Source organism: Herpailurus yagouaroundi, unplaced genomic scaffold, assembly GCF_014898765.1.
Source record: "Herpailurus yagouaroundi ecotype Mexico unplaced genomic scaffold, PumYag 205, whole genome shotgun sequence".
NCBI classification, from domain to species: Eukaryota; Metazoa; Chordata; class Mammalia; order Carnivora; family Felidae; genus Herpailurus; species Herpailurus yagouaroundi.
This window is the reverse complement of record NW_024412436.1, coordinates 9,709,754-9,781,842: the sequence shown is the minus strand read 5'-3', so window position 1 is coordinate 9,781,842 and position 72,089 is coordinate 9,709,754. Positions and strand designations below refer to the sequence as shown.

The 72,089-nt window shown below is 43.6% G+C and overlaps 1 long non-coding RNA gene across 1 annotated transcript; it reads right to left on the bottom strand.

The window, feature by feature from the left end:
* Window positions 1-32,521: 32,521 nt before the first annotated feature.
* LOC121015114 (uncharacterized) lies at window positions 32,522-69,679 on the bottom strand. Its single transcript, XR_005783627.1, has 4 exons — window positions 69,554-69,679; window positions 57,291-57,437; window positions 56,816-56,960; window positions 32,522-33,862 (listed from the first exon to the last, which is right to left on the bottom strand). It is a non-coding gene; the product is annotated as an uncharacterized LOC121015114 (long non-coding RNA).
* Between the last annotated feature and the right edge of the window lie 2,410 nt (window positions 69,680-72,089).

The window sequence follows — 72,089 nt, the reverse complement described above, 5'->3', positions numbered from 1 at the left end:
TCTCTTATGATTTGGTTCCCTCCCTCTCTAACTTTTTTTTTCTTACTCTCCCATGGTCTTCTGTTAAGTTTCTCAGGATCCACATAAGAGTGAAAACATATGGTATCTTTCTCTGTATGTATGACTTATTTCACTTAGCATAACACTCTCCAGTTCCATCCACGTACAAAAGGCCATATTTCATTCTTCCTCATTGCCATGTAGTATTCCATTGTGTATATAAACCACAGTTTCTTTATCCATTCATCAGTTGATGGACATTTAGGCTCTTTCCATAATTTGGCTATTGTTGAAAGTGCTGCTATAAACATTGGGGTACAAGTGCCTATGCATCAGCACTCTTGTATCCCTTGGGTAAATCCCAGCAGTGCTATTGCTGGGTCACAGGGTAGATCTATTTTTAATTTTGGGGTTTAAATAAAAATTCTTAAAAATTACCCTGAGACCAGTTTCCTATGCTCAGTTCAGCAGTGGATTCAAATCAGTCAGGTATACTTCAATTTCTGAGAAAGAAAGAATCTACTTGCTGTGAATCTCTCCATCTAAAGAAAAAAAAATGATTATATTCTATCCTGTGTATTAGAATTGTAGAAGAATATAAAAGGGAGAAACAAACTTACATGGAAGTATCTAAGTAAAATAGCCCAATTTGATTTCAAATATTCCACATATGTCCCCAAATCTCTTAATATTAGGAATAAAATTACTGCAAATGAACTACAGCCACATGTGGCCAGAGAGGCTGACAGTGAAATCAGCAAGAAACTGCGTATTCAGCCCTTCAAACAAAAATGAATTGTTTTGATGAATGAGAATTCTTTAATGAATTACCATATGACATGCCAGTAATTTTTTCAATGTCAAGCAGAGAAAGTTTTCATTTGTCTTTTGTTTGGCTCCAGTCATTTAAAAATAATGGAAGGTCATGGCCACTGGGACAACACTTCCCATTATGGCCCTCCAAAAGCAGGATGTGCCTACAATGAACCCAAAGAGAAGGGGGTGGGGTGGGTAAGGTTCTCCTGGAATCTCCAAATCTCCACTTTGTTTCTGTTTTCTCTGCATGGAGATGTGTGGCAACGTTTAATGAATCCACTTGATGGCATTTGGATCCCAGCAGAGCTGCGTCCAGATCTCACACATTGCATATGGTCACCACAAGTGTAGGGTGGCTACATTTGAAACTGTAGGTACATAGGTTGGGAGAAGTGTATGAAAAACTTAAAGGATGTCAAGTAAATGGTGGGGTGGCTGCTGGAGCCACAGTTGGAAGAGAAAACAGGAGGGAACCTGAGAGTCACAACAAAGGAGCAAATGGAAGAGCACTATTAAATCCAAAGGTCTGGAGCCAGGAAGCTGTTAACACTAGGTGTTTCCTAGGGGTTCAGGTGAGCCAGAGCTCAGTATGTGGGCAAACACAGCACTGAGTGGACCCACCGTGACATCTTCTCAGGCTTGACCTTTGAAAGGCTGCCACCTCGGCCCCCTTTGGTGCTCATGGGGACATTTTTAGCCATTCCTGCCCTGTGGTGACCCCTCACCCCATGCTCAGTTCCCCTGTGTTTTGTGGGACTGGCCCCACCTTGGTTCCAGGTGGGTGTGTGACCCAGGCCAACTAGAAAGAATGAAACTCAATTCCAAGACTTCTGTTGGGACTGTTGGGGAAGGAAAATTCTTCCAACTGTCTGTCTTGAGAAAGTAAAACTTGGTAAGAGTGTAGTTACTGACAGCCATTTGCCACCAAAGTGTTTCCCTGGAACCAAACTGACCCACAGCAAAGGAAGCAGGAGCTCTTAGGAGATCAACTGATCCCTGAATCCCATCATACCTGACATCAAGCTCCCCTGTGTGAAATCTGAACTCCTATCTTTGCACCAGCCATTTGAGTTGACACTTCCTTCACTTGCAACTTAAAGAGTCCTGACTAATACTTATATTGGAGCTATGAAGTCCTAGTGGTGATTCAGGAAATAGTGCTAGAAAAGAAGAGGTAAATTAGTAGTGTGTTTGAAGAAAGAGATGGTAACACACATCTTAGGTAGCACACTGGCATCTTGGTGAATCGGCTTTTTTTTTTAATTTTTTTTAATGTTTATTCATTTTTTGAGAGAAAGGGAGACAGAGCGTGAGCAGGGGAGGGGCAGAGAGAGAGGAAGACACAGAATCTGAAGCAGGCTCCAGGCTCTGAGCTGTCAGCACAGAGCCCTATGTGGGGCTCAAACTCACAAACCATGAGATCATGAGCTGAGCCGAAGTCAGACACTTAACCAGCTGAGCCACCCAGGCATTCCGGTGAATCTGCATTTCTGTCAGAGGTAGTCTTTATGGTTTGCCCTTTACAAACCCTCCCTCCACGTCGCATTAGGCTAATCAAATCACCCCATATTATGAAGGTTAATGAAAAATGACTACAATGGAGCACCAATTTGCTGTTCTAATAAGATAGGAGATTAGGAGAAAGGTAAAGGTTATTGTTCAATGAAATTACACTTAAGCTGGACTTTGGTACATGACCAGTATCTTTTCTTTTTTTTTTTTTTTTTTAAATTAATTTATTTTTTTTTAATTTAATTTAATTTAATTTTTTTTATTTATATATGAAATTTATTGTCAAATTGGTTTCCATACAACACCCAGTGTTATTTAGGACCTGTAAACACAGAATCCAGAGTGACCTAATCAGTCACTCTTCTTAAAACCCTTCTGTAGCTTCTGTCTTTAAGGTGATATCCAAAATGATTACAAGGGTTCCCACCATCTGGCTTCTGCCTGTATCTCAGGACTCATCTCAACTCCTACCATGTTGGTCATGTCTTGGTTTTTAGACCATCTTGTGTTCTCAACATTTCCCTAAATATCTCACCATTATCTTCCCTAGATATCTAAAATCTTGACTTCGGTCCTTTCTTCCCCATCTTCAGACAAGATTAGTGATCCCTCTGAACATTTGTCTCTCTTCCCTTACCTTGTCACACTTGAGGAGCCTCAAGTTGCTTTCCCTTTTAATTTATAGGCTCCTCAAGGGCAGGACTGTAGTTATGTTGTTCACTATTATATCTTCATTGCCTTGCATGAAATAATTGCTCAATAAATATTTGTTCACTGAATGAATGAAAAAAATTTAAGTGCCTTACAAAATTTAATAAACTGGTAAATAAGGCAATTAGAAAAGCAGATCATCTAAAAGTATTTGGATATGATGGTTAATTTTATGTGTCAGCTTGACTGGGCCACAGAGTGCCCAGAAATTTGGTGAAATATTATTTTGTGTATGTGTATGAGGGTGTTTCTGGATGAGGTTAACATTTACTTATTTATCTATTTTTGGATGAGATTAACATTTAAATCGGTAGATGGAGTAAAGCAAATTGCTCTCCCGAGTGTGGGTGGGCCTCACTCAATCTGTTGAAAACATGAATAGAACAAAGAGAGTGAGGGAAAACTGTTCTCTCTCAACCTGACTTTTTCAAGCTGGGTCATGGGTCTTTGCCTTTGGACTTGGACTTGGATTGGAGATTAGACCATCAACTCTTCTGGGTCTCCAGCTGAGTAACCACAGATCTTTGGACTTCTCAGCATCCATAATCGAATAAGCCAATTCTTTATAATAAATCAATAAATAGATGATAGGGATAGATAGATAGATAGATAGATGATAGGTAAATATGCATCCTATTGGTTCTGTTTCTCTGGAGAACCCTAATACACAGGGGAAACTGCTACCTTATAAATTAATTGCAATGACTGAAGATTTTCCATAAATTTTGGTTCATGAGGGAGATGGTGCTGCCCTCCATCCCAGCTTTGCTGGGACTTCTACTAGGCCATAGTAATTTTTGGTGTTGGTGAATATCAGGATTGAAGCTTCATGGTAGTCAGTGAATCTTACTCTGGAGACAGTAATACACCTGGAATGATAACAAAAAACAGGAACCAGCTCCCAAAGCGTAGGGTGAAGAGCTCACAAGAAGCAGGTGAAAGGGAAGCCAGACTGGGGGTGGGAGCAGGTTTGGTCCTAGTAAGACTTGGAATGAAGGCTGAAACCCAAGCAGGAGACAATAAGGTCAAGTGTGATATAGGTTAGGGTTCTGATTAAGGGATCTCAGTTATGACAATATCAGATTCCTTCAGTGTTAGAGGAGTAGTTTCCAATATTCTGCCAAGGTGGGATTCCATGCTTCTAGATTTGGGCACAGCAGAGCATCTGGGAGTAAGTCTCAGCTGGACGCCACATGATACCAAGAAAAGGCTGATAGACACTCAAGCAAAAAAGGACACACGTTATATTACAAACTTTTAGTTGTATTTCCTTGCCCCATCCCCACCAAAATATAAAAATATAAACACATACACACACACCTTTTATAGAAAAAATACTTTTTAAATTAAAAAAAAAATTAATGTTTATTCTTGGGAGAGAGAGACAGAGCATGAGCAGGGGAGGGGCCGAGAGAGAGGGAGGCACAGAATCTGAAGCAGCTCCAGGCTCCTAGCTGTCAGCACAGAGTCTGACATGGGGCTCTAACTCAAGGACCACAAGATCATGACCTGAGTCGAAGTGGGAGGCTTAACCAATTGAGCCACCCAGGCGCCCTGAAAAAATGCTTTTTAAATTAAGCCCTAGAAGAAATTCATCATGTGTGTCTTTATGGACACCATGGATAGAGTTTTGAATACAAACAAGCACTAAAGATAAATTTTTAGATCAACTTGGATTATAAAGTTTGAACATAGAGCATGAAGGTGTGAGTTACTGAAGGCATCCCTTAAGGGGGGTGAGATAATAAGATGCAAGAGCTTTTCTTTCTTACTGCCTAATTTCACACAGAAATAGCACTTGGAGAAATAAATTCCATTTCTCAAAGTGGAACACAGTGATTATCTGGAAGGGCTTTTCAGAAAAGGTAGCTTCTGAGTTTTACTTCAAAACCACTGAATCAAAATCTTTGGAAAACATGTATTTAAACACCACCCCCCCCCAAGAGATTCTGATGCACAGTAAAGTTTGTGCATGACCATGTGTCCAAGAACATAAACATGTTGATTAACCTGCCTCTCAAATACCAGATGTCTGTAGTAAAGCCTGGCAATCCCTGGTAATCATTAATTTTTTTTTTATTCAAGTTAGCATACAGTGTGATAGTAGTTTCAGGTGTGCAGTACAGTGACCCAACTATTCTACACATTTTCAGGGCTCATCACAAGTGCACTCTTAATCCTCTTCACCTATTTCCCCCATCCCTCCACCCACCTCCCCTCTGGCAACCACCAGTTTGTTTTATCTCTCTTTTTCTCTGTTTGTTTTGTTTCTTTAGTTCCACATGTGAGTGGAATAAATTTCTACCCACTGCTTCCGTGCAAATATTTGGTGTTTCGGTTGGAACAAGAACCATATGACTTAAAACCAGAGGTGAGAAAAGAGTTATCATTCTGTTGTGGAAAGTTTAAGAATGAGATGTGTATTGTGCCCCCCAGACTGAAGTCCAACCTCTTCAATGAGATGAAAGCTTTGGGAAAAGCCAGTGTCCCTGAGAAAAACTGTTGAATCCTCTGTGAGTACTTGTGCAAGAACTCAGTCAATGTCAGCAGTGCACTTTGTAAAGGACATGTCTGATAGTTTTTCCACCAGGGTGGATTCTGCCTTTCAGGAGACATTTGGCAATGTGTGTAAGGAGGTGAGTGGCCCAATCTGGTGGATGGACAATGCCCCCTCCAACGCAGGGAAGCTGGTATGGTGTGCTGGGACAAGAAGGCAGAGTCAGGGACCAGAAGATTCCCAGAATGGTGTTATGAGGTCTTCTTGTGTTCCTTTTCCCCACTGAATGATGAACTCTTTCAGGACAGTTTACTTCACCTCCATATCCCCACAATTAATCATTTGCTCCTTTATAAAATACTTACTACGTGCCCATTTTGTATTAGATGCTAAACACTCAAACATAAATACTGCTTGCTTCATATCCCACAACCTATACATTTTAAAAACTGTTTTGTCAAAAAAAAAACACCTGGTTTGTCCATTAAATTTGAGGATTTTTGATTGGTGAGGGATATCTGATGGATAAGGTGCTGTAGGGCAAACACAGGATTTTATTATGTAGTGACATAGATGCGTATGATATAGAAGTATAGGCAAATGTGCACTGACCCAATGAGAGCCAAACAAAACTGGGAATCCCCATTTTAAGAATTGAAGGAAGAGTCTTAAATCAATGCGTAAGCAGCTGCTAGAAGTGAGCTCAGGACCACTGGCCCTGCCATTTATTGAGCCCCATCCCCCTCCCACCTCTACTTCCTCCTTAGAAAGCAAAACCCCAGGCAGCTTAAAATACAACATCCCATGTGGCAGATACAGAACTGGTCACAGCCTTCGAGGGACCTCCATAATGGCTAAGGTCATGGGAGAGTGACATACAAGGGAAGGATAGGAGACAGAGCATAGTGCTAGAAAGTGTTAGCTTGGGGAAGAGAGGTATAGTGACTCCAGGACATTTAAAAAGACATCTGATTAACCCTCAGTATCCATTATCCCCTTTGCCTTCTAATAACCAAACTCCCAAAATTTTACGTGGGCAATGGCTACCCAGTTAAAGATTGTATTTCCCCACCTCCCTGGCAATAGGTAAGGCCACATGCACAGATTCTCGCCAATGGGCTGTGAGTGAAAGTGACATTTGCAACTTTTGGATTCCATTGTTAAAATTGGTTTCCATTGGAAACCATTTGCTCCAGGTTACCGACTGAATGCTTGTGTCCCCCCGAAATTCCTATGTTGAAGGCGTGACCACATGTGATGGTTCTCAGAGATGGAGCCTTTGGGAGGTCATTAGGTTTAGATGAAATCATTTTGGTGGAGACCCCATGATGGAATTAAGGCCCATATATGCAGAGGAAGAGACCAGAGCTCTGTCTGCCTCATGAAGATGTAGCAAGCAGGTGGTTATCTCCAGGCCAGGAAGAGGGCTGTCCTCGGCACCCAGTCCTGCTGGCCTCCTGGTCTCAGGCTTCTAGTTTAGTTTTTTGTTAGGGCAGCCCGTGCAGATTAATGCGCCTGCTTCCTTCTCTTCTCTTCCTGAGGGCTGGAACACTGACATGGCACTTGTGAGCAGGTTTTGATCATGTGGATGGGAACAGCACCCCAAGGTGAGGCAGGCAGCAAGAAAGAAGGCATCTGGGGCTCTGGGATACCACTGTGGAGCAGAGCCAATGTACCACCCCAGACGCCCTGCCAGCTCAGACTTTTATACAGAAGAGCAGTAAATCTTCTACATGGTTTAGTCCTCTTGTTTTTCATCTCTGTGAAAACAGCCAAGCCAACATCCTAACTAATAAAAACAAAATTCAGGCTGTAACAATGATTAAAGTGCACACAGATCCCAAGAAGCCCACCCTACTTCTGGATGTTACACAGAGTGGGCTCATATTGTACTGTGAAAGTCAACAAGGGTTTCCAGATAAAGGTCTATGGATCAGCTCTTTCAGAGTCAGCCAGCCAAGGACCTTCTATTTTTATTTTATTTTATTTTATTTTATTTTATTTTATTTTACTTTATTTTATTCATTTATGTATTTAGAGAAAGAGAGAGACAGAGCAGAGGAAGGGCAGAAAGAGAAGGAGAGACAGAGAATCCCAAACATGCTCTGTGCTGTCAGCTCAGAGCCAGACATGGGGTTCGAACTCACCAACCACAAGATCATGACCTGAGCCGAAATCAAGAGTCAGATGCTTAACTGACTGAGCCACCTAGGTGGCTCCCAGCCAAGAAGCTTTTAAAAAAAACTTGGAAGGCCTGTAACATCTGTCATTTTATCCAGATAATTCTGTGGTGCAGCTTCTGGAACAGAATACTCATCCCAGGTCTCTGCCCCACTTTGCTCTCAGCCCCTCCGTGTTGGTGTCTGCCCTGAGTCTCTTCTCTAGCTTACCATTTTTGGATCCCTACCTGTTTCTCAGCAGGTGCACATCTTCCCCAGGGGTGGGATCACAATATCTTCAAATATGAGGCCCTCGTCCCCCCAGCGGTGGCCCAGAGGAGCTCTCTCCAAAGCAACCTGCTCTCCGCCACCGTGCCAGCCTCCCTGCCAGAAAGAGGATGGGAACACAGAGGAGAATGTGCCAGAGAGAGCCTTGCCTGGGCCTCGTCCTGCCAGGGTAAGGGACCACCAGGCTGGCCTGTCTTGTAGCCAGATGGTCTGTGAAGTGAACATCTCTAGGAGGCTTTCTTACGTTGCCAGGGAAAGACTGCAGGCGTGGCCTCCTCCATCCATGCAGAAGCTCCAGAAGCACAGACCATTTTGCAGGCCCCCAGGAAATGATCTGCCACCCATGGAGCCCTGGAGAGTTCTTGCTCACTTCCTTGAATTACTCCAGGGTGCTTCGTGGGGATGCCCTAGCAAAGATCCCCAGGGAATCCCTCTGCATCACTGGTTACCTTGGAATCCCTGGAGGGCTTATAACAACACAGATTGCTGCCCTCACCCCCAGACTTTCATACTCAGTAGCTCTGGGATGCAGCCTGAAAATGTGAGTGACTAACAAGTTTCAGGTGACGCCGAGGCTGTTGGTCCTGAGGTCACCTGCACAGCCACTGCTCCAAGTGTCTGATGCCTCGGGGAGATGGAAGGTGTGGGAAGCTCCCTCTGTAGCTCGTGTAGTTTGGGAAGAGTAATTCTCTAGAGGTTAAAATTAAAAGTAAAGAGTAAAGGTGAGGAAAGGAACCAAGAACAGGTGACAATATAATATCCCAGACTATGGAGTCCAACAGAACTCTTTTGGGTCTTGTTCTGTCCTATACTGGCTGCGGGATCGATGTCTCTGAATTTCTGCCTCCTTTTCTCTAAAAATGGGGATACAATAACCATGTAATAGGATGGCTGGAAAGATTCAGGAATTACCTAGAGGTAATGTCGAGGAAGGTCCTGCAGTGCCTGACTCAGGGTTATAGTAGGTGGCCAAGAAATGGTATTTCATTCCCCGGCCTTGGTTTCCCATGAGTTTTCCTCATACCATTTTATGACATTATTCAGAAAATATGCAGGCACTAGACCCCATATGTGGATCGACATCTTTCCTATTTCTGAGTCTAGAAATGAGAGAAAGTTATTACTTTCTTAATTTACACTGTAACATTCTATAAACATTATTTCCTACTTTGGTAGCTTTCTGTGATCAACTCACCCACGAGACAGAGGGAATTAACTCCATTTTCTCTAAAATTACACACAGAGGGTATGTTTTCCAGGAATATCGCCTTGTAACTTTTGTGATTTACATCAGCAGCACATTTAGGGGTCCTTTCCAGTGACAAAGTGAGAAAGAGAGAAGTGGCCAAAGTCTATCACACCAGCCTGAATACACCCCAGTAGTTCCAAACTGCCTGCCGGTCCCCACTTGTAAAACAGTAAAGCAAGGGGCTCAGTCACCAGCCTCTATTGAGCTCCCAGCTTCTGTCCATGGAACCTCCTGACAACCAACCTCCTCCTCTTCAGTTTTTTTTAAGAGCTGATTGTGCAGTTTGCAAACTACCTTGATGGCTTGCTTCTACTTCTTCTTTTTCTTGGGAGCCATTTCTTCTTTACCTCTTAGAAAAACCAGTAGAGTGTTTTGTACACAGGGAGCTCAATAAATACCATCGTCTGGCTGAATAATGTCTTCTGTCTGCCTTTCTGACATATTTCTGTTTACAAGCTCCAGAGGAGTCAGAAAAAAAAATAAAGGAAAGGACATTCAAAACAGGTAGTACTTGTTAGCCAACTCTGATGAATGTTGGGGGTGGAAGGGCTCACAAAAGCCAGAAAGGTGGATGCCAGTGGCTTCATAACCATAGTGAAGAATTTCCAAGATGAAACCATCCAGGTTCTTCCTTCCCCTCGGTCGCTGGGGTGGGACCCGGTACTATCGCATACCCTCCCAGTTATTTTACCTTACGGCCTTCCCATACTGGTCACCAACTAGTTTAGAAAACATTTCTCTTCAGTGCAGTGAGTCAATGCTCTGTGGAGGTAACCCAAGTGGCCCATTAGAGGCAACAGGAGTAGCCAGAGGACATAGCTTGAGCGTAGCACCATAATTCACAACCTACCTTTTTCAGCCTTCATTCTCAGTGAATAACACCATTGTCCATCTATTTGGTCAAGCCAGGAATCCAGGAATGACTCCTGGCACATCCCTCTCCCTCAAACCCTCCCCATAGTCGGTCTAGCATCAATCACAACAGTCTCCCATTGGACTTGCCCTGCAGCCATGTCCATGCCCTCCAATCTCCCCTCTTCATTGCAGCAGAGTAGCCTCTCAACATGTCACCTGTTTGCATCACATCTCTTCTTAGAATTGTTCAATGACTTCCATTTACTTTTAGGATAAAGACAGAACTTCACTTAGCCCTGGACGGTCTGATCTCTGCCTACCTCTCCTATCTTACCATCCACACAGTGCCTGGTATGTAGGATACCCTTAATATTTGTTGAGTAATAAATATGCCACATCTAGCTGTTGATTAAGTGAACAAATTAATGAATGAATAAATAAGTGAATAGCTACCTTTCTCTTAGGACTTGGAAAAATAATCTTTCTATCCATCAGTGGAATCTTCAAGGGGTGACAACAGACAGGAAGCTCTAAGTTAGGTTAGGTTTTACCACTGTCCAGTCTTCTGGACAGTCTCAATTTGCTACACTAATTTCACACCTAACTCTTGGCTTCCTTTTCACAACCCATCCTGGCAATGATTCTGTCACCTCATGCACTTATCTTGACACACATTCTCATTTCTCAGGACTTAATAACTGAGCTATCTTCTGAATACAACTTCACTTTCTATTATGGCCCCTATGCCCTCTGATGTTGCCTGTTCCTCGGGCCTTCCTTGTCTTCTTCTCACATGAGTGGCTGCCATCTAGTCTGCCCTTGAACTACACCCACAGACAGGCAAGATCTTGAGGTTTTTTTGGATGTCAGGGTCATGAACCTTAGAGACACAAGTTCAGTATCTCTTGGAAAGATCCCAGACTTACTAGCTCTCTGGATAATTTATTGTGCTGCTTCTGGGCCACTGCGCCTACCCACATATCTGCCAAGAGTCCTCTGCTGGTTCTCTGCTTTCAGCTGTGTCTGTAGACCTGGATGCTAACTTTTTCTATACCAATGTCTAATTAGACAGTCTAAAGAAATAGCCATCTGTCTGATACAGTATTTCCTGAGCCATCAAATTGTTGAACAAAGTTTCATGGATAACTTGCCCAAATTTTAACATAGGCCAGAATTTTAATAGAACAAGTAGACAATAAGACTCATTCTTCAGACTATATGTTCATTGCCAGGAAATACATGATCAATTTATACTTCAAAACTCCAGTTATCACTCACACAGAAGAATATCTTATGAAGATATTAGCATAGAGTCTGGAACAGTATAGGTGCTCAGTAAATATTTTTTGAGTGAAGAAATGATTCAAATGCACTCTTCCCCACCAAAAACCACCCTCTCCAAAAGTTGTATTACTAGATTGCCTTTTGAAATTAGAGCTGGCAATTGTACAGACAGACATCCTCACAAGCATACCATTTTCTGAATTTGGAAGTTCAGAGCCAAGCACAACCAACTGAATCCTTACTGACTACTGGGTTGGGCTCAGTGCCTGGGGTCCTGAGATGAAATATTAATCAGACGTTTGATTAAGTTTTGAAATGATCTCTTTTTGTATATATACACTATTTGGATACAAATAAAATCCAATGACTTGCACATTTTATTCTGAATGTCCTGCTGCTCAAACATTGGAATAGCCTTGGTTGAAGTAAAATTAATGTTTCTTTCATATTGGGAAAGACAAATGATGACATGTGAAGACTGAATAATAACAAAGTAGCACAGCATGCTGGCCCCTTCCCCTAAATCTAACCCTTGATGGAGACACCACAGAAGTGATCAAGAGGCTGAAGCTGTAGGACTCCAGAGCTAAGCTCAACAACTAACATGGGAGCGGTGTGGTCTGGAGTTGGAGAGGGCCTAAACCACTGGATTCCTTCCTTCCTACAGTTCTCTTTCCCTCTTTTGCATTTACCTGTGGAAATCATTTTGTGCAGCAACATTAGACCAGCACCTTGGGAAAGTGGAGCTGGAAAGGCCACATGAGGCCAACATCAGTGCCCATCAGAATAAGAAACATGGCAGAGGGGCAGGCAGGAGCCTGAGCATCTTCTCCGTGGCACCCACCTGCAAACACCTCTCCTGGGACAGAAGTACTGGGAGGTTCCTTGGGGGACAGATGATGTCTACAGAAGGGAACAAAGGGAGTCCTTGAACAAGTCAGCAATACAAGGGTCTGTATACCTTGAGGAGCAGCCCTACCATCCAAACCTACATTAACCTGGAAAGCACAAGCAAGATTTTCTCCCCTCGTCTAGGCAAACATCAGTCGTCAATGCAGCTGAGAGTCCCAATGGAAGAAAAGATGAACTCATAGAGAAAATAACAAACAACTGTTCCAGAGGGAGCAAAATTAATAGGAAAGAAAGAACAATAATTTTACACAGGCATAATTAGTAGCCCCCAACATAAAAGAGCATCAACAAGTAACTATGAATGTAAAGCTATTAGAAATACTATATACAGAAACATATAGTTTTCCAAGTAAAGGATTCCATGGGTACATTAAATGTCAGAATGGATATGGCTGAAGAAAGACTTGATGATCTGGAAGATCAGGTTGAGGAACTCCCAGAGAAAGCACCAGGAAAGGAAATAATGAGAGCAAAGAGGCATACAAAGCAGAATTAAAACCATCACTCTCTGCATAGTAAGGTCTCTAAGGGGCAAAAATAAATAAATAAATAGAAAAATATTTAATGAAATACTTTCCCAGAACTAGAGAAAGAATGTTTACATTGCAAGGTCTTATCCAGTGCTAAGTAAGATCAAAGACGGTGGAGAAAGCCACAATTACGTGTTTTTTCATCATAGTGACATTTAGGAACGTCAAAGCTAAGAGAACATTCTAAAAGGTTACAGAGGGAAAGAGAGATGGCCTTCAAAGGAACAGGAACCACACTGGAATCAGGATTCTTGATAGTAGTAAAGAAATATCTGCCAATGTTGAAGATAAGGAACTTTGAACCTAAATATTTCCATTCAGTCAATCATATTTAAATGTGAGGACAAAATGAGGATATTATGAAGCATCCTGAGCCTAACAAAAATTTGTGCCATAGATTTATGCCTCTTTGCAGGACTTCTTGTGGTATACACTTTAAGATATTAGGAAATAAAAAGAAATAAAGTACTGATATATGATATACCATGGATGAACCTTGAAAACATTATACTAGCTGAAAGAAACTAGTCCAAAAGGCCACATATTATCTGATTTTATTTACATGAAATGTTCAGAATAGGAAATCCGGGGACAGAAAGTAGATTGGTGATCACTAGGGGCTAAGTGGGGAAGGTGAGAAGTGGCTGCTAATGGGTACAAGGTTTCTTTCTGGGGGCGATGAAAACATTCTGGAGTTAGTAGTGATGGGTGCATGAATTTGCGACTATACTAAAAACACACCAAATTGTACTCTTTTAAAAATAAATTTTAAATAAATTCAAAAAAAGGTACTAGGAAAGTCAGTTAAAGGAAAAAAAAAAAAAAAAAAAAGCAATGGTCTATCCCTGTCCCCTGCCAAAAACTATCTATAGCATTTCAGACTTAAAACTCCAGACAATAGCAATGTGCCAGGAAGAGAGGGTTGAGGAAGAAGAAACCAGAAAGCATGCTAAGAATTTCTTTCATTCAATGGGAAGACATAAATATGCACACACTTTAAACATTAATAGTGAAAAATAAACATAAATAAAAATCTAAATAAAGTTGGAAGTAACCACCAGAGAAAGAACAATATCAAGTATAGTTGAGTTCAATTGTTTATATATATATATATATGTGCGTATATATATATATATATATTGCAATACATACTATTTTTTGACAATTGCTTCCCTCTTACTTCCTCTTTGTATTTAGTAAATATAGTATATTTTATATATAAATAAAAATCTATTTCATATTTACCATAAACTGAAATATTTTCTAGGTATATATTTACATAAAATGCATTTATAAATGCACTATATTTCTATTAAAGTGCATTATAGGGGCCCCTGGGTTGCTCAGTCAGTTAAGTCACCAACTCTTGATTTTGGTTCAGGTCATGATTTCACAGTGGTGAAATTGAGCCCTGTGTCAGGCTCTGCGCTGAGCATGGGGCCTGCTTGGGATTCTCTCTTTCCCTAGCTCTCTGCCTCTCCCTCCCCACCCTCTCTCTCAAAATAAACATTAAAAAAAAATGAACATAATAAAGTTTTTATATTGTGTTCTTTTACTTAAAATTTTTTTTAATGTTTATTTATTTTTGAGAGAGAAAGTGTGAGTGGGAGAGGCGCAGAGAGAGAGGGAGACACAGAATCGGAAGCAGGCTCCAGGCTCTGCTCTGTCAGCACAGAGCCCGACGTGGGGTTTGAACCTACAAACCATGAGATCATGACCTGAGCTGAAGTCAGATGCTTAACTGACTGAGCCACGCAGGCATCCCATATTGTGCTCTTTTAAAATTACATTTGCTGATATATTAACCACGACTTTCATGTCAAGGTAGTAAATGGAGTGTTATAAGCTTTTTTGAAGAGCTTTGTGTTTGATAGGGCTGAGGATCATCTGCTCAAAATCATCTTGGCGTTTCACCTCACTAACAGTTATTTTTCTCATTTACTTCTTTGTTTATTGTTTATTTGTTTGTTTCCCACTGAAGTGCAGGCTCTTCAGGCCATTCCAGCATGCGGGACACTCATGAATCACATCTGTCCATCCACACTGCTGGCCCATGCAGAGCCAGGCTGAGTGGCTTCTCCCACAGAGCCAGACCAGTTCAGCTCTGAGCCTCCACAAAATAAGGATGAGGGGAATTCAAAGAGCTCTGGAACAGTGGCAAGAGCCCTTCCACCAAGTACATCAAGGAAGGGACAGCCCACCTCTGAACATTTACCAATGTGGAGGAAACAGCTTTGGAACCAGGGGTGCCACAGCAGCCTGGGTGTCACCAGCTTTGCGCTCTGGACGTGATTACCATGTAGCTTCTTCCCAGTAAGCATTGTCCCTCTGCAGAGAAGGCACATGGACATTCCCCAACTCTCACGTCATCCTAACCACAAAAATGCTATCAAAACCTTGCTGAGAACAGTAGGGCCTTGGAGACAAATAGATCAGCAGAAGAAAGAAAGGGAATCTGAGGTCTGCCTACCATACTTTCTCAGCAACCCAAGCCATAAAGAGGACCACCCTGGTTGCACAGGATAACTCCTCCTTAGGGCTTGCTCTAGGGATGAATGAAAAAACATACTTCAAGTGCCTAAGGATATCTGTTGCACTTTCAGCATCAATAAACCAATACATGGTTGAAGAGTCAATGTACCTAGCCCAGTGGCTGACTCATGGCTGTCATTCAATTAAAGGCAGCTCTTAGGGAGAGAAACAAAGATCCAGATCTGAAGGATGATGGTCAAAAACAGCAAGCAACTTCTGAGGGTTCTGTACAGTATCTATGAAAATAAATTTGTATAAGGGGCGCTTGGATGGCTCAGTCGGTTAAGCGTCCGACTTCAGCTCAGGTCATGATCTCACGATTCGTGAATTCCAGCCCCGTGTCAGGCTCTGGGCTGACAGTTCGGAGCCTGGAGCCTGCTTCAGATTATGTGTCTCCCTCTCTCTATGCCCCTCCCCTGCTCACGCTCTGTTCCTTTGTTTCTCTCTCAAAAATAAACATTGAAAAAATAAAAATATGGGAATGCAAGCTGGTGCAGCCACTCTGGAAAACAGCATGCATGTTCCTCAAAAAACTAAAAATAGAACTACCCTACGACCCAGCAATTGCACTACTAGGCATTTATCCAAGGGATACAGGTGTGCTGTTTCGAAGGGACACATGCACCCCATGTTTATAGCAGCACTATCAACAATAGCCAAAGTATGGAAAGAGCCCAAATGTTCATCGATGGATGAATGGATAAAGAAGATGTGGTATATATATACAATGGAGTATTACTCGGCAATCAAAATGAATGAAATCTTGCCATTTGCAACTACATGGATGGAACTGGAGGGTATTATGCTGAGTGAAATTAGTCAGTCAGAGAAAGACAAAAATCATATGACTTCACTCATATGAGGACTTTAAGAGACAAAACAGATGAATATACGGGAAGGGAAACAAAATAATATAAAAACAGGGAGCGGGACAAAACAGAAGAGACTCATAAATATGGAGAACAAACTGAGGGTTACAGGAGGGGTTGTGGGAGGGGGGATGGGCTAAATGGGTAAGGGGCACTAAAGAATCTACTCCTGAAATCATTGTTGCACTATATGCTAACTAATTTGGATGTAAATTTAAAAAATAAAAAATAAAACAAGTTAATAAAAAATAAATAAGTAAATAAATTTGTATAAAATAAATTCATTTGGGGAAATGTCTTCATTTGATAAAGTGGTTCGTTGCTTGATAAAACATTCACCATCCATTTGTTTTAAAAACTAAACTGTTTTTGGGGTGTCTGGGTGACTCAGTTGGTTGAGCATCTGACTCTTAGTATCAGCTCAGGTCATGATCTCACAGTTAATGGGACTGAGCCCCACATCGAGCTCTGCACTAACAGCATAGAGGCTGCTTGGGATTCTCTCTCCCTCTGTCTTTGCCCCTCCCCAACCTGCACATACCCCCCTCCCCTGTCTCTCTCTTAAAAATAAAAGTAAAAAAATAAATAGTAAATCTTTATCAAAATAGCATTTCGCACATCAAAAATTTATTTACACACCACTTTCCTGAGCAATTTTTTTGTTTTGATCAAGTCACATCTGTATTAATATTTTAATAATATAAAAAATTGTTAGTGAATGCTTTCTACTTCACTGGGGAGGATAAAAATAAATTAGCTTAATTACAGTAGGAATGACTTAGGGTAAGCATGAGGAAAAACATTGATATTAAGGGCAACCGTGAAAACAAAGAAATTCCCTATTAAATTTGTTATGTGAATACCTTCACATAAATTATTAAGGACACCACATAACCCTCTGACTTTAGTGGGCTACTTTGGAATCAAGAGAGTCATTTAGAGGAGATCCCTTGACAGTCACAATTTCTGTATTTTACAAATGCACTTCCAATCTTATTATTGCAAACTTTTAGGTAAGAAAGGAATCTGAATGGTCATTTAACTGAACCTTAACATATCACAAGTGGAATCTGAGACCCCAGGAGGTTGAACTGATTTACCAAAGGTCGTGTAGCCAGTGCACTCAGGACTGGAACACAATTCTCTCAAATACCATTTCAGCACTGTTTCTGCCACATGATATTATTACCAAGCTTTTATTCTCTTTCATTGCTGTTCTCTAAAGTCTTGATTCATTCAGCTACATTCTCTATATTAAGTCCAAATTGAACCCCAAACCTCTTCCTTTTGCAAGCTTTCTTGCCCCATGTTCACAGCCCACAATTGCTCAGTACCCTTTTCATTTTACTTTGTTGAAAATATAATCTTGGTAAAAGCTGTGTCTCCTCCAATATTATATCCAGCAGAAAATATATTCAACATGTTTAATAACAATACTCATAATATTTGATTATAGCAATGAGGTGTTATAGGTATAAATTATGACTTTTACCAGCGAAACCATAATTTTTAGAAATGGGAAGTGTAGTGTGGGAAAATATTCTCACCACTGGTGAAAAATCACGTTTTCACAGGGTTTGCAAACAGGGAAATATTTGTGGTTTTGTCTCATATGTTTTGCTTTTTTTTGGCAAAAGCAAAAGGCAGTTTTCTTTGCAATAAAAACGGCCTTTCGTTTTCGCCAATGCTTCACATCCATTTTTGCCAAGCAAAAAGCTGTTTTCCCAGGAGAAAACAGCTCAAGCTGAAATAAAAGTGAAGCACAATTTGTAAAATTTCCCTCTTTGAAAACAAAAATCACACCCTCAATGCAAATGCCACCTAAGGGGCCTTGCACAGAGAAAGATAATGGGGAAAACATACATATAAACAAGCTTTCTAGTAGACACAAAAATAAGTCCAAAGTCATACAGATGGAAGTTTTTAAATAATGCTCAGAATTAATATTAAGAGTCCAGTCCTCACCTCTGTGATCCAATTTTTCTTCAAGAATAACTCTTAAAAGAGAACTTGTTGGATCCCTGTACCACTTACTCTGTTGGCTTCTTATTGATAACAACATCTTCCATCTTTTTAGTACATCTTGATCCATTTTGACACTTAACAAAACCAAGAAAATTGGGAAGAACAGGCATTATCTCCATCTTAGACAACTCATCAGACATTTAATGGAGAGGAAGGTGCTGTTGCTCTAATGGCTAGCTTAGAGAAGGACACTGAAGCTTACCAGTTAGTGTTTCTCTGCCAAAGTGATCAAGGTGCCAGAAGTTGGGCACGAACCCAGGTGTTAGGACTCCTTCTTTGTGCCATACCCTAGGACTCTTTATAATAAATTCCAGGGGTGCCTGGGTGGCGCAGTCGGTTAAGCGTCCGACTTCAGCCAGGTCACGATCTCCTGGTCCGTGAGTTTGAGCCCCGCATCAGGCTCTGGGCTGATAGCTCAGAGCCTGGAGCCTGTTTCCGATTCTGTGTCTTCCTCTCTCTCTGCCCCTCCCCCGTTCATGCTCTGTCTCTCTCTGTCCCAAAAATAAATAAACGTTGAAAAAAATTTAATATAATAAATTCCAATTAGAAGTTCCTTATATGTCATGGAATTCGTTTATTTCTGTTCTATTTTGTTTGGCTTTGCATTTTCCTATGTATGATATCTGTGTATCCTTTGAAGTGTCATAGCATCTTAAGCCAGTCATTTTTGCTGTTAGACAATCCCTATAGAAAATTTTAACTTTGAAAAAAATCGGAAGTTTCCAATAGTCATGCCAATAGCAAACAGATGAGATAGCAACTGTCACCTCTACAGAAGTAGGCCATTTATTACCTAGAAAAATAGAAAGATTGAAGCCATTTTTGATTAATAGCAATGTTTAATGAGCTATTCCTTGACACTTAGTCTCTGGGGAAATTTTTTTATTGAATGTATTCAAACAAAAGCTGTAACAAGATTGCAAGATGACCCTCAAGTTTTTAATTTGTTTAAAATAAGATTTTTTATTCTAGAACTCTACATTTATCACAACTATATTATTTCACATTTAAGCAGCCACACAAAAAATGAGTAAATACTTTGCATAAATTCCAGCCTAGATGTGGACATTCAGGCAAATCTCGTTGGTGTGCCACAGACACTGCTAACAGTCCCAGTCCTAGATGTCTTCTTTGAACAAGAGCTGAAGTCATACCTCTTTTGAGAGCATCAGACTTCTCTATTCTTCCCCCTTTCTGAATTTCTCCATCCAGATGAGTATATACTACAAAATTTACCACTATGTCACGTAACTGTTGTCTTAAAAATGGTAAATTTTATGGTAAATATCATATGTACATGTACTGCATCAAAAAATTAGGAAAAAATGAGTTTATGCTAACCAAGTCCATGCATAAGTCTAAGAGCTTAAAATAAAGCATTTAGGTAATTGTTCCCTTAAAAATTTTTACCGCTTGATTGCATGTTGCTTGGGTTGTTCAGATATGTACATTATTTATTATATCTTCCTAACTAGATTGACTGTAAGCTTCCTGAAAGCTTGAACCATGTCTAAGCCTTTCTAAGTCCTTCTCGAGACCTATAACAGTGCAGTGACACAGCAGATGATAAATCAATAATTATTGATCAATAAAGAAGGATTTTTAGTTGGATACACCTCAGTCTGATGCTTCCCTTAAAATTTTAAGTAAATGTTGGAAAGACAGCCACTTGGAAAGTTACAACATCTCATCACTTTTTATCTCAAAACTCTCAATTAATATTATTTAATCACCTTATTCTTTATCCATAATTACCCTTTACATTCGTAAGGAGGAGATTTCACAGAGGCAGAAATGGAGCATACCCTCTGGTAGTAAACAGCAATCTGCGGTAACTAACTATAGCATTGGTACCATGGACAGCGCCGCGGCGTCGCTAGACTGAGTGGGATATTTGATTAAGTGAGCCTTCAGAAAGCAAACAACTAAGAAAAGAGGAAAGTGCAGGGACAGAAGCAGCAGGACAGACAGCAGAACAGTGATATTCAATTAGTGCATTAGTGCACTTCAGAACCCCCTAGGGCACCACTTGGAAGCCTTGGGCTTCCTGTCTCCTTGTATATCATGGGAGGCTAGGGGCTCCCTAGAGTCTACATCAGTCAGATGATGGCAGGACATCTGGAGCATGTCTGCGGATGCTGAGTCGCCCTACATTGACAAGGGGAAGGGAGGCAGGGCCAGCGCCAGCCATGTGGCTCTAACATGTATATGCTTCTGCCCTCCAGCGCACACTGTGGAAGGGCCATCAGTTCAGCAAGGGCAGGATGGTGTCTGTCACCCTTCCCTCTCCAAAGTGAATGTTAAGAAGCTGACATTTATCAAATTGAGCAAACACCTGCTGCCAGTGAAGCGTGCCCTGAATAAGGACACATAGAAGAGCATCTAGAGAGTTTGTGATGAGAACCAGAGGCTCTTGAGACAGAGTGCCTCCAAACGCAGGCTTTCACTCACACTGTGTGTGGCATTTTATTACAACCAGCTTTGGCCCTGCAAGAAGGAAGTCCTGTGTCCATGATCTTACTTTGGGAAGACAGAGGAAATAATATGCAGGTTTCTTCTGGAGATATATCCCAGAGTCTCAGCCTTTTGTTCCTTATTTCTCATATACAGCGATTCATTTATATTCCACTGGGCTTCTGCACATAAAATTCATCTCTGTGTGGGTGGAAGTAGCCCCAACTTACTTCCGTGCTGTTCACAGAGCTATTTTCATTATTGGTACATGATGTGCTATCTCTGTAACTCACTGTACTTGGAGAAACTGTGTTGGACTGTGGAGGGTAAAATCTAGTTTAATTGCCTTAACTCTCTTGTTGCCATCTGGGTAAACATTGCTCTCCATCACCCTTCATCACATGCCTGTATCACCAAACCTGGGTCTACACCTTCAATAATAAAACCGGTGTGGATTTCAGTGACTTGGAATTCAAATGGTGCTAGGTGGTCTTACATTTCTATCACACAAATGCAAACTGGTAACCCAGTTTTGTGTGTTCCATGTCCCCCACTGAGAAACTTACTTGGAAACCATACAAGACCTTAACCATAATTTCAACCATCTCCAGGTAAGGATTTGGTCTGGCTTGGGGAGACTGAGCAAGCATTTATGGAGTGCCTTCCATGCGCTAGACATTTTCACAGGTCTTATTTCATTGATCATTCCTACAATAGCTCTGGAAAGGGAGTATGACCAAGCTCATTTTGTGGATGAAAAACCTGGGGCATAAAGGGGTTTAAATAACTTGCCAACAGTCATGCTGCTAATTAAGTAGCAGAGCCAGGATTTAAATCCAGGGCTGCCTCTTTCCCGGGGTCCCCATCCACCCCTTCCTCTCTGCCGGGCTGCTTCTCCTGGTACGTGCGGGGCCTGTGGGATAAGTGTTACCAACAAGCATCATTTGGAATGCAGCAAACAGAGAGCCAGGTGGACCCCGTTCAGGAAGTCATAAACACTTTCCTTTCTGCCCCCTGCACAATGCTATGGTGCTCACAGAAAGAAGCAGGCCTCTCTCCATCCATCTCTCTGGAGGCAGCTGACTACAGCTGGGTCACTAAGCACTCTCTCTACTGTGTTGCTCAGGCATGGTGAGGCACTGTTGGCCTTATCCCTCCCTAATATCTGACCCTGGTTTTCCTGCCCTCAGTGATAGGAGACTATACAAGGGATATCCTCAGAACCCAGATCTCCCAGGAAAAAGGAGTGCTCTCAGTCTCCGCAGGCTCTGGAGCCAGCCTGTCTAGGTCCACTTGCTGGCAGACTGACCTTGGGCAAATTGCTTCCCTTTTCTGTGTCTTGGTCCCTTCACCCATAAAAAGGTTAAGGATAACAGGATGTATTTCCCAGGGTTGTGAAGGGGCTTTGATGAGTATGCATAGCACTTACACGACACCTGCCCCTTAGAAGACCCTTTCCGCTATTGCTGCTGTGGGGGCAGGCTTTCCCTTTGCACTTGTAGCAGTGACTGTAGCAGAGACTTCCTTGCTCCCCCTAGGACCATGGCAGGAGTCTTTACAAGTACTTAGATGTATAAGGGCTTGGGGAAATGCACTTTTTGTTGTTGTTTTTGTTGTTTTCTGTGTGATTTGCCCTTGACACGGGCCTGGGTGCTTCCTTCGTATCCGTGGATTTACTCCTCATTTAAGCCTCTGTTATTTGGGAAAGGCAAGGGGCCTGTGCTAGGTGTCTTGTACTGGTAATGCCCTTCGACTGAGAATAGAACCGACTTCACATCTTCCCCACTGGCGTGTCCGTGCCTGTGACCTATCATGACAACAGTCCATTCTCTTCAGCCTCTTCTGTGGGCTATGGATGAGTTCTGTGTCCTACCATTGTTTTAGAGGCTCCAAAAGAGTTATTGAAAAGAAAGGTCTTCACCTCAAGGACCTTCCAGCCTGTAACCTTTCGTCAGTCCTCCAATTTCCTTTGCTTTCACAAGAATCCAACTTCTTGATTTGTTGTTTTTCTGATGGTGGTACCCTGGCATCTGTGCATATATTCAGATGAGTCTGCTGAAGTTGGCAACGTTTATTATATCCTGATATAATATCCTGATATAGCTGTACTTCCAAAAAGTGCTTCAGTGTATTCTAAGACAATTACGTTCAATACTTCTTTCCTCCTCCATTAATATAAGCAAAAAATGTTTGGAAAATGTGTAATGAGACATTTCTATAAAATCTCGTCCAACATTTAACAAATATTGGCTCACCTTTATGGGTCAAGTATTGTTCTCAAATGCAAAGAACAAAGCAGCCAAGTATTCTCTCTTGTGGAACACACATTTGAGGTGAGGAGACAATTGATAAACAGGCAAACAAGGAGGACAATTTGTGTTAAGTGCCAGGGAGGAAAAGGAGGAAGAGGCAGAAGAGGAGGAAGGCGGTGGGCAGAGACAACCAGGTGATGTGATAGAGAGTGAGTTACGGAAAAGGTGGCAGCACTGAGAATGCAGGGAACTCCTTTCTGACCCAGTGACATTTAGGTTGAGACCCGAAAGAGGAGACAGACAGCCACTCAGAGTTAGGGGAAAAGACTTCCGCCAAAAGGGACAGCAAGTGCAAAGGCCCGGAGGCAGAAGAGACAGGCTACTCAAACCACAGGAAGTATGCCAGCACGGCCAAAGCTGGGACAGTGTCACAGCACAAAACTGGAGACACAGACAGCAGCCAGATCAGGCAGGGCCTTGTGACCACTGTGAGGAGTTCGCAGGTGCTGGAGAAAACATGTCTAGCGTGTTAGCAACTTGCATCTAAGCCACCAGGCTCCACACAGGGATCTTCCTTTGATCTGGCATACTCTTCTTCTGACTTTAATAACCATTTGTTACACCAAAATTTTCAACAGTGCTACAGTAAAGAAGAAAATGCATAGGGAGGAGTACATTTTTGAGAAACTTTGGCCAAACCTAGATGGAAAGGGAAAACAAAGAAATCTTTAGTCTGAGTGCTCAGATTTTTAAAAGCTGAGGTCGCGTCATGGGGCCTGTTATGAAGACACGGATGGGTCAGTGAAAAGAAGTTGAAATTCCTTGGAGGAACAGTTCTTTAAAGTGCTTTTAAAGTGAATTGCTTTAAAGTGAATTACAGGTGCCGTAAAGGGCCACGTTTATCTGTTATAGATGCATACAAAATCCCAGACATAACTCATCAATTCATTCATCTAAACAACATAACTTTTTCTGGTTCCTAGATCTGAACTTAGAATGACATAAAGCTGGGGAAGCTCATTCCCCTGTTACATGGGGGGGAAAAAATCAGAGTCCAGTGTTCAGAAGCAAAATCTAGAGCAAAAGGGTAGACTAAATCCCTTAGATAAACTAGATATTAAAACTTTAGATATTTGTCCTGTATAATTTGTTAGTTTATGCATTAAATGCTACTGCCCCATTAAGAGAGTATCTATTTCTTCTAGAATGTGTTCAGAACTATCATTTTAAATAGCTGATCAAACAGTCTTTAGAAAATTAATGCCATTTATTTTTTAAGGTCTTTCATTGTACTGTTCACTTTCATTTACCCCAAGACTCTGCTCTGTCCTTTGTATCATTCAAAATGTAAAGAATAAGACAAACTTCTATAGCAAGACCCCCTGAGAATTGCTTTCCCCACCAGACTGAACAGAAGCAGAGAAATCCCTTGATTTAGGAATAAGAACTTTCTCTCTGGCAGATTTAATTAAATACCTAAATGTTAATAAAGCATTTGTCAGTGAACTACTTAATTACTCTGAAAGCAATACACTCCCCCATGTTCATTTTCCAGATGAGGAAGTCGAGAATCACATCGATTTAGGAAATCATCTCTAGGACAATGCATTTTACAATCTCTAGCTGGGAAGACATCATCCCACCTTCTTCTCTTTCTTGTAAAAGTCATGCTAATATTGTCTCTCCCTGTATTTGAAGCCAGGAAGTAAAGGTCTCCCCGAACTTAGAGAATAAAATCACTTTTCTAACAGTTCCTTTTAGAATGAGTTCCAAATTGCAAAATAAAAAATACAGCACACATCTCTTCTCCGTATTTATATCTTCTGTATTTACATCAGAAGGGAATTTTAATTTAGGAAACACAGCAACTTGTATTTTAAGAACAAATTAGCCTCATTAGCTAGTACAAAATGCTGCTATCATTTTGAGATTTTTCTTAAAATTAGATTCATCTTTCCTTTGCCATCAGAAGCCAACCCTTAGATTAAATGACTGCCTCCAGCCACACAGAGAGATAATATGGCAGACCAGTTGTTGCTTTGGGTCACTGCCTTTGCAGATATCAGGAGCACCCAAAAAGGATGGGGAGGGTAAGCCATCTGCTACAAACATTTACATGGGGAAAATTTTAAATGTGCACCTCTGGGTGGAACTTTGCAGAGGAATGGGCATCCGGGGAGTTCTCTCGGGTTCCACTGAAATCTTCAGTGTTGAAGGGTCACGGCCAGGGTAAATCCAATGGCTTTGGAATGAAAAGTATGATAACAATGCAAACTCCTATTTTTCCTGCCTAGCCCTCCTCTTCCTCCCCTCGCAATATGATCTCATCATTTTTATTCACAAGAAGTTTTCCTTGTTGTCAATTTCAGTGCTGTTAAACTAGGTTATATACTTTTACACTAATTATGCTTTAATAATTCCTGACTCTTAGGTGAAAAATCAGGAAGATATCTTTACACTTAAATGTTCCATTCTTGTGTCTCTTTTAAGTCACACCGCACAGCCCAGGATTCAAAACATCAGCCTGTCACCTGTTAATCACTTTTGTTGCTTTATGCTGATTTCCCTCTAGCTCTTCTTTATATCTGTGTGCTCCCCAGATACACAGACCTGAACACAATATTCCAGGTGTGTTTCTGCCAAATGCACTAAATTACTCCACCTCTCCCTCATGATGTGATGTCTCTGCACATACAGCCCCAAATCACATTAGCTTCAACGGCATATTGCAAACATGTCTAATTTGTTGTCCACTCTCCCCTGGTCTCTCTGGCATTACTGTTTTCTGGATTTTTCCCTGTTGCCACTTCCTTCTATAGCCTGTCTCTTTCCCCTCCAAAGCACAGGGGTTACACCTGTCTACCTTAATTCTCATTTTGTTTGATCCTTTCCATATTTTTAGGCTCAGAAACCCTGTGTAGCATTTTTCTTTATTCACTGGTGTGTTTCCAACTCTTCTTGATTTAATTTCGTCTGTAAATCTAATTAACATGCTGTTTACTACATTTTTTCCAGGTTACGAATGGACGTGCTAAAAAAAAAAAAAAAAAAAAAAAAAAAAAAAAAAAAGCACTAACAGGGACTCCCAGGGCTCTTCTCAGCACCTCTCCTACTGGGACAGCCTCAGAGAGTGCAATTAACTTTCTCCAGCTCAGGGGATGGTGGCTTCAGCCACTTGACACCATTTTGATGGACAGCTGGGTCTCTCCCCTAATCAGCCAATTTGGAGATAGAACAATTACAAAAGACAGCAATTACCCAGTGCAGTCTGTCGTTGTGAAGATGGAAGTTGAGAGGAGGAAGAGGAAAGAAGAAATGGCCCAAGTTTAGAGTCGGATTTTAAAAAAAGATCTCAGCCCTATGGAACAGGGGCCTCTGTAAAGCAAAGAGTGTCTGAGGTTCAAGTAGGTAAAAACTCAGACCTGGTTTTCAAGTGAGCCTCCATTTCAGCACCCAGCCTCCCAGTAGTCAAAGATTAAGGATCAATTTGTGTCTGTGTCATTTTTAAACATTTTAAGAGTTTTTTAGAATCATGCTCTGATGGAGTACCTGGGTGGCTCAGCTGGCTAAGCATCCAACTCTTGGTTTCTGCTTGGGACGTGATCTCATGGTTCCTAAGTTCAAGCTCCGAGTTGGGCCCTGTACTGACACCACAGAGCCTGCTTGGGATTCTCTCTCTTCCTCTCTCTCTCTCAAAAATAAATAAATGAACATTAAAATAAAAAAGGAATCATACTCTGATATTAACACAATTACTTTTTAAATTTTTTTTAAGTTTATTCATATTTGAGGGAGAGAGACAGAGCATGAGCGGGGAGGGACAGAGAGAGAGCAAGGGAAGGGCAAAGAGAGGGAGAGGGAGACACAGAATCCAAAGCAGGCTCCAGGCTCTGAGCTGTCAGCACAGAACCCGACATGGGGTTAAAACCCATGAACCACGAGACCATGACCTGAGTCAAAGTCTACACCTACCGACTGAGCCACCCATGTACCCCTAACATAATTACTTTTAAGAGTATTCAGACTAATTTCATTCTGATTCTTTTTTGGTTATAATTTCAATATATTTCTCTTTGTTTTTTTAAATGAATACCATGACAGGCAAGAACTTTTTTTTTACAAAGATTATAAATCATAGGGATTTGAAGAGATGCTCTATGACTGTTTCTCCTTTGGGCTCGGTAATTTCAAGGTCTTGATTTTTCCCTAAATTCACTTAAGCAATTGTCTCGAAAGCACGATATGCTTTTCTCCATATCCAATGAAAACACCGAAACATGGGGTCTTTTTTTTTTTTTTTTAATTTTTTTTTCAACATTTTTTATTTACTTTTGGGACAGAGAGAGACAGAGCATGAACGGGGGAGGGGCAGAGAGAGAGGGAGACACAGAATCGGAAACAGGATCCAGGCTCCGAGCCATCAGCCCAGAGCCCGACGCGGGTCGAACCCACGGACCGCGAGATCGTGACCTGGCTGAAGTCGGACGCTTAACCGACTGCGCCACCCAGGCGCCCCAAACATGGGGTCTTAAGCAGGGAGAAAACATTATTTCCCAATTTCACTGGCCACAGTCTTATTAGAAGGTTAGAAAAACACCCCAAGAAAAGTCATATGTATCTCTTTTTACACACGTATTTAATTAAGATGATTTTCTAATTCCGTGTATTTGTTTTTTAACATGGAAACAAGAGAAGATTGGCAATTCTTCTAAAGATTTGGGTCAACATGAGAAGTCATGCTGAAGACTAGTGGAGCTTAATAAAGAAATTCTTCCCAACACAGACTGGGCATTTCCCAGGAAGGAGAGGGAAAGAAACTAAATAGATGGTTGCCAGGGAAAACTTTTTCATGTTTGAGGGAGGAGAAAAATCTTAGATCGAAAAATCAAAGCTCTTACGAATATTCTACAAAAATGCCTTCTCTCTCTCCAGCTTTTTTCTGTTCTCATAAAAGAAAGTAAGGGAAAACCACATAAAAATCCAGCTTCCTAGTGAGCATTCAAAGGACGGAAAGGTTTTTAGCTGGGAGATGCCCTGAGAGACAGAAGAGAATTACGAGGCAATCAAATGTCCTCTGCCAGGTGCGCAGAGAGAAGCTTGTGTAAAGCTGTTGACGGAAGCTCCCTGGAACTTCCGGGAGCACGTTCAAACCGGAAGCTTCTTCAGCACTTCCGGACAGGCCTAAGCTTCAGAATAACTGAAGCTCTGCGGGCAGCAGGAAGTTAAATACTTTCTTTCTAGAACAGAATGCAGTAAATTCAAACTGGATTTAGCAGTGATCCTGATGGAAGTCTTTGTCCTTTATTGCTTCTGTGGCCTTGCCTACCACATGTGACCTTCTGTCACAGCTCTGTCTGTTCAAATGCCCTCCCCCACAGGGTAGGAGCCACGATCAAATGAAATAATGGCAGCAAAGCCTCAGACTTCCTGCAGAAATAAGACATTTTTCATAATTAAGGCTTCGCAAAAACTTGAAATGGTTCATTGTTACCAACAGCGTTTACAGTTCCTATTAGTCAGCACTAGAAAAACACTGGATTTTATATTTATTAACACTAGACCAGTGATATCAACACTTCCATTTTCAAGCAGATAGGAAACATAAGAACTAAAGATATTAAAACATTAGAAATACGTAATTGCCAAATTATGGAAAGAGCCTAAATGTCCATCAACTGATGAATGGATAAAGAAATTGTGGTTTATATACACAATGGAATACTACATGGCAATGAGAAAAAATGAAATATGGCCTTTTGTAGCAACGTGGATGGAACTGGAGAGTGTGATGCTAAGTGAAATAAGCCATACAGAGAAAGACAGATACCATATGGTTTCACTCTTATGTGGATCCTGAGAAACTTAACAGGAACCCATGGGGGAGGGGAAGGAAAAAAAAAAAAAGAGGTTAGAGTGGGAGAGAGCCAAAGCATAAGAGACTGTTGAGAACTGAGAACAAACTAAGGGTTGATGGGGGGTGGGAGGGAGGAGAGGGTGGGTGATGGGTATTGAGGAGGGCACCTTTTGGGATGAGCACTGGGTGTTGTATGGAAACCAATTTGACAATAAATTTCATATATAAATAAAAAAAAAAGAAATACGTAATTGCATATACTTCTAATTGGATTTATTTTGTGGCAACCAAACAATCAAATTTACTATGCAGTTTATCAGAAGCTTTTAATCTGAATGTTTATATTTTGGAATCATGTATCTACATATTTTTCTATATTTCCATTTATTCTATTTCTTTATCAATGATGTGCCATAAAAAACAAGTCGTACCATATTTAAATTATCAAATATTTGACAGTCACAATGATGAATTTCCAAATAATGAATAATGGAATAGAATAGTTAAATTCTTTAGCCATCAGCATTCCTGAAACTACTGGACATATCATTTGTAGACTGGTCACATGCCCATGAAGAGAAATGTGGCTGAAATTAACCAGACGACAAATACTTAATTACTATAGTTGCTAACTGATCAGGAATCTGTTCTACTATTATTCATTGGTCAACCTGCAAATGGCCTGTGCATTTAGACATACAAAGCATGTTATAATTTAGCTTTAGCCTCCAACAGTGTATATGTATTTGATGGAAAAGTTTCAGGGGTGTGTGTGTGTCTGTGGAAACTTGACGCTGCCCAGTGGCATTTCTCTAATACAATGAACACCAAGGCGCCTCAGTCAGTTAAGTGTCCGACTCTTGACTTTGACTCAGATCGTGATCTCATAGTTCATGAGTTCGAGCCCCACGTTGGGCTCTGCGCTGTTAGCACTGAACCTGCCTGGGATTCTCTGTCTCCCCTCTCTGCCCCTTCCCCACTGGCTCTCTCTCAAAAATAAATAAGCATTAAAAAAAAAGTCTTTAAAAAGAATATCAAAGATTTTTTGTTAACAATTGAAGGACTCCCTGGTGATTATACAAAGATATTGAGAAATCCGTATCAGGAAAGAAGCTTGAGAATTGATGAATATAGTCTGAAGGACCAAGAGTATATACACCTGAACTCGCCAACCAGTCTTAGCATCACGGAAAGTGGACAACCAGATACTGTATGCTCCATGATACAATAGGAAGTAATGACACAGCGCCAATGATGAAATGTTCCTGCCTAAAGCTTGACCCTGAATCTAAGTAAGCCTACAGCTGCACATACCAGTGTAGAGGAAATACAGGGATAGGGGGCCAGGTTAAATATCTTTACAGGGAAGCAACTAATCAAATTCAGAGTTTAGGACATAGTAAGGACAAATAACCTGGTTTATCCAACTATCAATGGAACAAAAAGAGAGGGACTAAGATAAACTTAAGAGACATTATCAGGACCCTGTTTGGGATCTTCTTCAAACACGTTAGCCATAAAAACACATAAGGGCCTCAGAGTATGAGACTCTAAAGATGGACGAGGAATGAGATGATATCAAGAAATATTGTTATTTTTGGCCATTGTGTTTCAAGAAGTTTCCCTGGTCTGTTAGAGATGAATAGCAAAGTATTTCAAGGTGAAGTGACATTCTGAATTTGCTTTAAAATACTCCAGGAAAGGGAAGGGGAAAGTGTGTGTGGAGACCAGGGAGAGAGATGAAGCAAAATTGACAAAATAGTAATAATTGTTAAGTCCAGGTGATGGATACCCGAGAGCTCATTATTCTAGTCTATCTACTTCTTTTGTAAGTTGTTAATTTTTTTTGTACTAAAATATTTTAAAATATGAGTAAATGTATCTATACTTCAGTGACTTGTTTATTCACAGCACACAATGATAGTTGCCAGCATAATCATTTTGGGGAATGGATCATAGCTTAAATAAATGTTGCAAGCTCTACACTACAAATCACTAATAATCATCTCAGTTCTGACTGCAGTGAGACAATAACCCACTAATCTCTGTACGGGTCTACTCTGATTTCCATAAGAAAAAAATAAATGACTCCCCCCTAATCCTTACCTGTCTGTCCTCCCCTCTTTCCCCACTTCCAACAGGCTATCAAGACTGCGTCACTTTAGTGTTGCATTGTTGAATCTCAACAACCAGCTTTCTGCAGCAGGCCCCAGACGGGAAAGCATTGCCTTCTCACAAACAAGCTTGGTGCCAGACCCAGTGGGTGGGTGGACGCTCATGACCCCAAAGAGGAGTTGGGGACCATCGGGACAATGCAGGGAAGGTGGCAGGAAACAATGTCCCTCAGTTCTTGAAATTAATATATAGATTTCCCTTGGGTTTTTGTTCGCATTTCTAAGTGGCTTTATATAAAACGGATATGCTTAATTTACTAACAGATAGATTTTTTTTTAAGTCTAAGCAAAAACCATATCCCAGGTTGCCACGTGCAGAGAAGAGAAGCTGTCCCAGTGATGGTGGAGAGACATAATGCGCAGCAACTGTTTGAAGGGCGGAATGAAGGCACATCCTGATGTCTTGGCGCTAAGAGAAGGAAAAGGATATTTACATAAGATGAGACGCCAATAAATCGGAAAGTTCAATGTGCTTAGAAATAGACAGTGGCTGGGACAATGATGAAGGAATCACATTGCTGCAGCAGACTGCATCTCTCATGTTTAATTTTCGTTTAATTCCTGAGGAAGGCAGAGGCTCAAAGGAATGACTCACCCTCACGCTCATCCTTCAGAAACACTCTTGCCGACCCCTCGGACGCCAAATCCTGGAAATACCTTTATTTTTTACTTTCCTGAGTTGATCATCTTTCACAGGGTGTTTATTGATCAGAAGCAATGCTCATCTGGGGTTCAGCCACGAAGCGGTGTTTCAAACCAGGCAAAGAGGTACAAGGTGGACATTTCCAGCCTGTTCATCTGAACTGATTCAACTGTCGTCATCTTCGTGCCCGGAGAGAACAGTAAGCCCTCTTCCCTCCTCCTCTCTTACTTGCTCTATGTCACAGAAGTACAGTTAACAAATTAAGGTATTTCATCTGTGTTAAGCAGAAACACTTTTGTCATCTCAGTCAAGAAATGAACTAATGTTGAGTGATGGAAAGTTCTGAATAATAAGAACAGTTTAGTTGGGTTCAACATGAGGTTATAACAAAGTTGAAGTAATGGGGAAATTGAAACTGAATATGCTTAAATGACTTTCCACAGTTGTTGGGTTTTTTGTTTGTTTTTTAATTAACTATAAGTAACAATATGCAAAGGTCATCTGGAAACAAAGACAGTATGTTTTTAATGGTCAAGAATTTGACATCCAGTTTGAAATAATTAACCCTTATGGTAGGAGTTTCCCTAAAGTCTCAAAACACACATAAAACATTCTCACCGTGTTGCACTGATTATGACCAGAAGATGATTTATTATGCTGATTTTAGTTCAATATGAACTGGAAAACCTAAAGAATTTCGGGTTTACTTGAGGACAGAGAGTACATAACATCCCACTAATCTTTCACAATATGATTTTGCTTCGGGGAAGGAAGCTGGCTAAAATGTACATGCCAAGTTCAAGACTTTAAGGAGGACTGAGACCTAATTCACTTTATTTCTTCCAAATGGAAGATTTGTCATTGATATAGAAGGTAATGATTGATTTTTTTCAAATTCTGGTTATTGGTGCTTCTTAGACCATAGGTTCATTTATTCATCAGAGATTAGGAAGCACCTACTATGTTCAAGAGAACATACATATAAATTTAAGAACCCATTGTTGAATCCTTTCTTATGCTTTTATTATTTTATAATTAGGTAATACTTTTTGGCTTTCCCATAATTTTGTTAGACTTTTTGAACGGACTTTTGTTACAGTGATATTTCTAGCCACTGACAAACAAGTTGCTTTGTTCACACAACTTTTCATCTGGCATTAAATGTCGTTGCCCAAAAGATTATACTATATTGTATTTTTAATTCAAGCCCAAATTATAGCATTTTAAATGAAATTAGAGCCAAGTCCCACTGGTATTTGAAAGTGGCAATTCATGATTTCTCCATATTATGTATTCCAGCATTTTTTTCTGTTTTCCCAACCTGTTCTGCCGACCGGTTTCCAATTCTGAACCACGTCTTCAAGCATGATTCTCCAGGAAATTTCATACAATTGGGAAATATTCTCTCTATTTCGGAAACAAATAGCAGCTAATTTGATAACAAATCATGGCGGAAATGCAAAGTGTACATTCATTTCCCCAAATCTGACCTTTCTTTCCCACAAAACTACAGCGAAGAAATCCCATTCATGGATTTCATCTCTGTCAGAACAAAAATATCGAATTGCCTCCTCTCTGAAATCTGCATTTATCAATTATGGCTTTCTCCAGGAAATTCTAATTTGCAAAAATGCTCTATATCCCAAGCTTTAACAGTTGGAGGTAGATGTCCTTAAGGATGGGGAGGGGGGGGAAGTTCTTTTTCAAATGGCACATTTACTAATTATAAAATGCTCTTATCTCTTTGCGGCCAAAGCCAAAATGAACATGTGCCTCGTACTAAGAAATCCCAGGATTGTCACAACCCGTGCCAGCTGTTGAGGTTATGACACCTGTGCCAGCTTCGCCAGCTCTGCCCACTGTCATCTGCTCCAACTGCTCCATCTGCACTGTTTGTACCAATTCTCCCATTTCTGCATCTGTACCTTCTGCAGAGACGTTTCCAACAATGCCAGCTGTGTCATTGGTGCCAAATATGCCAGATGTTCTATTTGTCCACCCTGGGCCAAATCAATGCAGTTCTGTGCTCATTAGTTTTAGCTGGTAGATTCTATTTTACAATTTTTTGAGACGTATTTAGATGGAATCCAGGCAAAAATCCCCCTTACAACCATTTCACATCGCGCTCTCCAATCTTTTTTGCCACTGCAACTTTATCTAGCAACATAAAGTTGGTCAATGTCCTCTTGATCATATTAAACTCATTCTCAGTAACCAGTTCAGCGTTCATTGTGGCAGGGCCTGTCCTGTATAGAAGAAAATATTGCAGAAGCTGTGGGACACAACAATAAATTGGCGAGCTAATTAAAAAAGAATAACTTCGTTCAGATAAACAAATTGAGAATGTGCAAAAATCAATATGTCTAGCCGATTAGAGTAATCTATGGCATAATGTTCTATTAGGCTGTCTGTTTATTGGTCTTTAATTGACAGAGTTACACGTGTGGATTGATGTGTGTGTCATCCAATCCCCTTCTCTGGGTTAGGGTTAGTATTAACCAAGGATGCATGCAGGGGTAGGGCCAGGCTGTTGCACTGGCCACTTACTGATGGAAGGAAGCAAGGTCAGGAGCTTATGCTCTGGCCAGAAGCTAACTCTCTCTCTTCTCTCAAATGTCAATTCTACGAGTGCCAACACAAACCATTCTTTGGATAAGAATGCGCTTTCATCTGTAAGGTTGAAAAACAACAAAAAAAGTATTTTCATACTCAAAAGCTCAGTATTCTATATCATTGCAAACCCAAAAGTAGTGTTTTCCTCTTCTCTTCTCTTTTTTCTTTTCTGTTCTCATTTCGGAAGGCCTTTCTTAAGGAGCACTAACACTTAATCTCCAAACTTTACACCAGATTCTTTCCTCTCAAATCATTTTCAGATATGGAGGATGAACCCAGAGTCTGTCATATGAAAATTGATGCCTTACTAAGGAATGTGAGGTCCAGAGGACATCACACTACCTCCTGTTTATTCAACTTGGATTATTTAACCTGCTGTTTCCAATGATGAAAGTTGTAACCATTCACCAGTGCTTCAAAGCATTAATGGCGACGTTCTTGACAACAGATAAAATGGCTCACGATTACATCCAAACATTTGTACTCAGTCTATGCATGTGGCAAGGTACAGTGAGGAGATGTCTCAACAGCTTTATGAGGTTTCAAACTCCACACAGTAAACACTAAGCTTCCACAGGGAATTACCAAATTACCCTAAAACAAATGAATCTGTCTAGGTCTTAGGCTAAAAATCCTAGTGACCTCATTTCTTCCCAGACAAGGGTCTGTAGGCTGAGAGTCCAGACACACATGGGCAATGGTTTCAGGACATGCCAGTATTCCTGTATGGGTAGAATACCCTCGATTCAATCATACTTTCCCCTTATGGGGTCAGTGATCATTTCTCAGTATCCCGAGTCCTTCACTCTCTTACCCAAATTTCATTTGTTTCTGATCTTTTCACTCCATACCTTTTTATAATCTTCCCTGAACGTAGAGAGGAGACTGAATGAACATTGATTAAGTAAAATGGTGGCTTTCTATCAAAATATGGAGATCAAGTCTGAGTATGCTGACCCTACTTCTAGAAATGCCACAGACTTTTTTATTCTAATTCCCTATGTTCCAAGATGCCAAGAGGGAACATCCGTAATTAGGATGAAAATAGTTTTATGATTCGTTGGGAGTGTACCCTGTATCTTCCCAGAACATTTTAATTAATATAACTTCTGCTCCCTGCTGACAAAGATGTTTCCGATGGTGTTTTGGCCCAACATATTTACCGCCTTCATTGATGTGAGTCATTTGAATACTTGGAGGAATCCATAAACTTCAAGGTTTCATGTAAAATACAGAATCGAGTGTCACGAGTGCCACAGAGGCATACACAGCTGAGAATATTTTTCATCGCCTATCAGGCCTTTTGTTTTACATAAGTTTTTAATATGGTGACCATGAGAACATTCAGATCTGCTGGTAAAGAATAGAAAACCACACATTTCAATGACATGCAGATAGAAAGATCCAAATGACTTTGAAATTTGCTCTCATGACAGTTAGCTTCCCCTTTAGATAGTTGTTTCTCTGGAATGAGTAAGTCACCATGGACTTACTGTGCATTGATCTCCTAGCTACTTGGAGTAAACAGAGCACCTTGGGCCTCTTAAATTTCTTGACTACGTTTCTACTACTTCCTCAATCCCACTGTCCACACTTTCAATTTTGGAAGAACACAAATCCTAATGTAGTTCCCTCATCAGTAGGGGCATCAGTACACTCTGACTCTTTAAATCACAAGTACACTAGCAGTTATGACAGCAATATTTAGGAAGATGCTATCAAAGATGGCAATAACCACACTGAGGGGCCATGGCTCCATCAGCACTATTGCTGTCATTTTCACCACCTGATTACTTATTTTCAGGAAAACGACATTGTTTGACTCACTAATGTTCCAAGCCTTATATTCAGCTCCTAAATAGTCCCCGAACTCCAGGGCTAATACACGTAGGTGAGCTATCCACGCCTAGAAGTGAAGACTGTCAAAATGTCGAACAGTTTGAGGAAGTAGGGAAAGAGGGTAATAGAAAACAAAGCAAGGCAAGGACAGAAAAGAATAAATCACTGCACCAAACCAGTAAGATAAACGGATAGAAGTGGGTTGTCTTGGTTGGAAACAAGGAGAACAGAGATCATTAGTACAGACCCACTAATCCAATCAGAAAACAGGTACTCAGAGCATATCCGAGCTCACACAACTTATTAATGGCAAAATCAAGTGCAGAGAAAACCCATCTTCAGGTTCGTCATGTGTAAACTGTAAAATACAGATGATAGTAATTGTATGGAACCCAAAGAAGTTTGAAGATTAAGTGCGTCAATTGGCAGAAAGAATTGACAACAGGGTCTGACAGACAGTAAACACTGTGGGTTAGCCCTCCTCCTCCTCACGATTAGGATACTTGGATCTGTGGGATTTTTATTCTCTTATATCATACAAGCTGTATCTAGGATACGGCGGCTGTATCAGCTCTGATGCTGAGACTTCAGCATCAATTTAAAGTCACACTTTTGGGTCACCTGGGTGGCTCAGTCAGTTAAATGTCTGGTTCTTGATTTTGAATCAGGTCATGATCTCATGGTTCCTGGGTTCAAGCCCCATGGTCGGGCTCTATGCTGACAGCACAGAAGCTTCTTGGGATTCTCTCCCTCTTTCTCTCTGCCCCTCCCCACTCACGAGCGTGTGCTCTCTCTCTCAAAATAAATTTTAAAAAATAAACATTTAAAAAAAATAAATAATCTTATTTCCAGGTTTTTAGCTGGACCATCAAATTTGTATTACAAAAAAGGAAGTTGGAATGAGACTCTGAAGTTAAGCAATGACCCAACTGTTTTCTGTATCCTACCTGGCACACAATGTAGATATGTAGTCAATGCAGAGAACACGGAGGTGCCCATATGAATGGAAGGAAGCAAAGGCATGATTAATCTAGACTAAGAGAGGCCACAGCAACAGCAATATTTGGCTTCAGGAAGAAAACACACTCTCAGTCGGTAGTGTGTTCACACATTCTCACGCAGATACTTCCCAGTTATCTCTTTGGAGCTAACCACAGGTAATGGGTGTGGAGGATTGCTTGCAACCACCAGAAGCTAGAAAGGCAAGGGAGGATCTTTCCTAGCACCTTAAGAAGGCACATGGCTCTGTAGACACCTGGAATTGGGACTTGGAGCTTCTAGAACTGTGAGAGAATACATTTCTGTGGTCTTCAGAAATGCATTCTAGGGTGTTTTATTGCTGCAGCTCTGAGAAACTAACACAGCTTCCTTTCCCTAAATGTGGATAATTAGATGTGTCTCTAATACAGGACCCGGGTCCTTGCTGAGCAATAGAAAGAATAAGACCGCAGGGATTCCAGAAGAAAAATGCCATTCCAAATGGAACAAGTTAACCATGTCCAGAAATTAGGAGGAGAAGACAGGAAGGAAATTATAGTAGTTACATAATAAAATGAGTGCCTCATATTTGTAAAGCACTTTAGACTTCCATTTTTTATTATCAATCACCAGGGTGGGCAATGCTAGACCAACTGAATCAGAACCTCTTAGGAATAAAGACCCAGGAGTGTGTGTTTTGAACAGGCTCACCAGGCTATCCAGATGCACCAGGAGAGTTAAGAAACCACTTTGTAAGCCCAGTAGTGCTCTTTTCTCTTCATTAAAGCAGCCTCATAACAGAGACATTTAAATACATTTAAATTAATTATTTAGAACTTCAGAATGCTGAGCTTTAAATGCAAAATGTTACTTCATGAAAAAGGTTTGGATCAAACTGGGTTAACTTGTCCTTTCTTGGCTTCTGCTTTCAGACTCATCTCTTGCCTCACGGCAATGCGTTCAAGTTGGACTGAATCACAAAAGCCAGAGATAGAACATTAGCTCCTGAGTTTGCTCCATATGCTCCTGTAGGAGTTTGCCTTGTAGTTAACCTCGTTACAACTCAAGATCCATCATAACAAGTGCTGGAATGCCTGATGCAGACAGAAACATGTTAGAGATAAGTCACTGTGCTGGCATTTAGGGCGACTGCAGATACATGATGATACCTAAACCCTGTTCATTGTATCCTAAGTATGAATCCACAGTGGGTTGGACATATACTAGGTAGCTTTTTGTGTTTTTTTTGTTTGTTTTAGAGAGACAGTGTGCGTGCACAAGCAGGAGAGAGGAACTGAGTGAGAAGGGGAGAGAGAGAGAGACAGAGAGAGAGAGAGAGAGAGAGAGAGAGAGAGAGAATCTCAAGCAGGCTCCACACTCAGTTCATAACCCAATGTGGAGCTTGATCCCATGAACATGGGATCATAACCTGAGCCAAAATCAAGAGCTGGACGCTCAACTGACTGAGCCACCCAGGCACCCCTAGATAGCTTTTTTCAAGAAAACACTTCAAATTGTATGTAAAACACATTTTATGTATGGAAGCAGAGTTTCCCAACCTGTGACAATGGTACACTTGTGTGGCCCAGGTGGCTCATGGATGCCAAGATGGCGATACCTTCATCTTGGGGCAGCCAGAGCTTTTGAGCTAGTTGCCTTCAGACATTAGCAGCCTCACCCCATTGGCCATACACATATTACCATTTTCCATACGTGCCATGACACAAAGAATGTTGTAGAACCAAACAGCACAAGCCAAGTGCTGGGGCAGCACTCGCTAGACATCTAGATTCCATGGGCCAGTAACATTAAGAAGAAAAAACATAGAAGTAGCAATGAGGAGTTCCCAAATTTTTATTTTGGATGTTAATACAACACAAGTATTATCCTTGGCTATAATTTTATAAAGGAAAAGGGAGTGTTGAGCTGTTTGTTTCCAAAACATTCACATTTTAAAGTAGCTCACATCATGCAAGAGAGCACAGTTCAAACATGTAGTGCTAATAAAACGCTTTATCAAGAGTAATTGAGTCTTCTCTGCCTGCTTTTTATTTTTTAAGTTTTCAGTCCTATTGAAAAGCTGAAATAACATCGCAATGAATATCCATCCCCTGAATTCTTTAAATTATCCACATTTGCTTTATCTCCACCTTTTCTTTCTGCAGAACCATTTGAAAGTTACGACGTCATGCTGCTTCGCTCCTGAGTACTTTGTCCTGAATCCATAAGAAAAAAAATTCTCTGAGGCTCTGGATGGCTAAGTCTGTTAAGGTCCAACTCTTGATTTCAACTCAGGTCATGACCTCGTGGTTTTTGAGTTCGAGCTCTGCATCAGCTCTGTGCTGACCGTGTGAAGCTTGCTTGGGATTCTCTCTCTCTCCCTCTCTCTCTGCCCCTCCCTTGCTTGCATGCAAGTGTTCTCTCTCTCTCAAAATAAATAAATATAAATTTTTTTTTAATTCTCCAAAACAGCAACAGTACTATTGTCCCATGAAAGTCAACAAGAATTCAATGTCACCTAATAAACAGTTCATATTTAAATTTCACCAATTCTTTCAAAAATACAGTTTTTTTTCCCATTTGAGATTTAATTCAATTCCATATACTGTATTTGGTTGCTATATCTTTTCAGTATATTCTGATCCATGTGTTTAAAAAAAATCATTTGTTTTTCATGACATTGACTCTTTTGAATAATCTAGGCAAGCTGTCTTGTAGAATGCCCTACATTCTGGAATCGTCTGTTGTTCATGCTTGGATTGAGGTAGAAAGGGCATTTTCAAACTCCAGAATATATAGGAAAGACATAATCCAGACAAAGTGAGTATGCCGAAGTTAATGGAGAGACTCTCCATAGCTTCTATTTTACTCCTTATGGAATGTCAATAACTTAGCCACAGAATGGCCCTCTTCCACAGGCGAGGATTAGGTAACCACCATTCTAGAGAATAAAAATGATTCTACCACAGACTGTCTATCAACAAATGGTATCACTGGTAAAAGATGCCAGGTCTTCAGAAGACTGACCTAAGTTCCCACCAGGGTTCACTTAACAGGTTTTAGGGCAGTTACTCATTTCAATCAATGTGTTGAGCCAACTCAGCCTTATCTGACCCTGGATATTGCCTAGGATCAAAGTCAAATGTGGTAGGGCCCAAGGTCTACTCATAGTTGACAAAAGGAAACTAGAATTTGGCACCTGCTGACTTGCCAAGAGCCCCATGCCTACGGCTGTTGGGAGCACCCATGATAGCCTGGAGGACTGGAGCAAGGTGCACAGGTAAAGCTGGGTGGAGAGGTTCACGGTGCTTACACATCACCCACCTGCCTTTTTCCAGAACTTGCTCGGTGCCAGGAATGTCCTAATTACCACATGCCCCACTTATTGCAGAGCTCTTTCAGTCATAGACAATAAACTACACATTTAAGCGGGAGCAAAAAGTTGTATCATGGGGGTGCCTGGGTGGCTCGGTTGGTTGAGCATCAGACTCTTGATTTCTGCTCAGGTCATGAACTTGCGGTTCATGAGTTCGAACCCACGACAGGTTCTGTGCTGACAGCTCGGATTCTGTGTCTCCCTGTCTCTCTGCCCTTCCCTCACTCACTCTGTCTCTCTCTCTCTCTCTCTCTCTCTCTCTCAAAAATAAATAAACATTAAAAATATATATAAATAAAAGTTCTGTCATGGTACTATGGCTTTCACCAAGGGACTTCCTTAGTTATGCTGATTAGGATTGTAATGCGGGACACAGGATCCAGGCCAGAGACAGACTCCAGGCAGGACCATTGTTTCCTCTCTGGGGCAGAGGGTCTCCAGCTCCACCCAGCAGTCTTTGTGGGGTGCCAAAAGTTCTCCTCCCATGGGGAGGTCTATAGCCCTCGGGGTGGGGGTGGAGGGAGACCTTCACTCCATCAGGTGCTTTCTCTCCATCTACAAGGCACATTTGTGGCAAGGGAAGAAGAGAGAGCTGTAGTAGCCCCCCTCTGAATGGTTTGTTGATCCACCCCACTCCTGAATGCACCCCTCACCCTGGTGACGGGGTGCACAACACAGGGCAGTGCACACCCAAAGTGTCACAATGCCAATTTATTTTAAATGGACACTCCTCTGCTTCTGAAAAAGTATCTGCCCGAGGCTTACAATAACAGACACTTCTCACCTCCATTACTCCACTTCCAGCCAACCGCTCTGGTGTCTGTTCTGGACCATTCTTGAACTCACTGCTTCTCCTCAGCCTCAGGGGGATGCTTCCCAAACCAAGTTCAGCCAGAGACGGTGGAGATGGCACATTGTGTGTCCACAGCAACCGCCCCCCCCCCACACACACACCCCACAAGGTCTCCTTCCATTCATTCGGTCACCGTGGTCTCATCTCTGCTGGATCTCAACAGACAGAACATGAGCAGCAGTGTGCAGACAGGAGCAAGGAAGGGCTTCAGGTGGGGGAGATTATCAGTCTGCGGAGAGAAATCTAAATACAGCGACAGGAAAGGTTGTGAGAATTTCACTGGAGGGAGAGATTCAAGCTGCCTGCAGTCGGTGGTCAGGCCATACAGGTAGGAACCCCGGAGCCTCCCCGCTTGAGGGAGAACAGAGGCCATGGGGTTTTTTCAGGGAATTTAGGCAGTTTCAGTAGGTGATCAGTGAGATAGAGCAGAGTCAGAGGAAAGAACCGATTGTCAGAAGTTTTTAGCTTGACAATTTAATCTGAATGTCAGTGCCATTCACTAATAAAAGAAATTCTGAGAGACTAGGTTTGGGGGTGGGTGGGCAAAGATGAGCCATTTATTAATTTATCTATAAAAAAATACCTTCTTTAGCACCTACTGTATACTGGGAACTGCACTGGTTTCAGATGTACTAATTTTGAGGTGCCATTAAACTACCCAGAGGGAATGTTAATTTAACTAAATTTAAACATGAATGAAGCTCAGAAGATCACTGAGGGCAGACACCTCCCCTCAGAAATCATCCCTGTTCCTCTCCGGGAAAATTCTGCTTCTTGGAAGCCTACCTCCTTTTGACTATATCCTTCCTGTGGACATGTTAGCTCTTTCGCTGGGTTATACTATATTTATTTAGCATACTTAGCAATTGTCTAGATGCCCCATTCCCTGGGCTGGGCGAAATCCTACATCTTTCTATTATGGTTGATTGAATTATGTTCTGAGTTCTAAAGGTTTCCTACTATCCCAGTCTGTAGTCTCCAAGCCAGTAGTTCATCACAAGTAAAAAACAAAACCAAAATAAAGTCTGGGTATGAGACTGAGACTTCAATAAATGTACAGTGCTTATGAATCTTTCCAACAAAAAGATCAAACTCTACAAAGGAATATATTTTCTTATCTCCTGCTAGAAGATTATCCACTCTGCCTTGTTATGGCCAGTATGTTCCTCAGTTTTAATAATGGTTAATTTTGCAAAAATAAAAAAAAAGTAAATAAATAAACAAAACAAAATAAAATAAAATAAAATAAAATAAAATAGTGTTTGTAATCTAGACAGAACTCATGGCTCATGATTTCATCCGTGAGACCAGGTACCACCTGCCCTCTCATTAGAGCTTCCTAACTTCCTGCCTGGTAAAACTTGCAAACCACAAATCATCACACAATGAAATGATATCAGATGTCTCTGTCTCCTTGATAGAACTCGCCAAACCAATGGTCAAACCAAAGAGCTACATTTAGGGAAGATACATCAGGCTACTTTGTTGATGTCACTTAATTGATCTCACGTCCTTGACGGGTACCCTCAAGACGTTCCGATCCCTGGTAATGGGATTCCCACGTTATTACCACCATGCAACACAACGTGGGGAGACTGAGTTCCCACCTGTGGTAGCAAACAACAGCACAAGACTCTCTGGCCTGTCCCCAAGGCTGTTGCAATAAGACCCAGCAAACTGGGGCCTTGGTTTTGGCTACTGTCATTCTTCTGGAATTCTGTGCATCCCATGAGATGAAGATTCATTCGTACGATCCAACTCGCATGTCTCAGATGTAAGCAGAGGTATTCATAAAGCCTTCACAGGGAAAACACTGTATTAGAGACACAACATCTAATGATCCAAGCTTAGGGAAAGGAAGCTGTGTTAGTTTCCCGGAGATGCCTCAATAAAACACCTTAGGATGCATTGCTGAAGACCACAGAAATGTAATCTCTCACAGTTCTAGAAGCTCTGAGTCCCAATTCCAGGTGTCTACAGAGCCACGTGCCCTCCTAAGGCTCTAGGGAAGGATCCTTCCGTTGCCTTTCTAGCTTCTGGTGGTTGCAAGCAATCCTCCACACCCATAGGCTTATAGCAGCATTAACACCAATCTCCAAGATCAGATAGTGTTGTCTTGTGTGTCTGTGTCTGTGTCCAAACTTCTCTCTTCTTATAAAGACACCATCACTGCATTAGAGCCTACCCCGATCTAGCATAAACTTGATTACATTTGCAAAGACCCAATTATAATTCAGGTCACATCCATAAGTAGGGGGGATTAGGGCTTGAACACATCTTTTTGGAGGATGCAATTCAACCTATGACCAGAAAAAAAAAACCTGCAGGCTTTTGGCCTTTGCTCTTTGTAACAAGAGGAGAAATAGAATCATTTTTACTAAAGTCAAGATGCTACAAAGTTTTTCTAAAAAAAAGTTTTAAAGTTATATGAAATAGATTTGCATTATAATTTTAAAATATATCCTAGGGGCGCCTGGGTGGCTCAGTCAGTTGGGTGTCTGACTTTGGCTCAGGTCATGATCTCGCGGTCCGTGAGTTCGAGCCCCGCGTTGGGCTCTGTGCTGACAGCTCAGAGCCTGGAGCCTGCTTCGGATTCTGTGTCTCCCTCTCTCTCTTCCTGTCCCCTGCGTGTGCACTCTCTCTCTCTCTCTCTCTCAAAAATAAACATTAAAAATAAATATATATATATATCTTAAAAATTAAAAGATATAAAAATCTGAAAATGTTACTAGCATGATTTGATTTATTTTGAGCTTTTAACATGTGAGTCAAACACACTAATAGGACTCATGGACAATTATAGAGACAGGAGCAGTGTATGCTAGCAGCTGGGTGGGTAAAAGGAAAGCGGAAATGAAAACAATTCTTTGGGACTCCAAAGATTCAATAGATGCTTTTAGCACGTCCAGAGAGGTGCTCAGCCATTTCCAACATTTAAGATTCCCATTGCAGAAACATGGCACATAGAGTCAGAAAACCGAGACTAGGAGCACCTGGGGGGCTCAGCTGGTTAAGCATCCAACTCTGGATTTCGGCTCAGGTCACAATCTTGTGATTTGTTAGTTTAAGCCCTGCATCAGGCTCTGTGCTGGCAGTGTGGAGTCTGCTTGGGATTCCTTCTCTCTCTCTCTGCCCCTCCCCAGCTCACTCTAAGTAAACAAACAAAACTTAGAAAAAAGAAAAGAAAAAGGAAATCGAGAGTATATACCTACTTGCAATCCAGTAACCCATCCCCGTGTGAAGCATACGAAATGCAGAAATCTAACACCAGGCACAGATGCCCAGCCCAGACTTGTGCTCTCCATTAGCAAGGGCAGCACTCCACACCGATTCAAAAAGAACTGCCATCGGTGTTATGCTTTTACACAATCATCTCTTTCTGTGAAACCAAATTGCTCTATCACCTTTCAATTCGGGTCATCATAGCCAAATGTTTTCCGAAAGCAATTTGCAGCATTTTGCTTCCCAGGACCACACCCTGCCTGGACGGTACAATCATCATCTTCTCATGGAGCTAAAAGGGTAAGGATTAGCCCCAGGATGCTAGAATCTTGAACAAACGGATTTATAGCCACTCTCACATTGCAGAGACATGCTAGCACTCCAGCTAATACGTACAAATCACCACAAATACAGAGGGCAACAGGATTGTCAGAGGGTGAAACTTGGGTGATATTAAGTCACTCCATCTTCGGCTTTTCCCAAAGTCACCCTCACCATCCACTGCTCTCCACCAAGGCAGGACTCAAGAACCAATCAGCAGTCACTTTTTCTGCCATCCGTCTGGGCTCGTGCAAAATAGTTCCAATCCAGGCTGTACCCAACTGAGAGCAGGTCGACACTTCGGAGATCACCCGGTCTCGGGCAGAAAATACTCAGGACCCGTGAGCCAAGCCTCCCAAGTACGGGTAATCACCTTGACTGGTCAGGTGCAGGGGAGATTTCCCGGGCTGTCACGTGCAGGACATGGCAAGATCCCTCTGTCCTGCTGCGTTTCCTTTGTCAGTTGCAACCAGCATTTGAGACTCTCAATGTTGGACAGTCACTGCTTGCTTTCTGCCAGATCCTCTTTCCAAAAGCCCTGACTGGGCTCTGCATGGCCCAAGACACACTGTGTGCCTGCTTTTCCCACTTGGCTGATGGACCCCTCCCCCCAGACCCTAACTCAGCATCTGATGTACAGCATCAAATGCCCAGAGGTTTTGCTCAATGAAAAAATACTTCTCCAGGCAACAGTACCTAAGGCCTAAGTATAAATTCATCCTACAGAGTTGATGTCACAAGCTACTCGGGGAGTGAGGTGTGATGTGGGTGTGTTTGTTTCCATAGGGACAGCAGGAAGAATGGAGATTAGAAGGAGGGATCTATTTAGGAAACGTATAGGTTTGTCTGCAGCTCCCAATCAACAACAGGGCAGAATGAAAAGGTGGGCTACGGGTGGCTGGCCATGAAGGGCCGGTCACGGCTCTGGGGGCCTGGAAAGGTGGGCAGGAACTTCAAGGTGAAGACGGTGAGGAGCCTGGAGACAAGCATTTCTGTTCACTGCTCCTCTTAGCAGGTGAGGCTGGCTCCAGCCTGAAGGAATCTAAAGCACACCAGGCTCTGTGTCACCTAAGGTTTACCTGTCACAGGCTAATTACCAACAGTGAGGACAACCTCCTCTCACACTGGTCTGGCTTTGTATTTTCTTCACCCTTTCCCGCCATGGCTGCGACCTTACTCCAGGTTGCCCTGGTGGCCTCTCTGGCGACCAGCCCTGACCTGCCTGATTCTTTCTCCCTGCTCTCCCTGCATGACAGCAGGGACTCAGCTGGTGGTCCAAGTAGGTGCCTCTTTCCCATGTTGCGTCATAACTCGCATGAGGGACTTGCACACACTCAGAGGTGCCACGCAGTGAAAGAAGTTTGAGATGCAGGCCCTTCCCTGGTCCAGGATTCTTCTGAGACTCGGGGAGGGTCCCTGGTACTCTTGCATTTGTCCCTATGGAAGGTTCTTCCCGTGGGTGCACACCTACACCTACACACGCATATGCGTAGACTTCTATTCTGTAAACTCCGGCCCGTGCACCCAGACCCATCCCTGTCCTCACATAGAGCTCTGCACATCACTGTCCTTCTCAGACTAGCTATGCTGTCGGGCAGCCTGACCTGGCCTGGAAAACCCCATTCCCCAAATCCCATCCTGTAGGGTCTTCCCAGGCCCCTCCACCAACAAAGGCCCTCCATGTCTCCCCATCTGTTTATCGCAGATAAACTGGTCTCTGATCTCTCCGAGCGTTTCTTGACCAGAATCTGGGGTTGTGCAGATAAGAGCTTTGTCTCTGCCTTGGCTTGCTTCTTTGTTTTCTCTAAGATTTCCTCTTTCTAGTCATTCTCGCGCCCCCCCCGCGCGCGGCGGGGAATACAGTTCTCTCCTGCTTTTAAAAGCACATGTCATGGTACAAAACAGAATTCTATTTGGTGGGGAATCTCCTAGCACTGTTGAAGTCTTAATGTAGAACTAGGCAGCAGAATTCAAGGTCAGTCTGATAAGGTGGATTCTGAGCATTTTTACCTTCCTTTGAAATAACTTGAATTTGGGGCACCTGGGTGGCTCAGTCAGTTAAGCGTCCGGCTTCGGCTCAGGTCGTGATCTCGCGGTTCATGAGTTCGAGCCCCACATCGGGCTCTGTGCTGACAGCTCAGAGCCTGGAGCCTGCTTCGGATTCTGTCTCTCCCTCTCCGTCTGCCCCTCCCCTGCTCATGTTCTGTCTGTCTCTCAAAAATAAACAAACATTAAAAAAATTTTAAAAAAAGAAATAACTTGAATTAAATTCCGGATTACTAGTTAACTTGTTATTCAGTTACTTCATCTTCACTTGGGCATTTCTCCCTGCCCTTAGGTGGTGTCAGGGAAGCAGCCTGTATGACCTCCTCTCATAGAAGCCTTCTTTAAGCTCATCAAAGGAGCGGGCTCTTTCCTGCCCCAGGACATTTAAACTCACTTTTCCCTCAGCACTCTTACCTTAACTCCAGAGCTGGCCAACTTCTTCTCACCCTTCATAACCCAGTATCATTTTTTAAGAGATATTCCCTGACTATCTCAAGGAAGTCCATTGTCATTCTTTCTTTGCTTGGTTTGTTCCCATATCATAATATGCAAATATATATGAATAGATATATTTTTAACCTTTTATTTTCCTGGCCTTCCTTCAAACTACAAGCTCCATGAAGGTCAGGGCCACGCCCATATTTTTCTGCATTCTACTCACAGCAGGAAGTGTGGTCTGAGGAAGGATTGTCATTGCCATGACAACTGGCCAAATCACCTTACTTGCCTTGGATTTTCTCACAGTCCTGACAAAAGAGACATAGAACGTTGTCCCAGGCCCCTGGGAGGGCTCTTCCTAGTTGGGCAGGAATGAGGGACCTTTGTTATTAACATCCTCTCCTTCAGAGTTCAGGAGTTTTCCTTTGAGGTGTTACTGGTAATAATGTGGCTTCTCCAGGGCCTCTACCTTCTCCCTGCCCAAGATTTCCCCAACAGGCTGGCTCTCCTGTGCTCGCTTACTGACTCAGAAAGGGTGGACCAAGGGCAATGGACACCACATGGGACTGACTGGTCTTGCCAAGTTTCACCTAGGGCTCCCCTCCACTTGGGACAACAGAGTTTCAAGAGACAAAGGCATTATTTACATAGCTCTCCCCCAGAGCAGAGGGGGCAGTGGTCCGTTTCAACACCAGGGACAGCTCCCCTGGGCCTGAGGGAGGCAGGGGCCTTCTCCTCTGTTACAGCTTTGGGCCACTCTCCCTCTGTACTAACTTCAGACATTCAGAGAGCCATTAGAAGGGTATGTTGGGCTCAAGGTCAGGCTTCACCCCGTCACCTAGCTCAGAGACTTTACTTTGGAATCTAGTATCTCAGACCTACACCCAGCTGTACTGGGAATGTGGCAGGGGTAGGAGTGGGGAGTATGTTCAGAATCCCAGCTCCTTCCATCAGGAATTTACTGTCTGGTCAAGTCTGAGTTAGTCTTGGCAAAATACTAATTTGGAAGTTATCGATTCTGGTTGCCTTTTCCTTCTGTTAATTCCTACAGAATAGAATGTTTATATGGACGACAGCTTCGAAGATCTTAGAAGTTGGAGCTTGTCCCTATGATTAATGGGAACAAAGTTGGGTCTTCAAATGGATTGGGAATTTCTAGGGCTCTAGTCTTCCACTAATCCTTGAAGGATATGGACATCCTTAGAGACCTGGAGTCCAAATAAGCCTCCAAAACATGTTCCCCAAAACATTCACCCTGGAGCAGACGCGACATGTGTAGTGGTGCTGAGGCCGGCACAACTCTGCAGCCAAAGTGCCTGGAGACGTGTGTGGAGATGGCTCAGAGGCCGGCCACCCATAGTAGCTGGCAGGGAAAACCACCAGCAAAGGTTCACAGCTGATGCAGAATGAATTGCTTCTGGGGAGTTTTGCATGGCAGTCAGGATAGCACAGCCCAAGGGAATTGGCAGATCAGTGACAGCAGGTTAGTTCCGAAAGTGACTGCAAAAGAGGCCTTGGGGTGGGGCTCCTGGGGGCTCAGTCAGGTGAGCATCCAACTCTTGATTTCGGCTCAGGTTGTGATCTCACAGTTCATGGCTTCAAGCCCCGCATTGGGCTCTGCATTGGTAGTGTGGAGCCGGCTTGGGATTCTGTCTCTCTCCCTCCTTCTCTGTCCCTGTCCTGGTTGTACATTCTGTCTTTCTCTCTCAAAAACAAATAGATAAGCTTTAAAAAAAAAAAAAGGCCTTTTGGGACGTTGACATTGTACTGTGCTGTACTGGTATTGTTGATACCCCCACTGACTGAGAAGATACATAATGACAAAAAGATGCTATGAGTTCAATGCCTTTAAGTGGATTTATATCTAATTAGATACAGAAGCATCCACACATATTTTCAAAGGAGAATGCATATATTTATCTAAGAGATTCTTCACCCAGTCTACATTCAGCCTCTGATGGACATACGGGTGCCTGGACCCTTCGGAATGTCTGAGCACCATCCAGGCATCCTAGTCCTCACATTCTAACCATCAGATACAATGTCAAAGGGACTAGCCCTTCAGGCATGACACAGACAGGCATCAACAGGGTTTGCTCAGTGGGGTGACAAACCCAGGATGCCCTCGGGAATCAGAACCTTGGTCAGTAGTCCCAGGTGGGGAGAGGAGCAGAGCAAGGGTCAGCTCCAGGGAGGAGGACTAGCACAAGCCACACATGGTTGGGGCGCCTGGGTGGCTCTGTCGGTCAAGAATCCAACTCTTGATTTTGGCTCAGGTCCTGATCTCAGAGTTCATTAGATCAAGCCCTGCATTGGGTTCTGTGCCGACAGCACAGAGCCTGCTTGGGATTCTCTGTCTCCTCCTGTCTCTGGACCGTTTTGCCCGCCCCCCCAAAACAAATAAGCATTTTTTAAAAAGCCACATATGGTATAAAGAAGTCCATCCAGCAGGCTAGGGCTCAAAGCAGGATTCTGCCTTGTAGAGGCTGTTAGAGGTCAGAGTGCTAGAACAAGGCAGGCACAGGGCGGATGGAGCAGCACAGGGCATGGTGAAACGCGATACTCTAAAGGCACATAGGAGGTGGGCACAAACCCCTAGGGCTGGTTGACTGCAAAGGGCACTAGCGGGCATGGAAACTTAACAGACGTGGCACAGCCATGTACATGTGGAGTCTGCAGGGCATTCAGTTTAATTCTCAGAGCTGCAGGGGGCGGACAGGGCTGAGATTGCCTACATCTTTCTATTGTCGGGATTGATTCGGGACCTGGGGCCAGACTGAGCCCGCCAGTGGGGGCGTCAGAACATTCTGTGAGAGGAACTGAAGGCAGCAGCCTGGGAGACGGACAGAACAGCGCAGCCCGCGTGGAACCACTGCACCCAGCCAGGGAACCCACCAGCACACACTCCCCAAGATTATCAGGACTCTAGCACGTTATTTAGGAAAGAACGACAGAGAGACCTGGAATAATTCCCGAGCCTCCCCTCTTTTTGCACTCTTCCTGCATAATTGCATTCAGTGGGAAAACATGAATACTTAGGGCCTTGCTTCCAAAACAGAAAATAAGAGTGGAACAGTTTTATGGGCAGAATCTTTGTGGGTTCCCTTGATTCAGATCCTTATTGTAATTCAGGAGCCAAAAGCTCTTCTACACCGCCCCCACAACTCAGGCTGAAGCTACCTCTCCAGACTGGAAGAAAGAGCTCCTAGAAACAGCAACACCCCCCCCCCCCCAATCCCAGCCCTACAGAAACAGTTCCACATCCTTTGTCTCTGCATCAAAAACAGGATGATTAATGTCGATGGTGCTGATGCTTAAAAAGGGATCTCTGAGACCCAGGGATGTTATCTAACTGCAAGTGTCTCAAAAAATGCCTTCCACAAACCTCAAAGCACTCTTCATCAAATACACCCAAGGGAGCAGCCGCGAAAGGCCAGGACAATAAATTGAGAATGGATAGTGTTCAGAATAGTAAAAAGTTCCAGGAATGGCCAAAAGTCGAAACAATGCCTCGGACAGGGGAGGGCGTTCTGCCCTGAGACTCACATTCACGGATGGTAATAAATAAAAACTTCAGAGAGAAGGAAAAATCGTGAGCCAGGAACAGGGCAAGCACATGCCTGCTTGGGACCCTCATTATGACTCTGATTGGTGTCACATGCTTCCAACCTTGCCTGAACAGGATGGCATTTTGGCAAGAGAGGACTGTAGTTCATTCAAGAGGAAATGGTCAGGTGCAGCCTAATCTTCTTTCTGTTCTGTGCCAGCTCAGGTCGTTCTGAGGAAGTAGGATCCTTACCCAGACTGAGCTCTCCCCATGGCCCACCCAATAAGGAAGTCACCTTGCAGAGCCCGGATTCAGGCACAGCCTCTACAGACGAGATGGGGTAGCCTTCTAAAGCGCAAAGCCATTCAAATCCAGGACAGAGTTTCCACAGAAGGAATCATGGCCAGTCCTCTTCTGACTTTATCACCGCCCCCCCCACCCCCACCTTGCCCACACAGGTGAAGTTCAAAATTTACAGTTCATTCCCCAAGTCACCAGGCTCAAGTACACAATGATGAGAACAGCACTAGGAGCTGGTCACCTACTGCCTGCCAAATGTGGGCTCTCTGCCACATGCTATTTAAATAAAAGTCACTGACGAATGGTTGCTGGTGTAGGAGATTCCTCTGGTGCCCACCCAGCCCCTCCACTCGTCCCCGATCAACATCTCTCCTGTGGAGCCCAAGCGACACATGACAAATCAACCCCATAGGTAGATGCTAAGGGGTCTAAATGAATCATAGTGAGTTCATTCTCCCTGCCAGAGATTTGGCCCAGGAATGCACACGACTTCATGGCTTTCCTCCAGCATCTGTTGAGGGGTGGGCGTGTGGCCTCAGTTGGTCAATCGGCCTTGAAGGGAAGGACTTCTGATCCATGCTTTCTCCCTGCCTCCCTCTGTCTCTCCTCTTCTGGGTGTGAACAGGGAAACACAGGGTCCCTGCTGCTGCTGCTGCTGCTGCTGCTGCTAGTAGTTACCAAGATCCCAAGAGGGAAGCCATTCTCTGAACAAAGCTGATGCAGAGATTGGACAGGTATGCAATCACTGAGAAGTGGAGCCCGAGCCCTAATCGTACTACATCTGGGGCCCACCTCAGATTTCTTGATATGAGAGATGACAAATGCCCTTATTTCTTAATTAAGCCACTCCAATGTTCTGTTACTTATAGCCAGAAGTACCTTCATGGATATACCTGGAAGTAAAGCTCTTTATCTCTCTCTCTCTCTCTCTCTCTCTCTCTCCATTATTTCCTTTTCCTCCCTAAGGAGGCCACTCTGCAGCTTTTCTTGCTGTGTGAACTTAGGCAAATCTTTCAACCTCCCCGCTCTTCAGTGTCTTCATCTTTTTTTTTTTTTTTTTAATTTGAGAGAGAGAGAGAGAAGAATTCCAAGCATCCTCCATGCCCAGCACAGAGCCCGACACGGGGCTCGATGCCATGACGCTGGGATCATGACCAGAGCGGAAATCAAGAGTTGGACACTGAACTGACTGGGCCACCCAGCCACCCCCAGTGTCTTCATATTTAATGGAGGAGTTGGACTAGAATGACTTGTAAGAAGCCTTCAAACTGTAACATTTGTGGTTCAAAGATTAAATGGTATAATGCTTCTACTAAAAAGACAAGTGTCATATTCAGTAGGTAAACCACTGAGATTAGTTCAAACTAGTTCAAGCTTGAGGCACAGAGTTGCCAAGGCAATAAAAAAAAGAAGGTTTGAGAAGACACGAAGCAAACTCCCATACACAGCAGGCTTCAAGTCAATGAACACAGAAAATCAATGAGGCGAAAACCATGTACCCCTGAGAATGAATGAGGTGAAAATAAATTGACCACAAAATCGTATGTTCCCTTTTACACTCAGCCAAATAGATGCTCTTCCCAGTCACTCCGTTGTGCCTCTTGGCTCCCACTATGCAAAGATAAGGAAAAAGGACCCAATCCCTTATTCATGAGAAAATAGCAGAAGGCACCAGAATGACTGGAGAAAGAAGGAATGTTGTATGAGGCAAGAGGTTCTGAGAGTCCATCTTGCTGCCATTGTTTTCTCCTTCTACATTCTTATGGGCATTTTGTTCCTACTGAGTCTCCAGTGGACTGGATCAAAGACGGTCCAAAGACGGTCCAAAGAAGGACCAAAGATGGTCTCAGCTCAGAGTAGTTTTGCCCCCATAAAGGACTGTTCTGGTGCCCCTACAACAAGACAAGGATGCAGTGAAGGAATCAGGAGCACATGTGACTGTGTGGCAGACGATCTGGGGGAGAGAGCAAGAGAGTACTATACTTAAGGATGCAGGGAAAAACAAGGTCTTCTATGTCCCAGGTAGCGACGCCAGTGAGAGCATGGAGAGGTGCCTTAGGGACCCAGGTCAGGAAGGGAAGAGGGTGCTTACCTACACTCTCTGGGCTCCCAACTTTTAGCATCATCCTGGCATAAAAGGCAGTTCTACAAATAGTCATTGCATTGATGACCAAGGTGGGGAAAAACACATCTAAGTCAATGAAGATGCTTTATGGTACCAAGGTATCAGGGAAATTGGACAAAAGTAGGAGTTTCTGGGGATTCTGACTGGAAAAAAAAAATGGATAGAGACCCAGTGCAGCAGAAGAATATTTATATTAGCGGCTTTCACCCTTAATTGCACTTAGATCACTCAGAGAGATTAAAAATAAGTCATGAGGCTTAAGCCCCACCCCCAAGAAATTGTGATTTGGCTGGTCTGGAGCAGGGTTAAAGTTTGAGACCACTGGGCAGGGTTGCAGGGAGGGAAGCAGAGCTCTGATCAGCTCCAACTACTGGTTCTCTGAATCCACTGTGTGTGGTAAGTTTCATGGTAGGAGCAGGTCTATGTTTTTATCTCTGCGCACCACCACCATCAGAACTGTCTTCCCAAAGCTCTCTCCTCTGTAACCCCAATGACTCTCCATTATCAGCAGGTTAAAAATCCTGGAACAAGTTCATGGCTTTCTTTTTTTTTTATTTTTATTTTTTAAGTTTATTTTGAGAGCGCGAGTGAGTGGAGGAGGGCAGAGAGGGTGGGAGTGAGAGAGAATCGCAGGCAGGCTCTTTGCTGTCAGCATGGAACCCAATGTGGGGCTCAAACCCACAAACTGTGAGATCATGACCTGAGCGGAAATCAAGAGTAGATGCTTAGCTGACTGAACCAAGTTCATGGCTTTCTTGTGCCTTCCTTTCTTGTGATTCATCAAGAGCGGTGTCATTGTCACATTTAGACATGGATACCGAGGGATTTCTGAACTCTAAATAAAGATTTTTTAAAAAATCTTCAGAGAAGAGAGTTATGAGCCCTCGCTTCAAAGGAAGAGTCAAGAAACAGACCAACATAAAAATTTCTCTCTTGGTGGACACATTTGTAGGAAACTCTGGTTAAAGATCATTAAATTCTTGACTGACAGTCCACTGAGGGGGAAGCTAATCTCCCAGAGGCAGGCTCTCTTTAAGCTCATTAAAGTTTATTTTAAAATTACTTAAGCATTTTATCAGGAATATTAATTTCTTCCCAGAAGGAAGTAGGAAAATACATCATGCAAAGAGTTCCATCCAGACCAGGTCTGGGACAATTTTTCCTTTCTAATGAAAATCTTACAACTCTCTCAGAAACTAAAGCAACTCTCTTTGCTTTAATTTCTTTTAAAGCAAATAAAATCATTCTGGAACTATCTCATAGTCAACCCTAACATCAGAAGACAACGAACGATGTCTTCAGACTTTTCCAGAAGAAAGCTGTCTGATCCAAGATCTCCATACCCAACAAGTTATTCATATGTAAGAGCAAATTAAAAATATTTTTTGCTATGCAAGGATTCTAAATGTATCCCACTTTGTTCTTTCTGGAAAACTCACTCAAGGAGGTACTCTAGCACAACAAAAATGAGACTGCAGCAAAAATTTCTAGAAAGAGGGAAGCAAACTATCAAAGTTATGGTAAGGAATGGACACAGGTGACGATAATGTTATTGTAAAATGTAAAACACATGCTAAGAGAGACGTCTCACGAAACAGAAGAAGCACATGAGAAAAGGCAGCCCTACTCTCCTGCTCTGGGACATCCACGTCCCCCTTCTCGTTTTGCAGTATGGCGCGAGATGGTAAATGGCCCAGGAGTCTTCTGCCTGGGGGGCTGAATGTTTTTACACACTCACCTTAGCTTAAGCCAAAAATACCCCTTCCCTCCAGCGGCACCAAAGACTGAGATGTTCTCAACTCATTCCTAACCAGGAACAACCCTAAAACGACCTTCAGTAAATAAAGCAAGAGATTATAGCCAGGATGGAACTAGGAAATCGACCAGCATTTTGGAGTTGTGCCCTCTAATCTCGAAGCACAAAGTCCGACTCCTCCAAAAGAGCCTTCCATGAAGGGGCTAAAAGGAGAAATTGCCTGACACATTGCAGGCAATCCATGCATTTTTTTGAGGGGGGGGAAGGAACTAAATATTAACAACCAGCTTAGCTGATTGGCCTCCCCACTTACTTTGGTAAGTCATGTGCAGCTACGCTAAGTAACTGTGCGGATTCTCATCCAGCTGATTTGTTAGAGGTCAAATCACAGAATCCCACCTCCCGCCCCCCACCTTTTAGCAAGACTGCTTTATGCCTTACCTTCTGCTTGGAACAGAGAAGGCTGGGTGAGGAGGGCCAGGTGGGATGTGGTGGGGGGGGGGGGGTGCCCTGCAGCCACTCCCTACTGCCCACAGCCTACACTCCTCAGTGCTACCCTCTTTCTAGCCCAAGGGAACTCGAAACTTAGAGGATTTTCACTGGAGTGTAGCAATAGTTGGAAATTGCCAACTTCTGTCTGCTCATACCACCCCTAGACACCGCAAATGTTAAGCTAACACCTCATTCCTTACACACACCCTCGCCCACCTCCTCTCTCTCCCACCCACCCAGAGACAGCAGCTTGCTCCAACATGCCGAATAGCCAAAGGCGACATTGGCAGAAGCCGCCAGCGACCTGAGCTCCTGCGGCTCCCAGCAGCCCACACTCATTCAGGGTTTCAGTAGGTGCACTAGAAAGCCAGAGCCCCCGCTCTGAGCCCAGCCCTGCTTTCGACTATTCTCTCCCGCTCGGTGCCCTTATCTGCGAAACGACAAGGTACACACAGTGCCTGGCGCCAAATGTTGCTCCCCTGCCAGGATGAGTCATCAAAAGGTCTGCAGGAGCCCGAAGCCGCTGTCCCGTCAGGTCTGAATCTGTATTTTCAGAAAATTCAAACATCTGCCTGGAGCTTTCTCTTTCGCACGTCTGTGTCTACCCTTCTCCAGATAAGGTCTCTCCTTAAACACCCAGTGGCTTGGCCTGGCTTCCCCGGGGCGCAGTGAGAACTCAAAAGGAAACCAGGAAGAGCGCATCGCTGGCCTCGCCTGGACCCGGGGGAGCGCTGCGAGGGCGGCGGGGGGGGCGGCGGCAGGTGCCCCAGATCCGGCCGCGCCCCCGCGCTGCGCGCACCTGGGGAATCTTCGAAGGAACGGGAGGAAGGAGCGAGGCTGCATCAGCGCATTCTCAGCGCCCCCCACCCCCGCACCCCGCTTTCACCGCCAGGGCCATAGTCCCCTCTTTGTGCCCCAGGGCGGGCACCCAGTCCTGCATAATGACCCTCCCTTTTCCAGGTCCAGCGACTCTGCTCGGAGACCTCCCCCGTGTGCACGAGGCGGCTACGGAGGGTGGGGTGGGGCGCAGACCCCAGCGAGTCCCCCACCCCCACCCCCACCCCCAGCCACAGCCCCGGGCCGCTCTCCCACACTCTCCTGACCTGAAGGGCTCCTGGGGCCCAGGGGGCCTGTCGCCTGCCACCGGACCCCTTCCAGGAAAACGCTTTGGGCTCCTTGAAAGGGAAAGTGGCTGTACTGAAAACAAAACAAAACAAAACAAAAAACACCGAATCCAGGCTAAGAGGTCCCCGGGAAAGGATTCCAGTCAGCTGCTCTTTCAAACTTACTTACTGCTCAGGATGCCAAGAATTGGCCAAAATTCCAGGGGTAGGGGTGGAACAGGGGAGCTGGGATTGAACTTCGTGCCCCGAGATGACTGCAGGTCTGTAATGTTCTATAGGGCGCTGCAGGGTAGGATGTAGAAGAAGGGCCTGTTCTGTACGAGAGAAGGGGAAGGACGTTCCGAGGAGGGTGAGAAAAGCAGCCAAGTCAGTAAAAAATGATAAATTGTCGCTGGACGCCACACTCTGCCAGGGAATGTTCTAAACTGCTCAAATGTAATGTTATCACTTAATCTCGGGGCAATTCTAGGAGTCTGAGGTAGACAAAGCCGTTCTACCCATTTTGCAGATGAGGACACGGAACCACAGCGCTACTAACCCAACCTGCCACTGAATGGAGGTGGGACCTGGGAGGGGCTCCCCTGGGTCCTGCTCCTTTTCCGGCTTGTAAAACCAGGCTAGGTGGCAGGCCTTTGGGAACTTACCTGGTTTTAGGTAGATTCTAGCTCGGCTGTTTGGACCAAGTCGCTTAATCTCTGAGTCCCAGTTTCTTTCTCAGGAGTGAGGGTGATCACGGTTGACTTTTCAGGAATGCTGTGAAAATCAAACGCAATGACGTATTTGCACGCAGTCTGCAAAGGAGAAGACACCGAACATGAAATAATGTCATCCTGTCCTAGTCCATCCCTGAAGTGGGAGCCTTGAAAATAACTCATGAGCAGGGCACTCATGGAGACTCATTAGCCTTCAAAGAACATTCCCCTTCCGTTTCTGCTATTTGTTAGACATTGAAAAGCCCCTGTTCCAAGTAGGCCTCCTTACCCTTTACCAGAATTCTTCGTTTAGTATGTCGAATATAGGACTGAATTCAGGTTGCCTCCCACAGGTATTTCCTTGTAACTTAGAAACAAATTACTAGACATCATGTTGGTTCTATGGTTAATGTCCTGGGGGGTGGGGGGTGGGGGGGATAAGGTACAGTTTCTTTTTTCAGACGGCGAGGGGGGGGGGCGGTTGCTGAGCTTGGGAAACCATCAACCACCTCTTCACTCACTGCCTAGGCCATGCCTCCAGTGGAGGGCAGGGATGGTTCTCAGGCCCACCCCCTGCTTCTCAAATGCTGCGGGTGGAGGGGAGTGTCTGAGAAAATCAGGAAAACTCAGCGAGAGCCTCCAGGAGGGGAAAAAGGAACATGTAAGGTGCTGACAAGTGGCTGGTGGATTAGCTTGCTAGAGCTGACACAACAACGTACCAGAGACTTGAGTAGCTTAAGCAACAGCACTTTTTTAAAGGTGTATTTATTTATTTTTGAGGGGGAGGGAGGGGCAGAGAGAGAGAATCCCAAGCAGGTTCCTCGCTGTCAGCCCAGAGCCCAATGTGGGGCTTGATCTCACGAACCGTGAGATCATGACCTGAGCCGAAGTCGGACGCTCAACTGACTGAGCCACCCAGGCGCCTCTTGCCTGTTGCTCCTGTAACCAGGAAACTTAGAGCCAAACTTGGCACTAAGTCTTGATAGCAATGTGAAAATTTACGGCCTGTGTATCTCCATACCGTATTGGATTATGGTCTTCCAATCTTATCCATATTTTCCCGAGCCCTGATTCTATATTTATACCTTCTCTATCATGATATAATATATATTCTGGATGCACCCATTGTGGAACATGGTAAGGAATATAAATGAAGAAAATAAATTCTACAACCCTCTTAAGCAGCACCAATAATAACACCTGAGGAAGAGTTGCCTGTGCCTGGCTTTTCCATTTACCTGGGAAGACAGTGACTTATAGGAATTCAATGAGAATTAATGATATAGATGCTCTGGAGAACTTTAAGCTACTTCAGAAGCAGAGTTGGTCAATAAAGCCGCAACTGGCAAGGAAGTTAATATTCTGAAACCGAGTAACATTTGCCACTCCTGATGCCTCCTCCCAAACCTGCCCCTCTTCACCCCTCCCTCACCCCAGCCCCAGTGCTCTGCCACATGATTTTCACTCCGGTTTTCTGGGGGTTTGTTCCCCACCCCCACCCCGCAACTTACAAAATTGCCCCTTGGCATCCTAAATTCAAAATACACAGCTGGGAGCGCAGAACCCAAAGATCAGAGGCCATAGTGTTTATTATGATCATTCTTAGGTGCATTAATGAGTCTGCTTTTGTCTCCTTGTGGAGTGCCTGCACTTTCCTGAAGCAAGGTACTGCCGTCCAAATGTTTTCTATTAAGGTGGCGGGAGATCAGAGAGCACAAGGGCTGAGGCCACCTGAAGCTAAATTATCACTTAATATACACAGTGAGCAGCTGATGTCCAGAAGTCAGCGTCAAGCTTCTTGCTAACATCATGAGCGATGGCCATCTGTCCCCACAAAGCCAGGCAGCGTGACCTTCAGTCCCAGGCGTTGCTTGCGTGGCTCTTGCCCGTGCTGAAGGATGAGAGAAAGAGCTACTCCAGTCATTTTCTGTTATTAGCAATGACAAAACCCAAAGCTCTTGTCTCTGTTTTTATTACATATTTTCTCCTAAAAACAAAACAAACAAACAAACAAACAAAAAACATAGAGGAAGAATCAACCAGAACCTGGGTAGCAAGTTACAGCTTAGAGATGTGTGATTCTATTTTCTTGGAAGGAAGATGTACGCATATAATTAATATGCAATCAAAGAGCACACAGACTCATGCATTATACCAGAAATTCCTTCATGTTTTATTAATCTAAACTACATGAAAACATCTAGCCAGAACGAAAGGCACAGCTCAAAACCTCAGGCCACTAAATCTCTATTGACAAATAACAAGTCACTCTAAACTCCTTGACTCGTGTTGTTGGCATAAAGTAAACAATGACAGAGAAGGTGAGAACAAATCACTGCTAAGATATAACCTTGCCAGTGAGGGGGTTGTAATCTAGGTGGACTCGTTGAATCCTCATGTGAATTGAATGCATTCCCCCGTTTTTCTGCTGCATTCTTTTCTGTGTCTGTCATACAACGGACTGTTAGCATCATCAGAACAAAACGGGAGGGGACGGGGGGGGAAATAGTAAGTGCCTGCTTCTCAGTGGGAATCCATCATTTGACAGAGAGTAAAATAACCATGTCCAAGATCAACAAAACCAGACATTATAAAATGTTTCTTTAAGCCTGAGTGGTTCTCACAATATCAAGCAAATATGTACGCACTGTGTTATTTTTGGTAAAGAATTCCATTTTTCCATAACCTTTTACTTAGCTGTTGGGATTAAAAAATATATAAAGTTTAAAAACAAATGTTAAGTCATTTCCTAAGAACTTGTTTTAATAGATCATTTAAAGAAATGGGAAACACATAAGAGTTTCTGGTGGAACCCTTAGCATGAGTTAGGGCATAAGGACAAGACGATGGGCCATGACTCAAGCTGTAAGGATCATTTATTGTCGTCCTCACAAGACTGGAAGGATGGATGGCTTCGGGTAGACCAGCAGCTCAAAGGTACCCTCCAGGGCCCCACCTCCCCATTCTTGGGTCCTGCCATCATTTGTGCATAGGCTTTTCATTCTAGTATCTGTCTGCTCCCAATCTAAAGTTGGCCAACAAAGCTTGAGGTGTCATATTCTCTTGCTGGCATCCCAGCAACGAAGAAAGGGCAGAGGCACAGGTTTGATCTTTGCTGGGCTCCTTCTTTATTCAGGAAGGGCCGCCCTCTGTAGATGTCCCCCTGGATCTTATTGGCAAAACTGGATCTCTAGCCTTTCTGTAGGCCAATCACTAGTGAAAACAAAAATGGGCTTAACTCTGGCATGAGTCACTCCCAGAATAAATGTCTGCCTGATACGAAGGGGAAGATATAGGCAAATGGCGGTTGGGAGGGCAAGGAACACAGTCCACCCCAAGGGGCCAGGTCCCGGCCTCCTCCCCATTCTCCAAAAACTCTACCGTCCTATGCAGTGTCCTTGGGCCTTTCCAAGAGTAGCCCATGTAAAACAGCTGCCCACCAGATAGGATATAATATTCAAACTCTCTCCTTTCTGTATTTCCAGGTATTTTCCTACGGCTTTCCTTTCTGCCTTTGGTCCAGCCACATGACTTCCTTCTGGCACTCTTCCTCACATTTGCTGGGCCTCCACGCTTGCTGCCTCCTGTGTCAGAGCAAGCTTAGCCTTCTGCATCTATCGCCCCCCTTCTAGTTCACCAAGAATAATTTAAAAAAAAAATGCAGGTGTGTTAAAGCGGTGACTTCAGCCTCTGGGATCAGAGCAAGGCAGGGCCCCTCAGTGGCCATAGACATGAGGGCAGGGGGCAGGGCTGGGGTCTCCCCGAGGTCTCTTGTTACTGCCGCCTACAGTGTGTTACCCACTTGGCCATGAGCGCTTCTCGCTCATTTACCTTCTATGAGCATCTATTACATGTATTTGGTTGGAAAAAGAAATCTTCTTTGAAAGAAGGGTTCCTGTCAGACTGTCCAGTCCCAGGCTGTGGCTTGCTGTCCCTCCTCCCACCCGGGTGGGGCTCAGCTCCACACCAGGCTTCCAGATCAAGCCCCACCTAAGGAGGGGATGCACTCAATTATTGCCACTCCCACATTCTGTGGCTCTTACTGCTTGTCCAATCCTAATAGAGCATTATCAGAAAACTGTTGGTTTTCTGATAAAGAAAGAAAGAAGGAGAGGAAGGGAGGAAGAAAGAAAGGCATCTAGATCTGCTTGGATGGGTTGGTGGCAATGGTTTTCCCATCTTGAAGCCCAGAGTGTGGCTCTCTGTGAACGCTCTCTGCTTATCAGCCGCACCACAACCCAAGCTGGCCTTGCTGGGGCACGATGGGGGCAGAGAGCTGCACCCACTCTCCAAAACCCGGGTGTCACCACCTCCAATTTCCTCTTTATGCCCGTGCTACCGTTGAGGTGAGCTTGCAACACATAGAGAAAGCTTTTCTAAAGAGGCAAGAGAAAGGAAATAAGCAGAAATGATTGCAACTAGATGATTTAGCTTACTACAAATGTGGTCTAGTAATTGTCTTCTTGGGGTCTACTTCCAGCGTGCCTCTAGGTTCACCTTCTTATATCAGGTGGCTCAGTCAGTTAAGTCAATCTAACTCTTGACTTCGGCTCACATCATGATGTCTCGGTTCATGAGCTGGAGCTGCGCATCGGGCTCTGTACTGCCAGTGTGGAGCCTGCTTGGGATTCTCTCTCTCCTTCTCTCTTTGCCCCTCCATCTTCTCTCTCTCTCTCTCTCTCTCTCTCTCTCTCTCTCTCAAAATAAATACACTTTAAAAAATAAAAGGAGGCCAAATGCAACAGAATGACAAAATGGGGGCTCTCTCGAAGGCCAAAGGCTGACAGCAACACAAGACCCTAAAGACTCTCAACAGGGGGTGATTTTGCCCCCGAGGGACAGTTTGCAAAGTCTGGAGACATTTTTCGTTGTCACAACTTGGGTGATGCTACTGATACGTAATGAGCCAGGGAACAACTGAATAGCCTATATTACACAGGAGAGGCCCCCCAGAAAAGACTCATCTTGTCCAAGATGTCAACAGTGCTGTGATTAAGAAAACCTACCCTTGTCTTTGTGCTCCAGCCAACCTTGACAGGAAAAACGAGGCCATGGCCCTGGTTCTGCCACAGCGCCCAGCACTTACGTGGAGGCTTATAAAAGAGGTGAGGAGGGGCAAAAAAGACCATGTATTTTCTTCTTTTTTTAATGCTTATTTATTTTTGAGAGAGAGAGACAGAGCATCATTAAGGGAGGGGTACAGAGAGAAGGAGACACAGAATCCGAAGCAGGCTCCAGGCTCTGAGCCATCAGCCCAGAGCCCGACGCGGGGCTCGAACCACAATCCGTGAGATCATGACCTGAGCCGAAGTCGGACGCTCAACCGACTGAGCCACTCAGGTGCTCCTGTTTATTTATTTTTGAATAAATAAACAGGCACAAGCAGGGGAGGGGCAGAGAGAGAGGGAGACACATAATCTGAAGCAGGCTGTAGGTCCTGAGCTGTCATCACAGAGCCCGACACAGGGCTCAAACTCATGGACCGTGAGATCATGACCTGAGCTGAGGTTGGATGCCCAACTGACTGAGCCACCCAGGCACCTGAAGACTGTGTATTTTCTAATTGGCCATTATTGGTATCTCTGTGGCTCGTGGGAGGGGAAGGGAGTGCTTCCCCCTCACTTTAAGTCTGAGTAAAAGGAAACTCCAAGAAATCTACCCCACTAGCTTGACATAGTTCCTCTGGAATTTAGAAGAAATAAGACCAGGCATCTGGCTTTTCTGAAGTAAAAATCTAGACATAAAAATCTAGACATAAGAGGCTTTCTAGAGCTGGCAGAGCTAAGAGAAGAAGAGCTGTATTGGCACAAGCTATACCTCTACCAACAGCGGAAAAGGGCTGGCCTGGAATGGTCTTGAAGAAAGGGATGGGGCACTTGGGTGGCTCAATTGGTTAAGCCTCTGACTCAGTTTCAGCTCAGGTCATGATCTCAATGTTTGTGAGTTCAAGCCTGGCATCAGGCTCTGTGCTGACACTGTGGAGCCTGCTTGGGATTCTCTCCCTCTCCCTCTCTGTCTGCCCCACCCCTGCTCTCGCTCATGCTCTCTCTCTCTCCCTCAAAATAAATAAGTAAACTTAAAAAAAAAAAAAAGGCCCTATCTACAGGGATCCTGTGGAGGAACAGACACACCCCAGCACAGGGATGGACTGCTAGAACCCCAGGGGATATGACAGAGATAAAATGGGCACAACTCCCTGGGGGCTGAAGAGAACGCCACCATTCTTCTCTCCCCAAACAGAAAGTGAACGCACTAGAATATAGGCTCATGACAGTGCTTTCCGTAGGGATAGCCCAAATATTAACAATCTGACGATTGAGAATTAATGCCAGTCATCGAAAGAGAGTTTTGACCTGGATTCAGATCCTGGCTCTGTCACTTACTGGCAGAGCCTTGCCCCAGTGCTTCAAGATTTTTCATCTGTGAAGCAGGCTTGCAGATTCATAAGATAATGCCTTAGCACACAGTAAGATTTCAATAAATGGTAGCCTTCTGTGCGTGTGGGCGTGCCCTAAATTGGAACCCATTTAATTGCAACATGGGACCTTACTCTAATTCTGCCTGGACTTCTATTGTAGAAAAAAATTATGAGACTCTTTCTGCTTCTGTTGCCACACTAATGTCTGTGTCACAGTGCCTCGCAGGACTACATGTATCTGCTGGGATGCTTTCAGTTACAAGAACGGAAAACCAAACTCAATGTACCTTAAACTATAGAGCATTTATTATCTCACATAACAAGACTGTAAGTGGAATGGTTTTGGGTTAATTGGCAACCAAATCTATGTAATCAAGAGTCTTTCTTTCCATTCTCCTACTTTCAGTGTTGTGGCCTTTGTCCTCAGGCTTATTGCCTCAAAGCCTTAAGATGGCTGCTATACCTCCAAGCGTTTTATCCTTACACAGTAATGGAAAGAGGTAGGAAAATGAGGACATTCCCAACCCTTTCACAGAAAATTCCTACCCAAGAATCTTCCTTTCACATCTATTTGGCTAGAATTGTATCACATGCTCCTGTTTAATCAATCACTGGAGATAGGAACTGAGACCACTAGGAATAGCTTGGACCAATCGAGAATCACCCCAGGAGTGACTGGGATCTCCTCCCTGAGTACAAGGATAATGAACAATGAAGAGACAAACAATTGTGGTTGTTATCTTCAGGCTGAGACATTGTGAGGGCCCCATCAAATCTATTCCCCGTGCTTGGTAAATGAAAATCTAGCATAATGATATATACCAATGAAGTGGAAACACATGACCTTGGAGTTTCTACCAGCAAACTGGCCATTAGGAAAGTTAGTTTCCTTTGTCTTTTTTTTCGGGTAGCCCTTCTCCCTAAGTTTCTGTCTCCTTTGGGCATATATACATTTTTCTTAATGTACATTTTTTTAAATGACTTCATTGTTTTTATCAAAATGGTATATATACACTCCTTACTTTTTTTTAATGAGCAATACAGAAAGTACAAAGGAAGAAAAGCAACAAATTACCAAATGTCACTGCTGAGAACCAACTAATGTTAACAATGATGAGCGTAATTGCAGACCTCACTCTGCATGTGAAACAGATATGAAGAGAGACATAGAGAGAAAAAAATTAATAAGAATGGCATGCTCTGTATTCTCCTATTAATTAAAAATATTAGCTTTAATTTGACTTGATTTTTAATTGGCAGGAAAAATAAATTGACGTGAAACTAAGAAGTATCGTGGAATTTTGAGACACGTATTTCTTGGCCATAAGATATATTATTTTCTTAAAATATCTTAAGTTTCTTTTAAAAAAGAAACTACAATGCTCAAGAAGTTGTTTTTATTTTTTAAATATAGGTTTAGGGGCACCTGGGTGGCTCAGTTGATGAAGCGTCCAACTCTTGATTTTGGCTCAGGTCATGATCTCACAATTGTGGGATCAAGCCCTGAGTGACTCTGAGCTCCTCATGGAGATTGTTTAAGATTCTCTCTGTCTCTCTCTCTCTCTCTCTCTCTCTCTCTCTGCCCTTCTTCCCCGCTTGCTCTCACTCTCTCTTAAATTAATTGATTAATTAATTAATTAATTAATACAGGTTTAATTTTAGATAGTAAGGATCCATAGGTGAGGCCACTGGTCCCCTCCCATGTCTACTCCCAAATTTCTACTGGTGATATTATTTTTATCAAGTTTTGTGATATTTGCCCTCTTTTCAGTAACCATAATTCTGAGCCAGCTGCTTTGAACAAGATTCCCTTGCCTTCTTCCTTCTGGCCTTCTTGAAGCTAAGGGTCCAAAGGCAATTCCTTCCACCCAGACTTCATACTCTCTTCCTGGATCTCCAGCTGTGCAAATGGCGGCTTTGCTGATGTCCAGCCACAGAGGTCATTCCTCAGTCTAAACTTTTTCATACCATTCCTTTCTGTCAGACTAACCAGCTCCTATGCACTTTATCATTCACTTTATTTTTCAATCTTCTACTGCTTGTTTTGTATGTTTATGTATCATTTCTTCAAGTAAGTCAAAAGTTCCTTGTGGGCAGGAACCAAGTCTAATGGTTACACACACACACACACACACACACACACACACACATATTTGGCAGAGCACCAAGCTTTTAATATACACTCAATAGATAACTGCTCAGTGGAAACAGCCATGTGCAGAATAAAACAAAAGCAACAGACCCTCGTTAAAAGATCTAAAATGCAAAGATATACCTCTGTTTGCTAATCACAGTTAGGAAATGGCCACTAAGCTTCCTGACACTCTTTGGAAGAACAGACAAAAGCATGTCCGCTGGCATCTTGAAAGAAGATGATCCATCACAGGAAATAATAAAGATGATTAGATCACTTTCTGTATCACTCACATAAAAAAAACTAGAAATTTTAATGTTGAAAGTTACAGGTCAATTAAAAGATGGTATTTTTAATTTATTAAAATTCATATTCAGTCACCAATTTGACAAATATTACTGAACAGTTACTATGTTCGAGATTCTGGCATTCTTGAATTTGATGTGTATGGTCTCTGTCCTCAAGGAGAATAAGGGAGTGACAAAGACAGACATTAAGCAGAAAAAACTATTTTGATGGGAAATGTAAGAGAAGACTTATGGGACACCTGGGTGGCTCAGTTGGTTGAGCATCTGATTTCAGCTCAGGTCATGATCTCACAGTTTGTAAGTTTGAGTTCGAGCCCCAATTCGGACTCGTTGCTGTCAGCTTAGAGCCTGCTTCGGACCCTCTGTCCCTCTCTCTCTGCTCCTCCTGCTCCCTCCTTCTGTCTCTCAAAAATAAATAAACATTAAAAAATTGAAACAAAACAAAGCAAAACAAGAGAAGACTTTCAAGCTAATGGCGGCCAGGATGAGGGAACCCATCTGATCCAGGGGTCCAAAAAGGCTCTCCTAAGGGAGGGCCACTTAACCTAAAGACTGAAGAGGGAGAACACTTTCCCTTAATCTAATTAGAAAAAGCTCCACTAGAAGGATAGGTTGTTTTTTTTTTTAATTGTTTTTTAACGTTTATTTATTTTTGAGATAGGGGGAGACAGCATGAACGGGGGAGGTCAGAGAGAGAGGGAGACACAGAATCTGAAACAGGCTCCAGGCTCTGAGCTGTCAGCACAGAGCCTGACGCGGGGCTCAAACTCACGGACTGAGAGATCATGACCTGAGCCAAAGTCAGACGCTTAACCAACTGAGCCACCCAGGCGCCCCTAGAAGGATAGGTTTAAGGAAATCTTGGTATGCAGGTGTGCAGTTAAAGTTAATGCAGACAGAAGAAATGGCTTCTTTAAAACGTTCAGTGATGAATTAAGGAGAAGAGAAAATAACCAGAGGAGACAGGTCTTGTGGAGTATTTGTCAGAAGGCTTGAAGCTCTAATTATTAAAAAAAAATCAAGCTTGGGGCGCCTGGGTGGCGCAGTCGGTTAAGCGTCTGACTTCAGCCAGGTCACCATCTCGCGGTCCGGGAGTTCGAGCCCCGCCTCAGGCTCTGGGCTGATGGCCCGGAGCCTGGAGCCTGTTTCCGATTCTGTGTCTCCCTCTCTCTCTGCCCCTCCCCTGTTCATGCTCTGTCTCTCTCTGTCCCAAAAATAAATAAACTTTGAAAAAAAAAATTTTTTTTTAAAAATCAAGCTTGAGTATCTCCTTAATTGAAAAAATTAAGAAATCTCTCCATTCTTATGCTTCAATATCATTGGCTAGTTACCAGGCTTAAAATAGAGAGGGTCAGTTGCTTACAGTTAGCTCTGTACAGTAACTTTTCCCCATAAGCATCCTGAAGACTTTTTATGTCACTGCTTATTACATGAAAAGCCTTTATGGCTATATATATTTATAATGTGTCTGCAAAACAAACATCTTTACTCATAAAATAAGCATTCATGTATTAATCTAGTTTTTTTTTTTTTTTTAAATAAGAATTTACCTTTCATCTAAGACTTGGCCTCGGATATTAGGTATCTCTCATTATATATATTTTTCAATGTTTATTTATTTATTTTGAGAGACAGAAAGAGAGAGCGAGAGCAGGGGAGGGGCAGAAAGAGAGAGAGGGAGAGAGAGAATCCCAAGCGGGTTTCATGCTGCTAGCACAGAGCCTGATGTGGGGCTTGCTCTCACCAACCGTGAGATTATGAGCTGAGCCAAAATCAAGAATCAGATGCTCACTGGCCTGAGCCACCCAGGCACCCCAGTATCTCTCATGATATTAACTAGATACATTTCCAGCAGTGTGTGTGTGTGTGTGCGCGCGCGCGCGTGCACGAGCATGTGTTAGAGAGAGGATCCCTAAATCAAGGACTCTATGTGTCTTCCCCCCACTGATTTCTACCAGTGTAATAAAAATGCCAAGCTAAAGGAGCAAATAAATTTTAGAAGTAAAGGCTTCCTACATAGTTGTTGCAGAAATACCAACTATATGCCTTCTGGAACAAATGGTGTAGCTACTCACCATGGACTGTATCAGGTCCTTGTCGCCTCTGTTGCTCTGTTAGCCCCAGTCCGTCTCTCTCCAGCCCACTGCCACTCTGCTTTCAGTGGAACCCAGGGCTCTGTCACCTGCCATACAGTCAGTTCATCCATCTGGTAAATGCAGGTTCCCCACCCTGCCCTCAGAAATCCTAACTCAGTTGATGGGGGATGAAGCCTGGGAATATGAATTTTGGTCCCCTCCCTAAGTCACTCCAAAGAACGGGCAAACTGGGGAACCACTGCTAACACCCTCTTCAAGTACCCCTTCCTCTTGGAAGGCTTGCTAATCCTCTCAATTCCTCAGTATTCTCCCAAGCAATATATAAATATAAATATATCATAATATAATAAGATGTGATATATAAAGCAGGATCTCCACCATATTACTCTTCCTAGTGTTAGCACAAGGCTCAGAATACAGTAATCCCTCTCCATCTCTGTGGAATGAATCAATAAATGAAGGAATCAGGAAAAAATGGCTCAGTATCTTTGAAGATGGAAAGGTTAGCATGGGGTCTGGTCCTTGGGTCTTCAGTGGTGTCTGCTGAGACCCTCTGTGCTCAGCTTGGGGTGGGGAGGGGTAACAGGGAGGAAGGGGGGTGGTCCCTTCTTCTGGAAGCCCTGACTTCAGGCTTTACTGCCGTATTTTCTTTCCTCTTGAGCAGGAGTGGGGTTGCAAGATTTAAACTTCACCAGAAACGGATGTGTAAGTGCATGAAAGCTTGAGATTCCAGAGACGGAAACATATCAAATTTGAATGAAAGAGAAACACGTGTCATTTGGGGGAGAGCTCTGAGTCACTTGTAGAGGGTCCTACCATTACAGTTTATCCGCTGGCTTCCATTTTCTGAGAATTAACTGTGAAATGAGATGTGTGCGGACAGTCATCTACTGCAGTCTCCCAAAACCCTCACTATAATAGGAAGGCAGAGTGGTGGCATGCAGAAAAGACATAAAACAGAAATATATGTGCAAACAAGAGCATTAAACTATCCAAGAGCTAAATCGAGTCGGTCGCGCCTCAGCCGCGCTGCCGTCTGTGACCGGACTGAATAAACGGGAGGGAACAGTGGCCCCTTCCAAGCAAAATGTAAAAAGCAGCCGGAGGACGTAGCTGTTTAGGAATGCCTGCGTCGCGATTCTTATTTACCGCTGCGGAGCTTAAGCCCCGCTGCATACGCGCTTACAATATAAACAGGAAGGATTAGAGTGACCCCACGTCCCAAAAGACTGAAGCAGTCCGGGAAAAGCTCCGGTTACCTTGCATCCTGAGCAGCCTGCCCCTTGATGACAAATGTCCCAGATTCGGGCGTTCTTTTGTAGTTCATGGGAAAGCACGACTAATCCGTGCAAGCCCGCGCGCACACAGACCAGCTCCATTCAGCAGCGTCGCACAAAGCGCTGGCTGGCTCCCCGCGTGGGGCCCGGGCGCCTGTTCCTCGCCCGGCTAGGGCCCCCTGCCCCCGGCCCCCCGCCCCCAGCCTCCAGCCCCAAGCCCCCGATCCCAGGCCCCTGGCTCCCAGCCCCTGGTCCCAGGCCCCAGCCTCCAGCAACCCCCCACCCCCCCCAGCCTACCGGCCCCAGCCTCCAGCTCCCAGTCTGGCCTCCAGTCCCCGGCCCCCAGCCTCCAGCTCTCAGCCCCCACCATCCCCTCCCATCCCGGGCCCACAGCCTCCAGCCTCCAGCTCCAGATCCCCCCTCCAGTCCCAGGTCCTGGCCTCCGGCCTCCAGCCCCCAGCCCCTGATCCCGGCCCCTGGTTCTGGGCCCCAGCCTCCAGTCCCCAGTCCTGGCCCCTGACCCCCAGACCCCCAGCCCCTGGTCCTGGGTCCCAGTCTCCAGCCCCCCGCCCCAGGTTCCCAACCCAGGACTCTCAGCTCCCCGCATTCCCAGCCCTGGCCCCAGCCGGGCCCCTGGCTCCAGCCTCCTGGCTGGGCCTCACTCAACTATGCCTCCACATGTGGGAGCCGCCCCTCGCCCAGAATTTGCAGAAGGGGAAAAGCAAGATCAGGCCAGCTGACCTTTTTCTTCAAACCAGTTCTTCCGCTCTGCCTGGGGTTCACCCCACTTTTTAAACCCTCTGCCCTCTGTTCCCATCTCCTTTTCCATTCTCTTGGTTCAGGTAGCACTTTGAATGTTCCAGGCTCTGTTCTGAGAGCCTTAAAGGGAGTGAGTGATCTCATGATCATTGCAACCCTGTGAGGTAGGTGCATTCTGCAGGCGAGGAAACTGAGGCACAAACTGGCCCTGGGGCACCCCACGTGGAACCAGCCTTCCAGAATGAGCCTGCTTCACCACTAAGCCGCACCTGTCACTGATACAGAACTATTCTATAACCTGCACTGGCATTCGCCAGCAGAAAACCATCTACGTTTTCCATCTCAATGGTCTCCTTTGGAAAGAGCATGCCACTTTCCAGGTCACACCCCAGGGCAAATGGAGAAGACCGGATGGAAGAGGCTGGAGGGGTTCACAATCTATCAGGGGCAAAACCTGGCCCCATAGAAGTTTCTTTGCTTCCGGAAGGGCTCAGGTTCAATGACAGCCATCCTCCTTCCCCATGAAAGGGGTTGAAGAAAACTCTCTGCCTCTGAGAAGGGGGGTTAAAAAACAAGCTGTAAACCCATGAACCGTGTGCCCTAGCCATTCCCAGTTAGACGCCTGGAAGGAGGGTGGTGTATGGGGGTTTCCTAACCAGTGATGGGTGATCTCCTTGGTACCCTGGAAAATGCTAGAAATCCTATGCTATGTACCTGGGAATCCAGTGATGATTCAGGAAACAAAAAGGCAGTGAATAAAATCCAGAAAGTCCAGGCAGATTTCTTAAAGTTTGGAGCATATTAATCAGAAAACTGCTGACTTCGTGTACGGGGGTGGGGAGTTTCACCTTCACTAGTGACTAAAGATATGAAAGGAAACAGCAAAGAGATATCAGATTTTACTTTGGCCAAACAATAAAAACAAAATGGAGTTTGCCATCTGGTTGTGCCAAGTGGAGCAAACCTATAAGAAATGATTGGGAATCACTTATCAATAGCCTTAAAATGTGTACATCTTTGACCCAGTAGTGCTATTTACTTTGGATAGAAGAAGAGTCAATAACATCAATAGAATGGAAACTGACCTGGATGTCCACCAACATCTGTATTTTCTCATTTATCTTCAACTAATAAGTACGATATGAATAATAAAGAAAAACAAAGCAGTTACTTTTTTTAAGTTTATTTATTTATTTTTGAGAGAGAGAGAAAAAAAAAAAAAAGCATGAGTGGGGAAGGGGCAGAGAGAGGGAGAGAAAATCCCAAGCAGGCTCCACACTGTCAGCACGGAACCCCACATAGGGCTCGAACTCACAAATCGTGAGATCATGACCCGAGCTGAAGTCAGATGCAACGCATTTACTTTTAAGGAAAAATAAATAAATTTCTCTCTTTCTCCCTATAACGGTAAAGTGAAAACAACCTCTGAGTTAAAGTCGGGACGGTCCTCCAACTCGGCAAGAGCACCCTTCGGGCTTTACCACTTTGATAGTGGAATGTGAGACTTGTCACATGGGTGTCCGATACTGGAGCATAAGAATGTCTTTCAAGCAACAACACAGAGTAGACACAGGTCTTATTTAACTGGAAAATATTGTTGTTCAATGCTTGACAAATGCCCATCCAAGGGAAGTGAGATTTAAAGAAGCTAGTCTAAGGGGCTTACCGCCCACTCCTCCTTAGGTGGCTTAGCCCAGTACTAGTCCACACGAATGAGATCATGAGCTTTGCATTAGACCTCATTAAATTAGCACTCCAC